This window comes from Lampris incognitus, chromosome 20 (assembly GCF_029633865.1).
Source record: "Lampris incognitus isolate fLamInc1 chromosome 20, fLamInc1.hap2, whole genome shotgun sequence".
In the NCBI taxonomy this organism is placed as follows: domain Eukaryota; kingdom Metazoa; phylum Chordata; class Actinopteri; order Lampriformes; family Lampridae; genus Lampris; species Lampris incognitus.
The window spans coordinates 17,427,556-17,499,644 of record NC_079230.1 but is presented as its reverse complement, the minus strand read 5'-3'; the positions used below and the strand labels follow the sequence as shown (position 1 = coordinate 17,499,644).

The window sequence follows — 72,089 nt, the reverse complement described above, 5'->3', positions numbered from 1 at the left end:
CTCCACTCCTCAGGCATCCTCTGACTTTCCAAGATTGTGTTAAACAATCTAGTTAAAAACTCCACTGCCATCTCTCCTAAACACCTCCATGCCTCCACAGGTGTGTCATCAGGACCAACTGCCTTTCCATTCTTCATCCTCTTTATAGCTGCCCTCACTTCCTCCTTGCTAATCCACTGAACTTCCTGATTCACTATCCCCACATCATCCAACCTTCTCTCTCTCTCATTTTCTTCATTCATCAGCCCCTCCAAGTACTCCTTCCACCTTCTCAGCGCACTCTCCTCGCTTGTCAGCACATTTCCATCTCTATCCTTGATCGCCCTAACCTGTTGCACATCCATTGTAGCTCAGTCCCTCTAGCCAATCGGTACAAGTCCTTTTCTCCTTCCTTAGTGTCTAACATGTCATACAACTCACCATATGCCTTTTCCTTTGCATATGTGTGAGAGGGCCAGAATGAATTAAGGCTTTTATGGCCCCTCATACAGTTGGCTAAAACGTGCATAAATATCTCAAATATACCGTGGGTACTCTGTTATACAGTGGGAACGCAATTTCCTCTTTTACCAGACAAATACCCTCACATTTACCACAGGTTGCAATTCAGAGAGGCGCTGTTTCACTATTTTGAAGAAACGTAATGGGATTAGGTCCTGGGTGCGACGTTTAACTGCAGCCGTCGGGGTCGTCGGCGACTAAACCGGCACCCCCCACTTCAACCCTTGGGTTGTTGTGAGGAGGGTGTGTGGACACCCAGCAGGACTAAAAACACAACCTGTCAAAGGGCGGACGAGTTCCTCTGTGAAGCAACGGCCATACCTGGAGGGGAGACAGGGACCACCAGGTACTCCCCCTACTGAAACACAGTGATGACTCAACCTGTTGAGGCATCAGCTGTGCTCCTACGACCTCAAAAAAGGTTACGGAACTGATGATGATAATGAATGGGAAATGGGGAAAGATTGTAACCGCGATAGATTCGAGACACTTTATACAATTACAGTACATATGTGGGGTACTTGGGATTCAGTAGCCCCCCATCTATTTTTTATTTTATATACTTACCTTCATTGACCACTCACTAATAGTAAAGAGGAGAATTGTCTGCTGTGTTGTTGTGATAGCCGGTTCTCGCCACAGGAGGGCACTGCAGGTTAATTGCTTCTAGCCTGTGTGACGTAGTGCTGGCTCTCGCCGTGCACTCTGGGACATAGAGTCGGCAGATGAGTGTTGCCGTTCGTATAGTGAGCCATGCTCTGAAAACGTGTCCTCTGTAATGTCTATTTGACAGATGGAGTAAAACAACAAAAACACCAGCCCTTGTAAGTGTCATTCTTATCAAGTGTGCTACAAATATTGGTGCCGAAACCCGGGATCAGCGCCATTGCCACCATTGTCAGGAGAAGAAGTGGGGAGCGGAGTGAGAACACGTGACCAACAATGGAACTGGAGCTTGAGCAACTGCAAGACAGGCTGAGTGAGACCCTCCTGCAGTTAGGGCTGGACCAGTTAAAAGAGGTGTGTGTTATTGCTAAAGTCCCCACTGAAAACCAGACAAAGAGGCATGCGCTGATCAGACTTATTAGTGAAACTGTGGATGAAGCAATTGAGAAGGAGGATGAAGAGGTAGCACGTCAGTTTCTGTCCAGACTAGTGGACCTCTCTAGTGAAATGAAGCAGAGAGGGGCGGAGTCACATACTGGTGCAGGTGCAGACAGTACTAACAAGGATGCTGCTGAATTGGCAAGCTTACATGAACAATATCAGGCCTTACAGTCCAGCTTTACTGCATCCACAAAAGCGCTTGAGGAAGAGATATCACGCCTCAGTGAGAAACTAAGTCTTAAAGAACCCAGTAGACCTAGTCAACCTTCAAACCCAATCCCGTCAGTAATCCAACCCCCTGAAGTAACCATACGCAGAGACTTTAAGATAAATGGCCAAATAGGAGAACGGGGGCAGATAGACAAGTTGTCTTATATAAATCTTACGCATCAGATTGATATGGGGGTGAGAAAAGGCCACAGCGAGTTGGAGATAATAGAGGCTGTAATCCGAGCCATCAGCCCTGGGCTGACTCTCCGTGACTTGTTAGAGATCAAAACCGAACTCACCCTCCCTCAGCTGAGGACCATTCTGAAAGGCCATTTCAAAGAGGATAGCTCTGTGGACCTATATCACCGACTAATCAACATCACACAGGACAGTCAGGAGTCACCACAGAACTTCCTGTTCCGAGCCATAGCATGTAAAGAGAGACTCTTAGCAGCAGCGAGAGAGCCTGGCTCTGATGAACAATACAGCCCTGAACTGATACAGAAGAAGTTCCTAAGAGCTGTGGGAACTGGGCTAGTGAGTGACCAGGTAAAATATCAGCTCAAGAGCTATCTCGATGATCAAGCAACTACTGATGATGTTCTCATTGTTAAGATGATAGAGGCCGCAAGTTTCGAGTCAGAGAGACAGCGGAAATTCAAGAAGAGCTCCCACAGTAAGGAAACCAGAGTGCGGGAAGTGCGAGCTGAGGCACATCAGTATCTAGGAGCGGAAGCTGCAGTGGTCGGGGGTCAGGAGTCGTCACCATCAACATCCGCGAGTGTGAAAGCCCTTAAGACACAGGCAGGGAACCAAAAGGAGTCTGCGTTCTACGAGATAATCCAACAGCTGAAAGGAGAAATGGAACAGATGAGAAAAGCCATGAACCACTCCTCTGGCCAAAGACCTTCTCGTCAGCAGCAGCCTGTGAGGAAGCGCGGATGCAAAGCCTGTCAAGACAGTGAAAGGGGCGACCAGTGCAACCACTGTTTCAAATGCGGACAGAGTGGCCATCTTTCAAGAGGGTGTAGAGCTCAGAGGCCTGAAAAATCGGAGCAGGTAGACACGTCTAGCTGTACTGTCACCAGCAAGCTCATCGACGACAGTATTCAGCTACTAGAAGCCAGAGTGTCTGCCCGACAGCGAGACGAGGCAGGGCGGGAACAGCAAGCACCCACAGTGAGTCATATCTCCTCAAAACGCCAGTCACAGCTGCTGAACCTAATTGGAAAGAAATACATGATAAACTGTTACATTGATGGTGTAGCCACACAGGCATTGTGGGATACCGGGTCGCAGGTCTGCCTAATCAGTGAAGAATGGAGGAGAAAACATCTCCCACACACCAAGGTGAGAAGCACAGAAGAGATCCTTGGCCCTGGCACCCTGACTGGTAAAGCAGCAAACCAGACAACCATTCCTTTCTCTGGATGGGTGGAAGTGACTGTCCAGTTAGCACCGAATAGCACCACTCAGACTCCACCAATGGAACTCACTGTGCCAATACTAGTAACCACACACCAGGGCACCGCAGAAGAACCGATCATCGGTTACAATGTAATTGAACACCTGTTAGAGTCTGGAGCTGGACAGCCATCAAGTGTAATCACAAAGGCACTAAGCATTGCGTTCGCGGTTGACTACAAGAAGGCTGAAGTCCTCGTGAAGCTGATAAACAGCCAAGATGATATGGAAGGTGAGGGGATGGTTAAAGTGGGCCGAGAAAGCATGACTATTCCGGCGGGCCAGACAAAGATTGTTAAGTGTGGTGTTAGAGCAGGGCCCCTCCAAGCAGACCAGAACGTCCTCTTTGAGCCTAATGTGAACCCAAAGTGGCCAGAGGGCCTGAAGGTGGATGAAAACATTGTATGTTTACAGAAGGGAACCTGGTCACGCATCGCTGTCCCAGTGACTAACGTCACAGCTCATGACATCACACTGCCGCCACGGACTCCCCTGGGGCAGACCCAAAGAACTAGAGCCATCTACCCTGCCGCCGTGAAGCCGTTGGATGTGGATGGGACTAGTACAGTGAACCCAGTCATCCCAGGGACCTCCACAACAGGTACAGAACGAAGACCTGTGATTAGAGACACAACAAAGCTGAAAGGGCCAGGTGATGTCAAGACGGAACACCAGGAGGAAGATCTATGGGACCCGCCTGTCCCTCTGAACCACCTGACACCTGAACAACAACTGCAGGTGAGAGAGCTACTGCGGGAGGAGAGTAGTGTGTTCGCACGCGATGACCATGATGTGGGGACTATTCCATCACTCCAGCTCAAGATCCGCCTGAGTGACACCACACCGGTGAAGCGGACATACACATCAGTCCCAAAGCCTCTTCATAAAGAAGTGAAGGAATACCTCGAGGATTTACTGAACAGAGGCTGGATAACTAAGTCAAAATCACCCTACTCAAGCCCAATCGTGTGTGTGCGGAAAAAGGATGGGAGCCTCCGCCTCTGCTGTGACTACCGTGAGTTGAACAAGAGGTCCATCCCAGACCGCCATCCAATACCACGCATCCAGGATATGCTCGACAGCCTGAAGGGGAGTGCCTGGTTTTCTGTCTTGGATCAGGGGAAGGCATATCACCAGGGGTTTCTTGAGGAGTCCAGCCGTCCACTGACTGCATTCATCACCCCGTGGGGATTATATGAATGGGTGAGAATTCCCTTCGGACTGTCCTCAGCACCAGCAGAGTTCCAGAGGTCCATGGAGGAATGTTTGATTGGGCTGAGGGACAACATTTGTCAGCCGTATTTAGATGACAACCTGGTCCACTCAACCACATTCGACGAACACCTCCAGCACCTGAGAAGAGTACTGCACCGCTACAGAAGCCATGGAATCAAGCTGACGGCAAGAAAATGTGAACTCTTCAAAAACCAAGTAAGGTTCCTGGGAAGGCTTGTGACCAAGGATGGATACACAATGGACCCCGCTGATGTGGCCCCGGTCCAGGCACTGAAGGAGAGAGAACCTACGACCATCGGAGAGCTCAGGAAGATGCTGGGATTCATCTCGTATTACCGGCCCTACATACCTAACTTCTCCCGAATCGCAAGGCCTCTCTATGACCTCCTCACCCCAGAGAAGACAGCAGCGGGGAAGCTCAAACAAAAGAGAAAGGACAAGGGGAGGAAGGGCTCCCGAGACCATCTGCCCTCCTCTCACCCAGTTAAGTGGACAGCTGAACACCAACAGGTCCTCTGTCAGTTGATTGAATTCCTCATCCAGCCACCAGTGTTGGGCTACCCAGACTTTGAACAGCCCTTTATCCTTCACTGCGACGCGTCACGAGAGGGCCTCGGGGCAGTATTGTATCAAAGACAGTCACAGGGTGGGCTGGCAGTCATCGCGTATGGGTCTAGGACACTGACAACTCCTGAGAAGAACTACCATCTCCACTCAGGGAAGTTGGAGTTCCTCGCGATGAAATGGGCCATATGTGAGAGATTTAGAGATTACCTCTACCACGCTCCATCATTCACTGTCTACACAGACAATAATCCCCTCACCTATGTGCTCACGACAGCCAAACTGAATGCGACCACCCACAGGTGGGTAGCAGAGTTAGCCGATTTCCAGTTCTCTATCAAGTACCGGCCTGGACGAGCCAATGGGGACGCAGATGGCCTCTCACGCATGCCGATGGAGCAGTACATGCAGACCTGTTCACAAGAAGTACACCCCGAGGTCATGAACAGTGTGACCCAGGCGCTGTCAGTACAGCTGGAGAGAGCTGAGCCTTGGATGTGTCCGGTAACCATAGCCACAGCACTAGCCGAGTTTGAGAAGGAACATACATCACCTGTGGCAGAGATACCCAGTCAGACGGTGAGAGACGCCCAGAGGGAGGATGCTGTCATTGGAGAGGTGCTGAAGTACATAACCTCCAATCAGTGGCCTCGGGGAAAAACACAGTGTGCGAGCAGGGGTGTTGCGACACTCATGAGAGAGAAGCATCGGCTGTGCCTTGATGATGATGGCATCCTGCGCCGGAAAACAGCTACCCGAACTCAGCTAGTCCTGCCGAAAAAGTTCCATGAGCTGGTATATAAAGAACTGCACAGAGACCTGGGCCATCTAGGCGTGGAGAGGGTGTTGCACCTGTTGAGGGACCGTTTCTATTGGCCTCACATGCAGAAAGATGTGGAACATTACATCACACAGGTGTGTAGCTGCCTGAAGACCAAGCGCCCCAACAAACCAACCAGAGCCCCTCTCACCAACATCGTGACCACACACCCATTTGAGATGGTCTCCATTGACTTCTTACACTTAGAGAAGTGTAAGGGAGGGTACGAGTATATACTGGTGGTTATGGACCACTTTACCCGTTTTGTTCAAGCCTATGCATGCAGAAACAAAGCTGCCAAGACCGCCGCAGAGAAGGTATTCGGGGACTTTGTGCTGAGATTTGGTTTCCCGGCGACGCTGCACCATGACCAAGGGAAGGAGTTTGACAATAAGCTCTTCGCCAAGCTGCAGGAGTACAGTGGAGTCAGGGGTTCTCACACAACACCGTATCACCCGCAAGGAAATGGTCAGGTCGAGCGTTTCAACAGAACGGTTCTGGCGATGCTGAGAAACCTGCCAGCGGTTGCGAAAACGGATTGGAAAGCGTCACTCCCAAAGGTGATACATGCATACAACTGCACCCGAAATGAAGCGACCGGATTTGCACCTTACTATCTGTTGTTCGGCAGAAATCCAAGACTTCCCATTGACCTGATGTTTGGCCTTAGAGCAAAGGACCAGGCACTATCCCCTCAAGAATATGCAGAGAAGTGGAAGGCCCGCATGAATGACGCCTATCGCCTAGCATCAGAGACAGCACGGAAGGAGGGGGCCAGAAACAAAACACTATACGACAAAAAGGCCCACGGGACAGAGCTGTATCCCGGATGCAGGGTTCTCATCCGCAACCTGAACGAGAAAGGAGGACCGGGGAAATTAAGACCATTCTGGGAGGACCAGGTGCATGTAGTAACACAGAGGAAGCACGCCGACAGCCCTGTGTATGAGCTGAAGCCGGAGAATGGAAAAGGACGAACCAGAATCATGCATAGGAACCTTCTTCTGCCATGCGACTTCCTGCCGGTGGAACCAAGAGAAGAGGACTTACCTGTGAAACCTAGACGGGAGAGAAAGAAGACAGACAGACAAATGCAGTGGAACCAGGAACAGGACAGTGACTCAGATGATGAGGATAACTGGAGATGCATCGTGGGACGACCAACAGTCAGAGCCAGTGAGCGGATCCAGAGTCAGCTGAGCCCAGATGCCTTGGAGTTCTATCCGGAGGAAAGAGACGGTCAAGATGAAGAGGATTTTGCGGAGCAGCCTGCAACAATAGAGGACAATGGGACAGTGTCAGAGAATGGCGAGACATCTGGAGCTGAAGAAGAGGATGAGCCCGATGACGACAAGAGCCTGGAAGATGCCTTGCAGCCTCCACCAGAAGATGCCTTGCAGCCTCCTCCAGGGGAAGCTGTGCAGCCTGCCAGAGAAAAAGCATATCCTTTGAGAAATAGAAAACCTACACCAGTGTTTACTTATCACAGACTAGGGCAGCCTAGTGTGTCTGGTAGATAAGCAAATCAGACAACTCAGTATAAATAAATAAATGAAAAAAAAAAAAAAAAAAAAAACTTTTGACATGTTACAATTGTTATAGCTATGTGATTTTAGTTGTCCTGTGATCACCAGACACAGAGTTACTGTAGCATTGGGGTTTTAGAACACACCTGTTACCACCAGGGATATTACTATTACAAAGTTATTTGCTTTTAGTCAGATACTATAGCTCCCCGGCCTCAAGACGGACGAAGCAGTGGATTCAAGTGCACATTATTTACTGCAAACATATACCATTAATAGGAGATGTGTGTTATATGTTATGACTGATTACAGTACAGTATCCAGATTGACTCCTGCTTAGTAATAACCTATCTTTTCAATGAAAAGTTATGCAATGTGGACTGGTAGATTTGTTATGTCGGGACGCCATTATCTTTTTGAGGGGAGAGTGTGGGGTACTTGGGATTTAGTAGCCCCCCATCTATTTTTTATTTTATATACTTACCTTCATTGACCACTCACTAATAGTAAAGAGGAGAATTGTCTGCTGTGTTGTTGTGATAGCCGGTTCTCGCCACAGGAGGGCACTGCAGGTTAATTGCTTCTAGCCTGTGTGACGTAGTGCTGGCTCTCGCCGTGCACTCTGGGACATAGAGTCGGCAGATGAGTGTTGCCGTTCGTATAGTGAGCCATGCTCTGAAAACGTGTCCTCTGTAATGTCTATTTGACAGATGGAGTAAAACAACAAAAACACCAGCCCTTGTAAGTGTCATTCTTATCAAGTGTGCTACACATAGAACAACAAAATAAATAAATAAATAAATAACGTTGTTATGAAATTTGCAATGACTGCTTGGATTACAGAGGAAGCTGTTTCCCCCTTGGCATTCCGGAGAAAATGCCAATTCTGGGGAGGGAGCTGACGCAGCCCCTCCATATACAGAACGGCATTACGTCACTATCAGTACGCCAGATGCAAGGTTTGAGAGATATGGTATCCTAGCATTTATATTGTAGCGAATTCGGGGGACAACGCAACCACAGGAACGGCCGCGGCCGGGAAGCGAACCGGTATCGCCCGCACCGCAGGAGGCATCGCTAACCGCTCGACTAAAGGTTCAGACCCGCCAGCCAGCGGCCAGCGTGTCTACTAATCCATGCACGCTACACTACCCCCCTCCTTCGGGAAGCGCGTCCCCGCGTTTAAGCATATCAGTTCCTTCACGCTTCAGCGCGCATACGCTTCCGATGGCCTTACGGTCGCTCCATCCCACTTCTGACACCAACGTAGCGAATTCAGGGGACAACGCAACCACAGGAGCTGCCGCGGCCGGGAAGCGAACCCGTATCGCCCCCGCCGCAGGAGGCATCGCTAACCGCTCGGCTAAAGGGTCAGATCCGCGGGCCAGCGGCCAGCGTGTCTTCTTATCCGTGCACGTTACAATATTGTTATTTCCTAATGATAAATACTTACCTGGTAATGGCTAAGAAGAATACTAAATAATACATAATCATACTTACCTTGGTTAATCTTGTTGTAGAGTAACGATATGGGTTATTACTGAAGAGACCACTAGGCGGCGATCTTGTTATGCTGTTCAGTGTGTATGTTCTAGAAGAAGAGTTACCGGAGTCGGCGTCCGGGAGCCCGGTGTTGAATCAAAGTTAGATTTGCTAATTATTTAATGTTATCGCCAGGTTTTGTTCTTTTGTTCATATAATAAAGGTGTTAAAAAAGTTAGACATTGGAATGTAGCGTGTAATGGGGCCTGTGGTATACTGACTACCTGTTCATATTGTAACGTTGCGTTGTCCACCGAATTCGCTAATACCACCCCACACCCTAAGGAGGTACAGTTGACTCCTAGGGTTATCAAATTGATGAGTTGAGATATACAGAGAGTAAGTAGTGATAACTGAAATGACAACGTGTGAGACTGTACGCTGTTCCGTGAGACTGAATAAAATCGGTAAACCCGAATCTGGTGTAACTACATCTTTTCATAAAGAACACGTTATCACATATTGGCGACGAGGATACTGGATGGATGGGGGAAGTGCCTGATTGAAGACGGATGCGACTGGATGAGTTCAGGTGGCGGACGGTTGGAAGACGTGCTGAGTATGGAGAACTAGCCAGGGCTAAATTGGACCGGAGGATTAACGAGCAGAAACGTAAAGATGAATGCAATGATAGGCACCCTGTCGGCATTTGATGCAATGGAGCAGACATGGGAAGAATACTGCGAGATTCTCGATCAGTCTTTTGAAGCAAACGAAATTGATGGCGGAGAGAAGCAGAGAGCTATCCTCATCAGCGTGGTGGGACCAGCCACATACAAGCTCATAAGAAACCTGGTGAGTCCAGCAAAGCCCAGCTCGAAAACGTACAATGAGATAACAACTCTAATGAGAGAGCACTTCAACCCTAAACCGAGTGAGATCGTACAGAGGTATAAATTTGATTCCCGTTTCCGTCAGCCCAACGAGACCGTCAATGCATATGTAGCAGAGCTGAGACGATTAGCTCATGATTGTAACTTTGGAACTACACTGGAACAGATGTTGAGAGACCGTCTAGTGTGCGGTATTAATGATGATCGGATTCAAAGACGTTTACTATGTGAAACAGACCTCACGTTCGAGAGGGCATTCAAGATTGCCGTAGCTGCAGAGGCCGCTAGTAAAAATGCACAAGACCTGCAAGCAAAGCCACCGTTAGCATGGCACTGTATGAAAACGGAGGGGAAAGAGAGAAAGGGAGATTGGAAAACGAGAGAGAAGGAATGCTACCGATGTCATGGAAAGCAACACAGTGCAGCGGAGTGCAAGTTTAAAGAAGCAAAGTGTCACTCTTGTGGAAAAGTTGGGCATATTGCCAAGGCTTGTAGAAACAGAAACAGAAGGTGCGCGCCCCACTGAGAAATCACACAGCAGAGCGACGCGCGCGTCCACATCGATCACACAATGTAGGCTGTGAGTGCTGCGAGAGGCAGGATAGTGATAGTTCGGAACAAGAAGAAGGGGCATTCACATTAGCTTACCTGAAAACAGAAACGTCCATACAGAGAATAAAGCCATTTGAAGTAAACGTGGAAGTGAATTAGAAGAAAGTAAATTTTGAAATTGACACAGGGTGTAGTGTGACCGTCATGAATTAAATTAAGTTTAATGAGACGTGGGAAGAAAAACAACGCCCGTCAATAAAACAAAACAAACTCTCACTCAAATCATACACAGGAGAGAAAATTAAAGTAGTAGGAGTGGCTGAAGTGGAAGTAAACTACGCGCACGTTGTCCCTAGTGGTGGTGAAAGGTACTGGACCTAGCTTGTTAGGAAGAGGATGGCCAGAGGCCCTGAAGCTGAAGTGGGATGAGATAAAGCATATGAGGACACAGACAGAGAGATTACCGGAAGTGCTCATGAAGCATGAGGATGTTTTCAAGCAAGAACTTGGCATGTTAAAAGGCATGAAAGCCACAATTTGTGTGTCTGCTGAAGCCCGTCCCAAATTTTACAGGCCCCACTCAGTTCTGTATGCCATGAGGGCAAAAGTAGAAGAGGAGATAGACTACTGAAGGAGGGCATTATAGCGCCTGTTAAGTATGCTGAGTGGGCGGCGCCCATTGTACCTGTCCTGAAGCCGGATGGTTCAGTCAGGATATGTGGCGATTACAAACTAACAGTAAACGGTGCCTCTTCTCTAGAGCAATACCCTATTCCCCACGTCGAAGACCTGTTCAATACACTAGCAGGAGGGAAACAGTTCTTCAAGCTCGATTTAAGCCACGCCTATCAACAGATCGTCATGGATGACAAGTCCAAGAAATACCTAACAATAAACACACACAGAGGCCTGTTCACCTACAATAGGCTTGCGATCGGAGTATCGTCAGCACCTGCGATTTTTCAGAAAATGATGGAAAGTCTGTTACAAGGCCTGCCTAGGGTAGCTGTTTATTTAGACGACATATTATTGACGGGGAGAGATGAATCCGAACACCTGAGCACGTTGGACGAGGTGCTCAGGTGCTCAGGTGACTCAAAGAAGCCGGTCTGCGACTTCACAGATGCAAGTGTGCTTTCTTACAGGCCAAAGTGGAATACTTAGGTCACAGGATCAATGCTGATGGTCTGCACCCAGTACAGAGTCAGGTGAGAGCCATTGAGGAGGCCCCACCGCCAACCACAGTGACTGAGCTTAAGGCGTACCTAGGCGTGTTAAATTACTATAACAAATTTCTCCCCAATCTTGCCACACGTTTAGCTCCATTACACCGGCTGTTAAGAAAAGACGCTCCATGGGCCTGGAAAAAGGAACAGGAGGACGCTTTCCGTGTGTCCAAACAGCTGCTGAAATCGGCCACAGTCCTGGGTCACTACACAGCAGACAAGGACTTGGTGCTGGCATGCGACGCCTCACCATACGGAGTCGGTGCCGTGCTGTCACATGTCATGGAAGTGAAAAGCCATTAGGCTTCATGTCACGCACACTGACGCCAGCCAAGAAGCGCTACTCGCAGCTCAATACGGAGGGGTTAGCCATCATGTTTGGAATCAAACGATTCCATAAATACGTCTATGGATGTACATTCCCAATCAGCACTGACCACAAACCGCTAATATCTCTTTTTCATGAGAAGAAGCCAGTGCCACAGATGGGGTCACCAAGAGTGCAAAGTTGAGCAACGCGGCTGAGAGCTTATGAGTACAAAATCATATACAAACCCGGCAAGGAACACGCAAATGCAGATGCACTGAGCAGGTTGCCGCTGCCACAAACAGAGGAGGAAGACGACACAGAACAAGTCCTGATGCTGGATGTGATGGAAGATCCACCTATCACAACAGCACAGGTAAAGCAGTGGACAGCGAAAGATGAGACACTCTCTCAAGTGCTCCTTTGGTGTCTGAAAGGATGGCCAAAAGAGGTGGAAACGGTTAACCTTGGTTAATCTTGTTGTAGAGCAGGGGCGCCCAACTTCAGGCCTCGAGGGCCGCAGTGTCTGCGGGTATTTGTTCCAACCATGCACTGCACCACCTGATTTAACTAATTATCTCACCTCTTGGACCAAGGAGGGAAAGGAACTAGTTAAATCAGGTGGTATGGTGCATGGTTGCAACAAATACCTGCAGGCACTGCGGCCCTCGAGGCCTGGAGTTGGGCACCCCTGTTGTAGAGTAACGATATGGGTTATTGCTGAACAGTCCACTAGGCGGCGATCTTGTTATGCTGTTCAGTGTGTATGTTCTGTAACCGTAGAAGAAGAGTTACTGGAGTCGGCGTCCGGGAGCCCGGTGTTGATACAGTTACATTTGCTAATTATTTATTGTTATCGCTAGGTTTTGTTCTTTTGTTCATATAATAAAGGTGTTAAGAAAGTTAGACATGGGAATGTAGCGTGTAATGGGGCCTGTGGTATACTGACTTCCTGTTCATATTATACTTACCTGCGGTACCACCCCACACCATAAGGAGGTACAGTTGACTCCTAGGGTTATCAAGTTGATGAGTTGAGCTATACAGAGAGTAAGTAGTGATAATCGAAATGACAACACGTGAATCTGTACGCTGTTCCGTGAGACTGAATAAACTCGGTAAACCCGAATCTGGTGAAACTACTAATTTTCATAAAGAACACGTTATCATGGGGCCACACTTTAAGTCAATAAAACGTTGAAACGAAGATTGAGACATTGTGGACAATCCCTTCATAAGGTACAAGATAAAACACACACACACTATTAATCCTGTCGTGTTCTGGTCAAATCTGGCCGATTTACAACTTCAAACACCCATGAATATTGTGTTTTACATCTGATTGCCTCAAGGCCTTATGATATCCTCCACACTGTGTACTTGAACATATGAAAGTGATGATCACCACTTTCATTGAATTTTGAGTGGTTTAGTCAACCTTGTAACACCTGTGGTGTTCCCGCTCAAAAGTGACCGCCATAGGAAATGAATGGGTATCCAGATTATATTCATCCATCAGATGAGAAAACATCCCCATACACACCACCCCAACACAGACACACACACACACACACCACACATTTCAGACTGAACAATGTCTTTTGTGGGTACACATCTCTTTCCCGCCTTTTACTCTGAGCACAATGAGTAGGCGACTGACCACGCGGTTATCTGTCGGAGAGGCTCTGGACCAGATTTTAGAACAAGATGAGGAGTTGAACCAGAGATAGATTAAGATGTCTCAGAAGTGGAAGACAATACCGATTTTGATCCAGACTTTGAGGAGACTGACCAGTCAACAGATGGAGAGGGAGAGGCACCTGAAGAACAGGCACCTGAGGAGACATTCCAGTCCAAGAGTGGAGACTTGCTCTGGTCTTCATACCCCCAGGACAGAGGAAGTAGAGCGAGAGTGGAAAACATCATAAAGATGACGCCAGGGCCAACACGGTATGCAACATCTCGTGTGGATGACATCAAGTCCAGCTTCCAAGTCTTTTTACCAGAGTCCATTGAGGGAATTATACTGGAGATGACAAACCTGGAGGGGAAGCGTGTGTTTGGGGACACCTGGAGAGAATTGGACCTGGTAGACCTCCAAGCCTACATGGGTCTGTTGAGTCTAGCATGAGTATATCGCTCAAACAATGAGGCTACAAAAAGTCTGTGGGATGCCGAGTCTGGCAGGCCTATATTCTGGGCAACTATGTCCTTACAACAGTTTCATGTCCTTTCAAGAATTATTCGATTTGATAACAGAGATACACGACCCGTCTGCTGAAGAAATGACAAACTGGCCACCATCAGGAACGTTTGGGACAGGTGGGTGGAGCGTCTACCACTGATGTACAATCCAGGCCCTGAGGTGACAGTTGATGAGCGCCTGGTTCCTTTCAGAGGTTGCTGTTCCTTCAAGGTGTACATTCCAAGCAAACCAGGGAAGTATGGAATAACGATCTGGGCAGCATGTGACGCCAGGAGAAGCTATGCCTGGAATATGCAGGTATACATGGGGAAACCCAGTACTGGAAGGGCCGAAAAAAACCAGGGCATGCGTGTTGTGCTGGACATGACAACCGGTCTCCAAGGGCATAATATCACATGTGACAACTTCTTCACATCATATGCTCTTGGTCAGGAACTGCTGAAAAGAAAGCTCACCATGGTAGGGACAGTGAGGAAGAACAAGCCTGAACTTACCCCTGCACTGCTATCGACCAGAGGAAGAGAGGCACTCTCATCAAAATTTGCTTTCACTGACACACACTCTCTTGTGTCATATGTTCCCAAGAAGAATAGAAATGTCATCCTGATGAGCACGCTACACAAAGACACCGCTGTCAGCACCACAGAGGACAGGAAGCCCCTTATGATCCAGGACTACAACAGGAACAAAGGAGGCGTTGACTGCCTTGATAAGCAAATGTATAGTTTCATCCATCATGCATTTTATTTTATTTTAATTTATGTGAATCATAGCGTTTTGTGTAAGACAGATTCAATATTGTTTCCAATCTCTTATTTATTGCTCCTTTCATTGCAGCTTACTGGTACATACACCTGCAAGCGAATGACAGCCCGCTGGCCTGCGGCGGTGTTCCACAACATCCTTGATGTGTCTGCATGCAACGCATATGTGGTGTGGACAGCGATCGACCCAACCTGGAATCAGGGGAAGTGTTTCAAGAGGAGACTCTTCCTAGCAGAGCTGGGGAAAGCTTTGGTGACTCCTCATTCAACGGCGCCAGCACATTCCCCGCACACCAGCCTCTGCCAGTCTGGTTAGGAGTGTGCAAGCCCCAACCGCTGCCCTGGCCGCTCTCCCCCAACAAGGACAGGGGCAGAAAAGGAAGCGCTGTGAGCTCTGTGCCCCTAGAGACAACAAAACAAGCCTGAGATGCTGCAAATGTGATGCCTATGTTTGCAAGGCCCACTCTGACCTGAGTGTCAAATGCCACTCATGTGCATGAATTCACATGCACACACACACACACACACACACACACACACACACACACACACACACACACACACACACACACACACACACACACACACGACTTCATGTTGAGGAGTTTGGTCTCTGGTTTTCCATTTCTTTTTTACATTACATTGTAGAGGAGCTCAAGCAGGAGTCGTGACAACTTTCTCTTTAGGCTACACAACGTGCACCATTTATTCCTTCCACCATTACAACAACAAAAACCCGCGCAGCGGAAGTGCACCACTGTAAACCCGAACCGAGAAAACAGCAGCTGTAAACTAACGTTCCTACTAGCTCAATAAGGGGGATTATGTATCCCCATAACCACTACAACATGTTCATTTTGGAATACATTTTCAGTGCCTATTTGTATGTTCACTGCTGTTGTTCGTGTTAACCACTACTCTGAGACATTGTTCACAGCTAAAGAGTGTTAAATAAAAATGTGTTGGTGATTAATGGTTTTTGTGTTCATTTAAGAGCAGTTAAAACAGACCGGTCAAATTTGACTGGGAACACTAAAGTAAGGGACGGGGACGGGGACGGGGGGGTGAACACGACAGGAGGGTTTTAAGCGATCTCTAAACAAGAACGTGACCGAGTTGTAGGCGGCCATGTTTCGTTTTCCTGTAAATTATTAAATTCCCTTAAACGGAACAGAAACGAAACCGAAACGGGCGTCACAAACCGAGATGAGCAGACCACGCGAGCGTGTTGACTCGGCAGCAGGTGAGTGCCCTCTTCACGGCACGACCAGGCTTCTCTTGCTGGAGTTTAAACATTGCAGATAGACAACTGTAGTGGGTACGATCAAAATATCCAGTGCCTGAGAATACAGACAAATTCGGTTAATGGGATTTGAATATGAACTTTTACGTTTGTAGGTGGGATAGTTGACAACCATGACGAAAGCACAATAGGATATTAACATGCTTTGTGGGGGGGGGGTGAAAAGGCAAGGATGCATTGTCTTTTTAATTATTTTCTAGTGGAAATGTTTAACTGGGATTAAGGTTTAGTCGTTCACAGAAATGTGAATTTTCGTACGCTGGGAATGTGTACGTCATTCTATTAAAGCATGACTCAGAAATGGTTTTGCAGTCTCGTCTGAAATTAAGCGGAAGGGAAAGGGCAACTGTTGCTTAGAAGCTTTTAATGGCTTGGGGATGGAGGAATTGTTCTTTAGTGTTCAAAAAAGGCACATTTGTCTCCTTCATTAACTGAGTTAAACTGAGGGAGACCTTTTGGACCTCTTGATTTGACCACTCTTCATCTCTTTTAAGGCAGACAGTGCAGTGGTTCCCAGCAAGATTCCGTTGTTTAGATTGCATTTACTTAATGTTAGTGGGGAAATATGCTACGGTGGGTGGAGACACACACACACGCAAAAAAAAAATCAAATCAGTCGAATCAGTTCGTGTGGACACAGGTTATTGGGAGAAATATTTAGTATGACAGATGAAGCTACTCAGATTTAGACATTTAGTTGAGTGATGAAACGTTTCTCCCACAAAACTTTGTGGCCAGATGAACTGATTAAACTGTCTGGGATTTCCTTTCCTGGATTATTGAGCAAGCATCAAGATTTATGTTGCTGTCACAGCCCCAGTTCTATAAATCATGCAGTGGAGAGATCCTCCTACGGGGAATGACATACTGTCATGGAGCATTTCTTTTTTCATTTTCAAAAGACTGAATCAAAATAATGTGCCCCCACATCCACTCATTGGTGTAATTTTATATGCTTTAGCAAAATATGCTGGTAGACCAACTTTGCATGTGATGCATCGTCTTGCCACCGAAGGCTCTGAAGCTGAATTGAATTGTGCTTATTATTGCTTAGCAATGAGTTTCTTGCAATGCAAGAAATGCTTGCGATTAACAGCAAAACATGGCCAAGACATGACCAATATCTGCTGCTTGCTGACAACGCACCTTCAGATAGCTCCATAGATAGCATAGATCACGCCGAGGTGAAACAGGTATGATAAACTGATGATCTTGCAAGTTTTATATGGGGTGACGAACAGGTGGCAGGAGGTTTTGCAGGGTGGCAGGGAATGTTAGTTGATAATTAACAATATACTACAGTAAGGAATTAATGACAGGATTTTAATCAAAGTTAAAGTTTTAACCCATTTACTTCAAACTACAAATCACATAAACTTTTCTACTACCCATGGTCATTTGCCAAAGCATGCCACAGTTTTTTAGTTGAATGCATTTTTCCTACCCTCCAGCCAGCCTCTGGTTTCTGTTCATTTCTGTACGGTATGAAAATCAACTTGCAGAAACTTGAAACTTGCTTGAGATAGGTAATTCAACACAGTGGAACATTCTGGTATGCAGTTGAAAACAAGAAAGAAAGCCACTTTATTTTGACGTTATATTCTTACAATCAATTGTATTTTTACAACGAATTTGTTCTCTGCATTGTATGGGAGCAGGGGCAGCTGCAGCACCTGGGGACCAACTCCAGTTCTTTTTTTCCATTGCCTTGCTCAGGGGCACAGACAGGAGTATTAACCCTAACATGCATGTATTTTTGATGCTGGGAGGAAACCGGAGCATCTGGAGGAAACCCATGCAGACATGGGGAGAACATGCAAACTCCACACAGAAAGGACCTGGGATGGCCTGGGGTTCGAACCAGGGCCTTCTTGCTGTGAGGCAACAGTGCTAACCACTGGGCCACCGTGCCACCCTTTATTTTTTTTATTATTATTTTTTTTTTTAGAAAGGATTGATTATGAAATTTCCTCTAGGATGGGGCATTCCAGCACTGTAGGAAAGCCTTGACATCTGAGACTTGAGAGTCGGCTGCTGAATAGCAACCTTTTGAATGCAAGAAGCTGCCAAATTGACTTTATCCTTGTCATAACATTTGTTTGGTGTTTATTTTCCAGATCTGATTTTATAACAAAGAGAGGTGCCACCTGTTATGGTGTACCCATAGTAGCTATGGCATTTGACCCTCTGCCATGGGAAGGGTGTCAAATCCTATGTTTTTCTGCTTCCCCTGTCACATTCTACCCTCAGTTACTCGTTAATCCAATCGGAGCATTTAAATCATGTACCCAGTGAGACATTTAATAGATCCAGTGAGACGTTTGATGTATCCATTGAGATATATGATGATGTATTCAGTGAGACGTTTGATGTGTCCAGTAAGATGTTTAATGTATCCAGTGAGATGTTTAATGTATCCAGTGAGACGTTTGATGTATCCTCAGTGTTTAGCACTGTTGCCTCACAGCAAGAATGTCCTGGGTTCAAACCCCGGGCCGTCCCATGTCCTTTCTGTGTGGAGTTTGCATGTTCTCCCTATGTTTGCTTGGGTTTCCTCCAGGTGCTCCAGTTTCCCCCCACCATCAAAAAGACATGCATGTTAGGGTTAATACTCCTGCCTGTGCCCCTGAGCAAGGCAATGGAAAGAAGAACTGGAGTTGGTCCGCAGACACTGCAGCTGCCCACTGCTCCTATACAAGAGGGTGGGTTAAATGCAGAGAACAAATTCATTGTAAAAATACAATTCATTGTAAGTATACAATGTCGAATAAAGTGGCTTTCATGCAGTGAGATGCTTGCTGTATCTAGTGAGACGTTTAATGTATCCAGTTAGATGTTTAATGTATCCAGTTAGATGTTTAATGTATCCAGTGAGACGCTAGCATGAGTGCGAGTGTTCAGAACAGCATTGATTGGGCTCTCATTGCCCTCCTGCTCCTAGGTGGATGGCATTGGTTCTGAAAACTCACCAATGGCAGTGTGAATAGAAAAAAATCAGGGCCAATCAGCCAAAAAAATCAGAGAAAAAAATATATAAAACAATTCTTCCATCAAGGAACACAGAACTTCAGAATTTGATGCGTTTTGCAATAACTGCAGGTCCAACATTTCCATTATAGCTGAGACAGATAACTTTTAAGTGCTATTTGTAAAAAAAATAAATATTGCTGTCACAGCTATTGAGTAATTCAAATGGTTTGAGAGAAAATCAAGCCTCTGTGTTTAACCCTGCATCTGTAGTAGAATCCCACAGCTTTTCATTACGATGGAGCTCAAAGAGGGTAGGTTAAATTGCGTTCATCTTAATAAACACTTCACCCTTAAATAAAAAAAAATTCTTCACAACATCAATGTTGGGGTAAATAAGATTGGCAGATTTTTTTATGTCCATAGATTAACAAATGCTAAACATTTTTGCTTTCCACCGATAAAGGCCGTGTCGGTGCTTTGGAAACAGCGATTTTTATAAATACTTTGCTTATAAGTAAGACAGTATTTCACATCAACAGTGTGGTGTAGCCAAAGGATTCACCGAAATTGTTTTTTTTTAATGCACAGATTAAAAACTGTGATGCATTTTACTGTTTTCACAGCATTAATATGTCCAAAGGAATTGAATCAAGTGTAATTGGACTTGGTTATATATATATATATATCCAGTTGCACTTGGTTCAATTCCTTTGGATAACTATGACCTGGATGAATGAGAACATTCACAGACAGTATTAATATGGAGTTTAGACAGAGCTCATCACACAAGTGTCTTGATGCCTGCTCAATAATCCAGGTAAGGAAATCAAAGAAGGTTGAATCAGTTCATCTGGATACAATGTTTATTGACAGATACCTTTCATCGCTCAACCAAGTGATCTCTTCAGTCTAAATTGACTGCAGGTATCCCCCCCACCACTTATAAACAATACAGTGCAACACATTTGCCTATCGACCGAAACCAACAACCGGATTCATATGCAAATATGAGTGTGACCTTTAACTAGAGTTTCAAAGGCCATGTGTACTATTCATTCAGTTTCGATGGCCATGTGTACTATTCACAGAGGATTGGGGAATAGTTGCAATCACAGCATTGTAAAATGGCGACAGATTTATTTTTAAGGAATGATCATCCCTGAACCGGGGGGCTGGGGGGGCTGCTAAGAGTACACCTGTCGCTATTTTACAATGGTGGGATTGCAACTATTCCACAATCATCTGTGAATAGTACACATGGCCTTCGAAACTCCAGTTAATGGTCACACCCATATTTGGTCATGAAACTGGTCGTTGGTTTTGGTCATTATACATCTGTCGCTATCTTATAATGCTGTGATTGCAACAATCCCTAATCCTCTGTGAATAGTACACATGACCTTTGAAACTCTAGTTAAAGGTCACGCTCATAGTTGCATATGAACCTGGTCGTTGGTTTCGGTCGTTAGGCACTGTATTGTACTCTGCTGTTTATAAGGGTGGGGATACCTGCAGTCAGTTTAGACTGAAGATGTCACTCAGTTGAGGGATGAAACGTATCTCAATAAATGTTGTATCCAGATGAACTGATTCAACCTTCTTTGACTCATCACACAAGGTGCTGCTGGTACTTGGGAAATGGCGATATTTATAAATAATTCACTTATAAATAAGAAAGTGCATAGGTTATCAACAACAAAATGAAATTTGCCAGCTGGTTTGGAGAGAGGGGTTATGGGAGGGAAGGGGGGGGCTGGATTTTTGGGACGGTGTTATGTCAAACTTGCGCACTTCTCCACAATTGCCCACTTTAAATCAGAATGAGAGTGAAAGTGAATTGTTAGTGTTCATTTTTTATTGCAAAACATTTTCAAACTTTGGCAAGTAACATCAGATATTGGACATGTGCAATCAAGAGCAGAAGTCAAATGAGGCAAAAAAGTTAATGTCAGGAATTACAGCTGTCAATAACTGACAGATTATTGACAGGTGATGATTGCTTATGGCATGAAGCAGGCTTGTACTGTCTCATAAAGAATTTAATTGACTCACTGGATTTTATATATATGTATATATACACACACACACACACACACACACACACACACACATACATACATACATACATACATACATACATACATAGTTTTTTTTCTTCCAAAAAAATGTTGCAGCTCACAGTTTTGCAATCAAGAGTATCAGCAGGCATTTGGTGTATTTATGCAAGTTATCATTTGGATAACAGAGCAAGATACCTGCTTGAACTCAAAGAGTTCAATCTTGTGCTCAAGCCGCAACTTGCAGACAACTCTGTGGTGGAATAATTAAATATATCTGTAATTGTATGGTCTCTACTCTGGCAAGTATTGTAGGAAGGCTGATCTTAGACCAGTAAGGTGATCATAAAGTGCTTATTGTCATGTGACTTGTCCACTAGCGCAAAATCAGCATCTATATATTGTTGTATATTTTATATGGTAGGCAACAGAGTTGGCAAAGTATTTATTGGCCACCTCCAAGCTCGGCACTAGCTGAACAGACTTGCTGCTTATCCCAAAACGGTGACAAAAACCTGGACCCCACCCCCCCACCCCCAAGAGCGGAGCGTGTGGAAATTTGGCACAATGGACATCTCAGATGAAGAGGTATAGCTGTTATCTGACTACACTCAATAGATTAAAAAAAAAATCCTAATAGGCAAAATGGGTGATTAAAGGTAAAAGGGACACATTTCAAACAAGTATTGGAATACAGTTTATGGATTTAATTTAATCCAACATCCAACATTCAGTTTTTTTTTCTTTACTGAATCTGAAGGACTTCTATGATGCAAATGATTCATTTGATAACCTCCACCATGTGGAAGAAGAAGAGGACAGAGCTCCAGAATCACAGGACTCTCTGCACACCCAATGTCAACAGACACATACAGGAGTAGAAGGTCAGTCCAAACCACAGATGTCATTCAGTGTTAAACACTTTATTTATTTATTTATTAGCAATCGACAGTCCTTCTCTTATGCTACGTTATACTTGCATGCAAAAGAAATGTCCAGATAAATCTCCTTTGGGTTTGTTCCCAGCATGTGTGGTAGGCAGCATTGCCTGGTGGGAAATCAGGGCTTTTTCTTACTAAACATAGGTCTTAGCATGATGGTGACCACGGTCTTTCTGACTGTCTTAGCATGACAGTGATCGCGGTCTTTCTGACTGTACTATCACCACTTTTATGCATTGTCTCCCAACATTAACATTTAGAATGTAGACTTCGGTCCTTCAAGAGACCACTGTAACGTACTGAGATTTAAAATGAAGTGTGGGACAGGAATAAAAAGTTGGAACGTATCAAATATTTGTTTGAGTACTTGGTCATAAATCCAATAAAGTGCCATAATTTGAAAGCCATAGGGGTTGCTGTGCCCTTATCCCTGGCAATGAGACACGGACACAGATGGTTAATGAGGGCACAACGGCCCATTTATAAAAACCAATATTCTTATTATCCATCACAGAGCCTATCCCTCCAGAAAATATACAAGTTTCTCAGGTCACAAGTGACTCTATCTCACTGAGCTGGGAAACACCAGCTGGTGAAGTGTGGGGTTACAGTGTGAGCTGTTCCTGCGATGGGAACACTGTCCAAGAGATGACAACGCTCTCAAACAGCCATACGTTCTCCAGCCTGACACCAGGAGTGGAGTATTGCTTCCATGTATCTACTCAAATGAAGAATGGGATCTTAAGCGAGTCTGTTGTTACCTCTGCTCATACAAGTAAGTTAATAACAATAATAATGATAATAATTATAAAAACAATGAACAAAAACAAAACGGGTCAGTGGTTCTTGCTCCATTGCTGAAGTTCATTTTGGGATAAGTTATTACAAGTTCATGAGATAAGTGAGCATCAGCACCTGTTTAGAGATCTGCTTCAATACAGAATGCTCCCCAACAGTGGGTGGACTTTTTAGTTCAGTAAAACATTTTTTTTTAAAAAGTCCAATGTTTGAATTGGACTGGCAATAAGTGTTAATCAGCATTATCTTCATAACCATATAGATTCACTTGAAGAGTCCACTGGAAGATCACTGTTTGTAGGAATAAGTTAGATTTTTCTATAAATCAATTTCTCAATCAATTTTTTCCCCTACCGATTTAAAAATTCAGGAATCTAATTGTTATGTACAATAAATGAGAATGTGATCCCCCCCCCATTCCCACCTCTTAGCGCCGATGACTCCCGTAACCTTCTTACTGTGTGAGAGATTGTAAAGGCCTAGTTAGACAGATATCAGCAGTCATACTACTGTTACTACTCCTAGTACTGCTGCTATTATTACTACTTCTACTTTTACTACTACAATTACTAACACTACTACTACTAGTATCATTATCCTTGCTACCACTTTTACTACTATTACAAATATTAAACGACTACTCTGAGGAGGAGGAGGAACATGATTCTACTTGATACATATAAAATGAGATACTTCAGATTATCCTTACTTGATCAACTCTGGCACTTGCCTCCTGGTTACAGCTGGTCACACATTTTCTCTACTAGGTGTACTTTTCTACTCTAAAGTTATAATGCTAGATGTGAAAGTTATCCTACTTCTAATTTTTGGGGGAATTTATAGGGTTGAAAGAGTGGGCCCTGGGGCTTGGCTCCAAGTTGGTAGAATAGGACCTGGGATCTATGCAGTTGGCTCTGGGATTGGTGGAGTAGACACTCAAGCTAGTGGAATAAGCCTTGTTTGGGAGCATGTCTATGTTCCCTCAGCCCTATGTTCATTCGAGCCTATGTCATTGACCTTAACCTTAACCTCAACCTAACTTAACCAACCTTAACCTGATTTAAACTCAACATCTACCTTACCCTAACCTTAATCCAATGCTTACCTTAATCTAACCTTGACTGATTTCTAACCTTGTCAATAGCTAACCCACACAGCTGGAGAACATAGAGTTAAGAACATAGGGCTGACCCCCCCCCCATTGCTTCTGTTCTGCTAGCCTCATTTACTTTTTTAAGATGCTGTGGGAGGTCTGTCCAACTAGCACAATCAGGCTTACATCTTGCATTTAGTTTAAAACAAGTATGGAAGCCAAGTGTAATAGCTAAGTTGCCTTTCCTATAGGGCTGAAAGTAACAGAGGTGTTATGTGCTTTTGATGCTAATTACATAAATGGCAGTTATCATCAAAGCCAGACATAACTTTACACTCTCCTTAACACAAATACAACATGACAGGTAAAGTTAATTCACTAAGGTGACCTGAATTTTACAGTTTTAACTCATGCATTAGCTAGCTGGTGGCTAATATTAACCAAATAGTAAAGCAGCATTTTTTGGCTTTCTGCCATAGTAATATGATCATTGTGCAACTGTAAATCATCTCTTAAAAGCTTAACAATCTGCTTGCCACCTGTAGTGCACGGCAGAGAAGTAACTTCCGTTGTGTGCATGATGGGGCTTTTTTTGCTTTTTATCACTGCCAGGTGGATAGCCTGGAGGGGCTTATGTATTTGGTCATGCGTGTGGCTGTGTGTGTCCTAGTATATGGCTGGACCATGGCTACATTTAGACAGTGACTGTTGTGACGTTGGATCCATGACCAGCAGCTGTACTGGACAGCAGTTTTTAACTCCTGATCTTTTTTTTTTACCCCCCCCCCCTTTTTTTTTCTATCCAATTGTATCCAGCCAATCATCCCACTCTTCTGAGATATCCCGATCTCTGTTCCACCCCCTCTGCTGATCCGGGGAGGGCTGCAGACTATCACATGCCTCCTCCGATACATGTGGAGTCGCCAGCTGCTTTTCAACTGACGGTGAGGAGTTTTGCCAGGGGGATGTAGTGCATGGGAGGATCACGCTATTCCCCCCAGTTCCCCCTTCCCCCCGAACAGGTGCCCCAACCGACCAGAGGGGGTCCTAGTGTAGCAACCCATGCAGACACAGCCAATTTTGTCTGTAGGGATGCCCGACCAAGCTGGAGGTAACATGGGGATTCGAACCAGTGATCCCCATGTTGGTAGGCAACGGAATAGACTGCTACGCTACCCGGACTTCCAACCCCTGATCATTTATACAGTTAAATAGTGCCAATTTATTTTTTATATGAATTAATTACCTGGATACAGTCACTTTTGTCATGATCGCTGAAAGGTCTGTGCTTGACACCCTTATAAATGTGCTTCAGTTACCACAAACTCTCTGATGATGCTGATAATTTTCTCTCTAACTAGTTATATCCAGATTTCTGTTTTGCTTGCAGTCCTGACTGACAGGTATTCAAGTTGGGGAAAACCTTTCAACTTCTGTTTCTGAGGGCCAGAGAAAATGGGCTCAGTTTTATCTTTTTTATTTGGAGAACATTCTGGGACATCCAGTCGTTTATTTGTTCCAAGCACCCACAAAGTGTATCTAGAGGACCATAATCACTCAGCAAGAGAGCTATGTATATCTGAGTATCATCTGCATGATTGTGGTAACAGAATTCGTTGTGTTGTGTTACTTCACCTAATGGGAGCATGTAAAGGTTAAATAGTACTGGTCCAAGACCTGAGCCTTGGGGGACCCCGAAATTCGTTTTCTTGCAATCAGATACATAGCAGCCCATTGAAACAAAGTTTTTCCTATCTTGTAAATAAGATTTGAACAAATCTTGGACAGTTCCAGAAAACCAATCTAGTTCTCCAGTCTGTCTAGAAGTAATGCAAAGTAGATAGTGTTAAAAGCAACACTAAGATCAAGTAGCATTAAGACAGAGGTTTTGCCAGAGTTTGTGTTTAGACAAATGCCATTTCAAACCTGAATAAGTGCAGTTTCAGTGCTGTGGTGTGCCAGAAATCCGAAGTGGAAATTGTACAACAATCCATTTGAAGTCAAGAGGTTAACAACTTGTCAAAGAACAACCTTTTCAATAATTTTACTTATGAAAGACAGATTTGAAATTTCCTCTAGCAATTTGTATCTGATGGCATCATAATGTGACATGGATACTAAGCTTTTGTTATACAAATGTATAGGTCGGTATAGTGATTAAGCCAATGCCACCACCTTGTCTGGAAATGCAAAGCGAGTGAATTCATTGTGTCAATCTAAAGCCTTCAACTGATATTTATTGCTTAACGAATAAACATGACATGACTATTCTCAAATGTAGTTATGCCTATTGGGCAATGAATTTGAAATTCTAGTTTGACTTTTAAGTTTTTCGTTTTATCATTCACAGACCCCTTCCCTCCTGAAAAGATACAAGTTTCTCGGGTCACCAGTGACTCAGTCTCTTTGAGTTGGGACACACCAGCTGGTGAAGTGTGGGGCTACAGCATGAGCTGTTCCTGTGATGGGAAGACTGTTCAAGAGATGATAACACACTCAAACAGCCATACGTTCTCCAGCCTGACACCAGGAGTGGAGTATTGCTTCCTCGTTTCCACACAACTGAAGAATGGAATGCAAAGCAAATCTGTTGTGATCCCTGCTCAGACCGGTAAGTAATAATAATATATTTTATTTATAGAGCTATTTTCAAGGTACACAAAGATGCTTTACATAGGTTGAAATAAACATAAAAGCAACACATCAAAACAATATAACACACAAGTGTATTACATGTAAAAGTATATTATAGAATAATAATAAGAATAAACGAGAATTAAAGGGATTAATGGTTCCTTCAAGATGTTATGTAAATGATTATACTGAACTCCATCGCTGAAGAATATTTTGGAATACGTCATTGCAAATTAAAGGGATAAGTATGGATCAGCACCAAAATTAAACTTTAGAGATTTGCTTCAATTCATACTGCTGTAGTTTTTAGCTTGGAATTCATGAGGGGGAAAAAACTGCTAATTTTTGAATTTATTGCAGAATGACAATAAGTGTTCTAAAGCAATTTGCAAGAGAGTCAGGAATGAGCAGATAGATACGAGTGTTGCCAACAGGCACTGTAGAACACTAAATAGGTATCATATCATAGCCAAGAACGCATGTGTTGTCAAGTGCATTTAGTTCCAATGGGCTTTAGCTCATCAAGAAGGAGTAATAAAAGAATCAAGTTAAAAGGTAGATAGACATAGCCACACATAAGTATAGCACATATCACCACAATTGTGTACGTTGTAAAGTGCAGGTAGTAGAAGGATTGACAAGTTGACACTGGTGATATTGGTGTCTAAGAGAGCAAGATCACAATTGTTTTAGCAGACTAATGGCATTAAATGATTCATATTAGTTTATAATTACAACTTGCCAGTTTCAAATTCTTGCAAAGAAACCATTTATGGATTAAGGTAGGCCTGAAAGAGGAAAGGTTTAGGACTTTCTTGAATAAGTAAGTTAGTGGGTAGCTCTGATGGAGACTTGGAGTGTTTTTCCACCCTTTAGGGGCCAGGTGAGTGAAAAGTGTGGACCTAAACCTAGTCTCTTTTGGATTGGGCACATATGGTAACCTACCAGATATAGAACAAACAGGATGAACAGGATTGTGTATGTTAATATGGGGTTGCAGATATGTTGTAGGGCTGTGTATTAGCAAGAATTTGGTGATACAATTCATACCACAGCAAAAGTGTCACATGTCAATATATTGTGATATACAGTGGAAACTGCATACTGATCTTGGTTGCAGTGATTGACTGCTTATATGGATCAAAATGCTTGGGACAGAATCATTACTATTCGCTTATAGTAATTAAGTAGTGTGCTTAAACTTTTCATTTCGGGTTCTCACAAACATGAAAATATCTCATTTTTGGGTTGCGGTGACAACAAACTAAGTAGGGCACTCCAGACATCTCTCTCTCCCCAGCAACGCCCTCCAGCTCCTCCTGGGGGATCCCAAGGCATTGCCGGGCCAGATTAGACATGTAGTCCCTCCAGTGAGTTCTGGGTCTACCCCGGGGTCTCCTCCTAGTTGGACGTGCCCAGTAAACTTCCAAAGAAGGTGCCCAGGAGGCATCCCAATCAGATCCCCAAACCACCTCAACTGGCTCCTTTTGACGCGAAGGAGCAGTGGCTCTGCTCCGAGCTCCCTGCAGATGTCTGAACTCCTCACTCTATCTCTAAGGCTGAGCCCACACATCCTACAGAGGAAACTCATTTCTGCCGCTTGTATCCACAATCTCACCCTTTCGGTCACTATCCAAAGCTCATGGCCATAGGTGAGAGTTGGAATGAAGATTGACTGGTAAATTGAGAGCTTTGCCTTCTGGCTCAACTCCCTCTTCTCTACAACGTTCCAATACAACGTCTGCATTACTGCTGATGCTGCACCAATGCGCCTGTTAATCTCCTACTCCATTCTACCCTCAGTCGTGAACAAGACCCCGAGATACTTGAACTCCTTCACTTGAGGCAGCAACTCATCCCCGACCCGGAGGGAGCAATCCACCATTTTCCGGTAGAGAACCATGGACTCAGACTTGGAGGTGCTGACTCTCATCCCGGCCATTTCACACTCAGCTGCAAACCATCCCAGTGCGCACTGGAGGTCGCGTTCTGATGAAGCCAACAAAACCACATCATCTGTGAAGAACAGAGATGCAATTCTGAGGTTCCCAAAACGTGCATACTTCCCAAAATGGACATACTACGTGATCACTATGTGTGGTTTCCACTGTATTGCAGTGTTATTGCAATTTGTTGCCAATATTTTAGAAGAATCTCTAAAATCAGCGTAATCAGAGCCATCACTAAGGCAACATTGGAAATGCCTGTTGCAGGGTGTTACACAATGTTCAGCAAAGGGTTGGCAGTAAGTGCTGGTGGGAGGAGATTGGGTGCTCTGTAATGTGACCTAAAATGATCATTCACATATTTTATTTATTATTCTTGATGAATTTTTCAGCAACGAGTGGCAACAAATATTCAAATATTTATTATGCTGATTCTTTTGAGGGCTTTCTCCAGAGAAAAGACCCTTATTATTCTTAAATTGGATGGATTAGGGCAAATGCAGTATAGGCTTATGTTTAGGCTCATCTATTCAATCACAGATTTTAAGACATGGATTAAGACATGAATTTTGGATGGATGAATTCATCATGTGAATATGATACCCTTTGAGACTGCAATTGTGATTTACAGCTGTACAGAAAAACTTGACCTTGACTTAACTACACTCAAATGCAATCATCTATATGCCTACTGGGCAATGTTATTTACTTTCCAGTTTGGACTTGATTTACTCTCATATGCAGTTAAGCCTATTGCACAGTGAATTTGAATTTCAAGTTAAAGAAAAGAAGAAATCCACTTTATTTTTGTCATTTTACAGGTTACAGTGAAATTTGTCTTTTGCATTTAACCCGTCCTATTGTATAGGAGCAGTCGGCACCTGCAGCACCTGGGGACCAACTCCAGTTCTTTTTTCCATTGCCTTGGTATTTGAGTCAAGTTTAAATTGGATTCTTTTTATCATTCACAGACCCCATCCCTCCTGAAAAGATACACATTTCTCAGGTCACTAGTGACTCGGTCTCTCTGAGTTGGGACACACCAGCTGGTGAAGTGGTGGGTTTCAGTGTGAGCTGTTCCTGTGATGGGATGACTGTCCAAGAGATGACAACACACTCAAACAGCCATACGTTCTCCTGTCTGACACCAGGAGTGGAGTATTGCTTCCTTGTTTCAACACAACTAAAGAATGGAATTTTAAGCAAGTCTGTAATGACTTCTGCATACACAAGTAAGTTAATTATATAGTAAAATAATGATAATAATAATAATATGGATATAAATATGAAAGTAATAATGATATGAATAATAATAATACTAATATGAATATGAAAATAATGAAATGAATGTGAAAGGTATGAATATGTGTGTGTGTGTGTGTGTGTGTGTGTCGGCACTGTGATGGCCTGGCAGCCTGTCCAGGGTATCTCCCCGCCTGCCACCCAGTGACTGCTGGGATAGGCTCCAGCATCCCCATGACCCTGAGAGCAGGATAAGCGGTTCAGATAATGGATGGATGGATGGATAGTAATAATAATAATAATAATAATAATAAATATACATTTACATATAGCTATAAGCAGGGATGAGGGGGCCAAGCAGTCCAAGCACATCCCCAGGATGGCCTTCCGAGTCCACATACCAAGTTTGGTGTCAATAGATCACAGCGTTGCTGAGATATGCCCTCACTTCCTGTTTTATGGTGATGGACGAACGGTTTTGAAAATCACAAATCCATCTGATTTCTTTTGTGAGACTTGGTCTGAAGATCATCTGTGCCACATTTGGTGAAAATTTGGCTAACTTTGTGGTGCATGAACATTTTTTAAAAATTTCGATAAAATCCAATAGGCGGTCACATCAATTAGGTTGACATGAAAAATTGCCATGTCTTGGACTTGGGACCTCCCATGGTATCACTTGACATGATTGGACTTGGGACCTCCCACGATATCACTTGACATGCAAACCAGTTATTTAAGGCAAACACATGAACAGTTATCAGCAACAAAAAACAAAAAATTTGCTTCTTGAAGCACCCCAGTGGTCAAATGACACAGAATTTTTTTGAGCTTCCTTAAAATGGGGTCCTGAGTCCATTTTTTAAACTACTTTATTAATCTTTCTCTGCATTTAACCAATCCTAGCTGTGTAGCTAGGCACAGTGGGCAGCTGCCATGCAGCGCCTGGGGACCAACTCCATTTTGTCTTGCCATGCCGCGGTCAGGCGCACAGATAGGAGTATTAACCCTAACATGCATGTCTTTTGGACATGTACCAACTCTGGTTTTGATACATCGAACCATCGCTGAGTTATGAACTCACTTCTGTTTCGCTGCTTCACCGCCATTTTCAACTGACTGTAGTGGACGTATGCTTTTGTTTGGTAAATGGTAAAGGGAGTGCATTTATATATTGCTTTTCTAGTCTCAGTGTGCCTTACAATGTATGCCTCACATTGACCCGTTCACACACTGATGGCGGAGTCTGCCATGCAAGGTGCAACCCGCTCATCAGGAGAAGTTAAGGGTTCAGTGTCTTGCTCAAGGACACTTAGACATTCTTTCTGCAGGAGCCAGGGATCAAACTAGTTACCTTGCTCCCCCTGCCCCCCACCTAGATACAACCACACACAAGAATTACCTTTTTAATGCAAACGCATCAGAAGTTAATAGGGGGAAAAAAATGTTATTACAATGACCTCTAGTGGTCAAATGATGCATTTTTTTTCACAATCTCAGGAAGGAGTCCTGAGTTCATACACCAAGTTTGGTATCAATACATCAAATAGTTGATGAGATATGACTTCACCCCCTTTTTGGTGGCTTCACCACCGATTTCAATTGGCTATAACAGTTAAACGGTTTTAAAAATCCAAAATCCATATAACTTTTGGGAGGCTTTGTCTGAAGATCACCTGAAGGAAATTTGATACAAATTTGACAAAATGTGTGGCTTGTGATTTTTAAAAAAAAAACTTTTCCATAAAATCCAGTGTTTGCAGAAAATCCAATATGGTGGTAATTGATGACATGGGGTGCGTTGAACTTGACTTGATCCAAAGAATCCAATGAGGTACATCATTTTCAAAAATCAGGCGTACAATTCAAAAGTTACATGTCTAAACTTACCTCCAAATTTGGCTAGGCAGTGGTGCTAGAACACTCGAAAGGAAGACATGAAACTTGTTGAAAAGAATCATGGCACTGTCCCCAGTAGGAGTGCCACATTTCACCACTTTTTACCATAGGGGCTGCCATAGAAACCCTAGGAGGAGGAGGAAGAAGAAGACTACTTTCTTGATAGCTGAACCTATCCTACTAAAATGTTACTTTGTGACAAAGACAAGACATAAAATCTCAAGATGTTTGTTGCCTTTATTTACTAGGCACAGCAGTTAGTGTCAGACTTGCCAAGCTTGGGAAATCCAAAAATGGGTAGAGGGTTGGGTTAGGATAAAAATAAAGTAAAAACACTACTGCTTTTAATAATTTTTCAGATATTCATGCATTAGTTTTCTATACCCCCAGTTATTTCCACTCTGGATCATGGTCATCAGTTCTTTACAACAACAAAGAAACACAATAAAACAGAAAAAAAGACAAATATTGCTAATCAAATCAAATGAATGCTGTAATCCATGTTTTTAATGGGTAATTATTTCGAAATTAACCATGAAAAATTGGGCAGACTTCATTTTGCTTCCCATCAATCAATGATTACTTGCTATTCATACAACAATTGGAGTTTTTATCTGTTAATTGTAGTTAGACCATTCATTCATTCATTCATTCATCTTCAGTCACTTCTCCGGGGTCAGGTCGTGGTGGTAGCAAGCTAAGTAGGGCACTCCAGACATCCCTCTCCCCAGCAATATCCTCCAGCTCCTCCTGGGGGATCCCAAGGCATTCCCAGGCCAGTTTGGACATGTAGTCCCTCCAGCAAGTTCTGGGTCTACCCTGGGTTCTCCTCCCAGTTGGATGTGCCCGGTAAAACTCCAAAGGAAGGCGCCCAGGAGGCATCCTAATCAGATGCCTGAACCACCTCAACTGGCTCCTTTCAATATGAAGGAGCAGCGGCTCTACTCCAAGCTTCCTCTGGATGTCCGAGCTCCTCACTCTATCTCTAAGGCTGAGCCCAGACACCCTACGGAGGAAACTCATTCCAGCCGCTTGTATCTGTGATCTCACCCTTTTGGTCACTACCCAAAGCTCATGACCATAGGTGAGGATTGGAACGACAATTGACTGATAAATTGAGAGCTTTGCCTTCTGGCTCAGCTCCCTCTTCACCACAACAGTCCAGTACAATGTGCACATTACTGCCGATGCTGCACTAATTCACTTGTCAATCTCCCGCTCCATCCTACCCTCACTTGTGAACAAGACCCTGAGATACTTGAACTCCTTCACTTGAGGCAACAACTCAATCCCCAACCCGGAGGGAGCAATCCACCATTTTCTGGTAGAGAACCATGGCCTCAGACTTGGAGGTGCTGACTCTCATTCCGGCCATTTCACACTCCGCTGCAAACCGCCCCAGTGCGCGCTGGAGGTCGCGTTCTGATGAAGCCAACAAAACCACACCATCTGTGAAGAGCAGAGATGTAATTCTGAGGTTCCCAAAATGGACACACCTTACCTTGGCTGCACCTTGAGATCCTGTCCATGAATACCACAAATGGACAGGATCTCAAGGCGCAGCCAAGGTGAGGAGTAGGTCTGTTTTGGGAACCTCAGGACTTTTGATTTCAAAAATCTAAAATTAAGTGCAGTTTGAAGTGCTACCCACATCTTAAAAATGTGCAGGTATGCAAATTCATATATTATATAAAGGATATATATATATACATATATTAAGGACCAGATGGCTTATAGCAACTGCCCCAGTACCCCAGAGTGCCCCAGGGTACATGGTCGCACATTTGTACAGACTTAAATTTCACAGCCCACTCTGTTACACGCTATCATCACTATAATTGTTTTTAATGCAAAGTTGCTCTGTACTTGACCAGAATATTAGTACTTGATATCAATAACTTTGAATGACAGTACGGGTAAATCAAACACTGAGGTCCGCAACTTTCTCCTTAAAGTAGAGGGCGAAGTTATTTGGAGTAAGTGGGATGGGGCTTGAGGAGGGAGAAAAAGATGGTGAACAGCTTGTGGATGCTGGTAGGCAATGGAGACCTTGTGCAGGTAGTAGGAAATTTTGGAAGGAAGGTTGTATGAGTAATTCGTAATGTGTCATATCTTTGACTCTGGACTTGTCCCACATTTTCACAACATCTTGGAACTTGGCCCTACCTGCCCTCAGAGCATCATTCAGCCACAAGCACAGTGGTGCAGCTTGAGCTGGTTTAAAACCAAGAGGGCAAAAATGGTCAGGTGCCGAGGATGGGGTTGAGCATATGATAGCAGTTACACAGTCATTATTAAGAGTAACAAATCGTTTTTTAGGAGTAAGTTTGGATGAAACAAAAACCAAATACGGTGGTAGAAAATGGAGCAGAGATTACAAAGGAAGATGGTAAGAGTAGGGGATGTAGAGGTAGCAGGTGAAAGGTAGATGGGGAACTGGAAAAAGTGGTCAGAAGTTTGAGGGGGAAGAACCGAGAGGTGTGAGGCAACACTGTTACAACTTAAGATCTGATAGGTTTTTTTTGTGTGTTGTTTTGTTTTTTTAATAGCTGCTTTGTTGGCAGCTGGAGTGTTTAGGGGGATAGGTCAAAGGAAGGTAGGAACTCAGACTTGTGGGTTGTCAAGAATGATGTTAATATCACAGGATGAATAATGTACATTCTTCATGCTGTTGATTAAGCAACTTGCTAATCTCCTCAATTAAGGGGTTGATAGAGAACCAAGAGTAAAAGCTCTGCTTGTTGAACAAAAGAAAATGTAATATCCAGTGGTGGTAAGAGTAAGGTAAGGAAACTGGATCATATTTCTAGGAATGTGTAGTGAGAGAACCAGTACCATGACATTGCCCATTTATATGAGTGGTGAATTCATTGTGTAAATGTGAAGCCCTTTATAACTGCAACTGTGATTTATGGCTATACAAATAAACTTGACGTGATGTGTTGTGTTATTCTATGTTAAGTACACAGAGAGCCACAGAACTGGAGTCAAATTCCATGTGTGTGCAAACCTACTTGGCCAATAAACACAATTCTGATTTGACTTGATTTACTCTCATATGCAGTTAAGCCTATTGCAGTGAATTTGAATTTCAAATTTTAACTGAAATCTTTTTATGATTCACAGCCCCCGTCCCTCCTGAAAAGATACAGGTTTCTCAGGTCACCAGTGACTCAGTGTCATTGAGTTGGGACACACCAGCTGGTGATGTGTGGGGTTACAGCATGAGCTGTTCCTATGGTGGGAAGATTTTTCTAGAGACGACCACACAGTCAAACAGCCATACGTTCTCCTACCTGACACCAGGAGTGGAGTATGTATTTCTTGTTTCCACACAACTGAAGAACAGAATCCTAAGCAAGTCCGCTGTGATCTCTGCCCACACAAGTAAGTTGATAATGATAATAATAATATGCCGATGGTTTCTCTTAAAATGTTATTGAAATGATTACACTGAAAATTCAATCTGATAAGTGAGCGTTAGGTCACCTGAATCATATTTGATTAGAGTTTTGCTTCAACGCATATTACTGACTGAACAGTGTGTGTTGTCACGCTGGGAGCAGGAATTGAGGACCCAAATGCAGACAGCGGAGACAGGCTGAGCTAGAACAGTGCTTTAATAAAGCAAACACTGACAAAACCAGGAACAGTAGATACAGACAGCAAGGAAGTCTTGAGATGAGGCGTGAAGCATCCAGCTACCAAGAGTCAACTTAACGATCTGACAAAGAGTCGCTGGGGGGGGGGTATATAACTGCTGGGGGGCAAATCAGAGAATTAGGGAACAGGTGAGCAGGGCAGGAACAGAAATGGCATGCCAAGCAGGGAACAGGGAACAGGTGAGCAAAGCAGGGGCAGAAGCACAACCATGATGAGTGGGCTTTGATTTTAGCATAAAAAGGGCTGATTTTTTTTTTCTATTTGATTGCTGAATGACAATGACTGTTAATCAGGGGTGGAACTTAGACATTTTGTGCACTAGCCAACTGGGTTACTGAAGCAGACTTTTTACTAGCCAAACTAACTTCTCACTAGCCCATGATGTTTTTCAAATTTTAACAGGATAAATCTGATGTTGAAATTAATGATGGATAAATTATGATATTAAAGTCACAAAATAGTTTCTTGTGCGATGTCATATTTTGTAATTTTCCACAAACATTGAGACTCATTTTTCTTCATATCAAATCTAATTTTTTGGAGAAGGGGACACTCTTCAAATTAATACAATAGTAGATACAGGGAATAGTATTTCATATCTGTTTTATTTATACAGTACAGCTTTCTGTTCCTCTCTTACAAAATAGTGCTAGTTTTGTAGAGTTGAAGTCCCTAACCTTGCTCAGTTTAACTACTGAAAATAATTAATGTGAAAGAGTAAGAACCAACCGCGTGGGTGTGTGTGTTTGTGTGTCGGGATACATTTCAACACCGGACTCTGCAATCTTTACATCTCATCTACGTGTTGCAAAGTGCATGTTGGAGAAAATTTAGTGGCATATTTCAACCATTAAAGCCCCACTGTAAAGCCCCTTGAGGCAGATTTGAAATTTATGATATTGGGCTATACAAATAAAATTAACTTGACTTATACAGTAAATAACAATATCTACTATTCCATATTTTTTATTATTTAATAATTGTGCCGACAGTACTCATTGGTATATTCTATCGTTTGTGTATTTTCTTGTAGCCATTACCAGATTTATGAAGGTCAATGACCGTCTGTCTTTTGAAGAGACTGTTCTTTGGTTTTCTTCATGGTACTGGATGACAAAGGGATTTTGCATGTGCGTTAACTCATTCTAGTGAAACAGGAAGAAAAGAAAGAAGAAAGAAAGCCACTTTATTTTGTCATAGTGTTCTTACAACGAATTTGTTATCTGCATTTAACCCACCCTATTGTATAGGAGCAGTGGGCAGCTGCACCGCCCGGGGACCAACTCCAGTTCTTTTTCCTATTACTTTGCTCAGGGGCACAGACAGGAGTATTAACCCTAACATGCATGTCTTTCTCATGGTGGGAGGAAACTGGAGCACCCAGAGAAAACCCACACAGAAAATAGGGAGAAAATGCAAACTCCACACAGAAATGACTTTGAACAGCTTGGGGTTCAAACCCAGGACCTTCTTGCTGTGAGACAACAGTGCTAAACACCGGGCCACCATGCTGCCCCAACATTTTTCTAGTGGAACAGGAAGTGATGGAATGACACAATATAGTTCCTTAGGATTTAGATGAACTTCAATAAGTGGAATTTTATATCCTGTTGCACTTTGGTAGATTTTATTTACAATAATCTTTAGGGGTGCCAGTAATTGTGAAACTTTGATTTTGAGGAAATTGATTTTTAATTAAATGAATTCACGATTTTGGTTGGTTCCACTGAAACGTTAATAAAATACAGTATTTTTGATATTAGAATTTTTTCAGTAATTTTATTACTTATTTTTTATAACATTTGTAGTGCATTACCATTCAGAGGTGCCAATACTTCTTGAGCCCACTGTATGTGACTTACCTTTCAAGTACAATTCAAACCAGTTACTACAGTGCACAGACCAGGCAATGACGTCTGATTTCATATTTCTTGCTCAAGCAATTTGGCTATGAAAGGGAGCAATGAGACCAGCTGATATTTATGAGCCAAGGTAGGAATCAGTGATGTATGTTTTTTTTTTGTTTTTTTTTCAGTAACAGTGTGACCCCAGCAGGTTTAAGATCAAATGGGCAAAAAAAGAAAAAAAGACAAAGAAAGGAGGTCATAGTTTCAAAAGTGGATTAGATATGAAATAATAGTGAGGGCAATGAAGTGAAAGAGGTTGTGATGGAGCAAATGCACATGTTGTGCTATAGTGAGAATGGAGATGTTTGGAAACCAGTTTCAGAGAGGGAGAGGAAGTTGGATGTAGTTGAGGTCGTAGAGCCAGTGGGAAGTCGAAAAACTAAGGGAAGAAGGGTGAATTAAACACCGGTGACTGCCACTTTCACCTCAAAGTAGTGCAACATAATTTTGAGAATAGAAAATTGAAAAAGGAATACAAGATGGAGTAACAGCTTGCCGATTAAAGAGGCAATGAAGACCTTGTGCTGTAAGTCAGCAGATTTGAGTAAGATTGTATTAGTAGAGAAAAATAGGTGTAATATATAGTGTATAAGATTGTAGTTGTCTCTGGACTTGCGCCATATTCTCATGGCTGCTCAGAGCTTGGCCCTTTCCTCTCTCAGAGCACCCGTAAACCATGGGCATAGGGGTGTGGCTGGACACTGGTTTAGTAGCAAAACAGACAAAAAGTGTCAAGGACTGAAGATAGGGTTAAGCATTAAATGAGTTACATTTTCTTGTATAGGAAGAAGGTAGGAGGACAATGATGCCGATGTGCTGGTTGGAGACAGGGAGACAAGGTTGCAACAGAAGATGATAAAAGTAGGAGACATAAAGGAAGCAAATGGAAAGGAGAGCAAGACATGAAAAAAAGAAATGGTGGAAAAAAGAAATGGTGATATATGTGTGAAGAGATCTAACTGTGATGTATGAGGCAACATAGGATAGATCGAATGAAGCCAGGAAGTGGGAGAACTCAAGTGCTTGTGAGTGATCAATGTGGATGTTAATTTCACACAAGATAAGTAATGCTGTACCATTTCCAGGCTCTTGACAAAGCAGCATGTTAGTCTCCTCAATAAAGGGGTTATATAGAAAATCAAAAGTAAGAGTGTCACAGGTTGAGATATAGAGATAGTGTGAGACTCGAGTGTGATTGGAGAGAGGTAATGATAGTGGAGCTTATTCCAGGTGAGTTTACCTTGTGAGCCAATGTCACTACTTCATATTAATCCAAAACTCTTGAGCGGTGATCCATGGCATTATATAAATAAACTAGAGCTGACTTGACTGCTCTCAGATGCAGTTATTAGGCAGTGAACTTGATTTCTATTTTGGATTGAAAACTTTTCTTTTTATTGTTCACAGAGCCCAACCCACCAGAAAAGATACAAGTTTCTCAGGTCACTAGTGACTCAATCACTTTAATTTGGGACTCACCAGCTGGTGAAGTGGGAGGTTACAGGGTTAACTGTTCCTGTGATGGGAGGACTGTCGAAGAGATGACAACACACTCAAATAGCCATACCTTCTCCAGCCTGACACCAGGAGTGGAGTATTACTTCCATGTCTCCACACAGCTGAAAAAAGGATTGCTAAGCCAGCCTGTTAGGACCTCTGCATTCACAAGTAAGTTAATAATAATGGTTATATTAATAATAATAATAATAATCACCAAGAGCAAAATGGGCCAGAGGTTATTTTAAGACTAGTCATGTCAAACTTTACTTATATAGTGAATTTCATGCACAGGCAAGTCAATATTCTTCACAAAAGTGCAGGTTAGAAATCCATTTAAAAGTATCAAATAACAAGGAACCTGACAAGTCCCCTTTGCCCCTGACCTGCATTTTAGGATAAATATCAATTCGTCAATTGTGTAATTGGGAAAGCTGCTGTGTTTAAAGGTAAAATAAGTGTAATGTATATATTGTTCACTACTGGCTATTTCCCCACTCTCGTCTTGACAGCCAGGAAAGGAAACTCGTGGTGAATACATTTAGCAGTCTATGCACTAAAAACTTTTTTTTTTCACAGAAACCCTTAGTTACACCCTAGTATCCCTGTTTTATGTGGTTTCAATTGGAGAAAGTTTTGGGGAATCCTGTGGCTTGTGTCATTTCTACAATTGATCAGTGTATTGCTGGGATTCTCAGGTGACTGAAATGTATAGGTGTGAATCACCAGCATAGCTGTGTTACCTAGATTGAGTTCTTCTTTGAACATAGATGTATTTTCGAGGTGGCAACCGGAATCACTCACAAAGGCCCATTTTCCACCCAACACTTTGTTGGAGGGCTCGCTTTCTCTATTGCCCCCCACCCCAGCCCATGGGCCCAAGTGCAACCGCACTGCCTGCACTGTCTATATTCATGCCATTGTCCTGACTTGACTTGACTACACTCAAATGCAGTTATTCCTTTTTAGCAGCGAATTTTCATTCCCAGTTTAGATTAAAAGCTTTTTATCTTATCGTTCGCAGAGCCCATCCCTCCAGAAAAGATACACATTTCTCAGGTCACTAGTGACTCAATGTCTTTGAGTTGGGACACACCAGCTGGTGACGTGTGGGGCTACAGCATGAGCTGTTCCTATGGTGGGAAGACTTTTCAAGAGATGACCACACAGTCAAACAGCCATACATTCTCCAGCCTGACACCAGGAGTGGAGTATTGCTTCCATGTTTCCACACAGCTGAAGAACGGAATTCAAAGCAAGTCTGTGGTGACCTCTGCACACACAAGTAAGTTAATAATGATGACAATGTTATTATTATTATTATTATTATCTTTCACATTATCATTATTATGGGGCAGTATTTCTTAATTCTTATTTATAGAATTATACTAAGTTCCATAGCTGAAATTCATTTTGGGATAGGTCATTAAAAGTTAACGGGTCAAGTGTACATTGCCACCCAAATTAACTCTGTGAGACCCAAGCAGTTTCTGGGTGTTTTTTTGCACATGTTACATTTTTTATTCACTGTGGGCTCCTTTTTCACTGCAATATGCAAGTCCTGCACCTCTATTGAAATAGCACAATCATGACTGTAAGTAGGAAGACACTCAAAATTATCTTTTGTCTTTGATAATTCATTTCACAAAAATTGGAAGAAAAAAAAAAAGGATTCTCGGCACAAATTCAACATGTTTTCAGTGGGTGTTGGACTCCGCCAAGGTTGTCCCTTGCCTCTGGTACTGTTTGTCATATTCATGGACAGGATCTCAAGGTGCAGCCAAGGTGAGGAGTGTGTCCGTTTTGGGAACCTCTGAATTGTATCTCTGCTCTTCGCAGATGATGTGGTTTTGTTGGCTTCATCAGAATGCGACCTCCAGCACGCACTGGGGAGGTTTGCAGCTGAGTTTGAAATGGCCAGGATGAGAGTCAGCACCTCCAAGGCTGAGGCTATGGTTCTCTACCAGAAAATGGTGGATGGCTCCCTCCAGGTTGGGGATGAGTTGCTGCCTCAAGTGAAGGAGTTCAAGTATCTCAGGTTCTTGTTCACAAGTGAGAGTAAGATGGAGCAGGAGATTGACAGGTGGATTGGTGCAGCATCAGCAGTAATGCAGACGTTGTACCGGACCGTTGTGGTGAAGAGGGAGCTCACCCAGGAGGCAAAGCTCTCAATTCACCAGTCAATCTTCGTTCCAATCCTCACCTATGGCCATGAGCTTTGGGTAGTGGCCGAAAGGGTGAGATCACAGATACAAGCGGCTGGAATGAGTTTCCTCCGGAGGGTGTCTGGGCTCAGCCTTAGAGATAGAGTGAGGAGCTCGGACATCCAGAGGAAGCTCGGAGTAGAGCCGCTGCTCCTTCATATTGAAAGGAGCCAGTTGAGGTGGTTCAGGCATCTGATTAGGATGCCTCCTGGGCGCCTTCCTTTGAAGGTTTTCTGGGCACGTCCAACTAGGAGGACACCCTAGGGTAGACCCAGAACCCGTTGGAGGGACTACATGTCCAATCTGGCCTGGGAACACCTTGGGATGCCCCAGAAGGAGCTGAAGGACGTTGCTGGAGAGGGGGATGTCTGGAGTGCCCTACTTAGCTTGCTCCCACTGCAACCAGACCCCAGAGAAGCAGCTGATGATGAATGAATGAATGAAAAAAAAGGAATCTATATATAAATTTTTCAAAGTGCCCACAAGTTTTGCCAATATTGGAAAAAACAGCTGTATAAATCAGCTTGACCCAACTTGACTTGTCATTTTTGGGGGGATTTTCCCCCCTTTTCACCGCAATTGTATCTGGCCAATTACTGTACTCTTCAGAGCCATCCCGGTCGCTGCTCCACGCCCTCTGCTGATCCCGGGAGGGCTGCAGACTACTACATGCCTCCTCTGATACATGTGGAGTCGCCAGCCGCTTCTTTTCACCTGACAGTAAGGAGTTTCACCAGGGGGATGTAGCGTGTGGAGGATTACACTATTCTCTCCGGTTCCCCCTCCTCCCCAAACAGGCACCCCGACCGACCAGAGCAGGTGCTAGTGCAGCGACCAGGACACATACCCGCATCCAGCTTCCCACCCACAGACATGGCCAATTGTGTCTGTAGGGACGCCCGACCAAGCCAGAGGCAACACAGGGAGTCGAACTGGCGATCCCTGTGTTGGTAGGCAACGGAATAGACCGCTATGCCACCAGGACACCCCGACTTGACTTGTCTTACTCTCATATGCAGTTAAGCCTATTTGACAGCGAATTTTAATTTCCAATTTGAATTGAAATCGTTTTATTTTATCATTCACAGACCCCAACCCTCCAGAAAAGATGCAAGTCTCTCGTGTCAGTACTGACTCAGTCTCATTGATTTGGGACACACCATCGAGTGAATGGTGGGGTTACAGTGTGAGTTGTTCTTGTGATGGGGAGGCAGTTCAAGAGATGACAACACACTCTAACAACCATACGTTCTCCAGCCTGACACCAGGAGTGGAGTATTGCTTCTGTGTTTCCACACAACTGGAGAATGGGGTCATGAGCAAGTCTCTTATGACCTCTGCACACACAAGTAAGTTAATCCTATCATAAATCATAATAATATATCAATCTAACAATCATGATAATAATTACAAGATTATGGTGGGGAATTGGTTCTTTTAAAATGTTAATGATATTGAGCACCGTAGCTGAAGTTCATTTTGATTTTTGGTTAAGTTATTATAGGTTAACAGAATAACCATTCATCTACATATCACTTGGCGAGCCTACTGGAAGATCTGAGTTTGCAGCAGTACTACATATACAAGCTGTTATCAATGTAGTGAGTAATGGCCAAGTGTTATTTGGCATGGTGGACACTAGTCAGCATTCTAAGCCTTGCCATGACAGTTTGTACCCTTGAACTGTTTAATTTCTCTGAGTAAATCAGACTTGAAATGAAGTCAATGTGTCCGCATGTCTCTTGGAGTGTAGTTTGTCAAAATTGTTTGCAGGGAGCAACATAACATAAACTGGTGATGAGGTGTTAAGTCTGGAAACTTTTCCTCACTTTTGAGAGTTGAATGTCACAACGTGAGTGATGTCTAGACGAGGAAATATATCCAAGCTAAGAAGCAGTTATAGGCTCTGTATTAACTAGTTGTTAACTAGTTTAAGTGGGGGTGCAGCCAGTAAGGAGCCAGTCACCTGCCACGGACTTGAGTTTGCAGGCGGACCAAGAAAGAGTCATTAAGGCTGGAGTCATTGGATATGTGGATCCATTTGAAGACTCTAGGGAGCAATAGGCAGTGTACCATATTGAACATTTGAGCATTATGTACTGGCTAATAAGATCAGGGATGCTAAGAGAGTTCCTTCACTTGATTGACCTGAAAGCACATGGATTACAGCACAGTGTGATTCCCCTGCAAAGCCTCGAGAAATGGACAATAAAGATATTGTGGATGAATTACAGGCCCATTTCACTCTGAAACCACTCATGATAGTAGAGAGGTTTCAACTCCACAAATGGAAGTAGTGATGGCTTGTGGTGATATTGGACGGGTGTGCTAACAAATGCATTACACCCATCAATAGTTCACACTGCAGCAACAGCAGCATCACATCCAAGACACTAAGCTTCAGCAGTGATAATATAGTATACCTTGTTATAGCAAGTGCTCTACAATCACACCATAAAGAAGTACCCACAACAATGGCCTGATGCCAAAATACTCTATCTGTATTTCTCTTTCACTTTCCTTGTCTCCTCCAAAAAGAAAGCATGGGAAACAGAAAAGTGAATTGTTAGCTACACTTGCCATTAGCTAGTCCGTTTATTGAAACCAAGTAATACAAATTTACGATTTTGTTGTTTGTCCCTTTGGGTTATTTGAATATCGTTTGGGTAATGTGTCCCCAGTCTCTTCACTTCCAAATTTTCCTCCAAAGAGATCGAAGAAAATGGATGATAAATAAATTATCCACCTCGTTCATGCTAACATCTGCACTGACCTTCCCTTTCCCACTCTCACACAAGTAGTACCTCACTGTATGTACCATTACTCTGTACATCATGTATCATTGGTCAAAAGGTAGCTGCCAAGTGAATTTAGCCCAAATGATCAGCAAATCAAGGGGGCGGGCCACAACGCCTGTCACTCTCTGTACCTCTGCTGTCATTTGTCAAAAGCCAGCAGCCTGAGGGCTGAATGGATTTAGCCCAAATGATCAGCAAATCAAGGGGGCATGTCACAATGCCATACACTCAATTACTACAAAGATAAATGGAAGCTAATGCTACTGTGTTTGGGCCGTAAAATATAAACCCATTTAGATATATCCTGTGTTTTTCTTGTGACTATTTGGTGCTGTTGCTGCTCTAGGTTCCACCGGAATTAAAAAAAAAAAACGTCCTAAGGATTTTTTTTCTCATCTTTATTGTGAGAGATAGGGAGGGCTTCGCCGTGTTAGCCCATTTATAGCAGTCATCCCTGAACATAACCAAGAGGATGGAGAGTCTGTGGTGTATGTGGCAGTATTGAAAATACTTTCTGAACATTGTGCATTTGGAGGATGTATTCTTTTTGTGGACATAAACAGTGAAGCAGTGCAGAAGAGCCTTTTGACAGAGGAAACTCTTACCTTTCAGAAAGCAGTCAATTTTGCTGTGTCAGCAGTGATGGTGGCGTGTGATGCACAGCAGCTGAGGGGTTCGCTCAAAGTGACCTGTATTTTCTCTCCAAAACTCTGTGACGAATGCCAGCAATGTCAGAAAATGAATCATACTGATGATGACCGCTGGTACCAGGATCAAGACTGCTATAATTGTGGGAGGAAAGGCCACATTGGGTGCATGTGTAAGAATAAGACTAAAAGCAACCCAGAGAGAGAGCGAAAACAAGAGCGAGGAAAGACTGGAGTATAAATGTAACTTAACCAAGCACAGTGGGAGAGAGAAAAAAAGAGTGCATCATGTTGAGGAGAATGATAAGGAAAGTAATGAAACAAAATATGACACAGATAATGAACTGGGACTGAACTTGTCTCAAAAAGGGAAATTGTCACGCATCTCTGTGTTGCCTACACTACAGCTGGAAGAGAAATACAGCCTAGGGAATATGTTAAAGAGGCATTCCACTGTTTTCTCTAATGACCTTGGCACAATGAAAGGAATTAAAGCTAGAGTGACTCTTAAACTTGACTGCAAGCCCAAGTTCTGCCCACCGCTTAATGTGCCCTATGCCCTTCAACCCAAGGTGGAGGCCAAACTAACATACCTTACTGAGCTTGGAGTGATCTCACCATTGGAGCACAGTGACTGGGCCACACCCATGGTTCCAGTCAGCAAGAAAGATGAGACTCTGGTGATTTCAAGGTCACAATCAACCAAACTATCTGTGTGGATAGATATCCTATTCCACATATTGGGAAGCTTTTTGCTTCTCTAGCTGGAGGTCAAAGCTTCAGTAAGGTAGACTTGTATAATACTTACCCACAGATGGAAGTGGAAGAGGAGTCAAGGAAGCTACTGACTATCTCTTCACTGAAAGGACTTTTCTGCTAAAACCACTTACCTTTTGGAATAGCATCTGCACCGGTGTTGTTCCAGAAGGCTATGGACCAAGTTCTCCTCGGGCTTCCCTTCACTCACTGTTACTTGGATGATATTCTCATAAATGGGCCAGATGAGAAAACCCACCAAAGAACCCAGGATGTGGTCCTAGGAATGCTGGAGGAATATTACCTGCACGTTAAACAGGAGAAGTGCCTCTTTTTCCTGGAGTCAATGGAGTACCAAGGTCACATCATAGTTGCTGCAGGGCTCCACAAATCACCAGAAAAAGGAACGTGTTACCGTGGATGCTCCTGCACCCACTAACATCAGCCAACTACGTTCTTTCTTTGGAATGATCAATTATTATGGATGTTCTTTCCAACATAGCCACCATCCTGAGTCCACTGTATGCACTACTGTATTAGGGAAAGAAATGGTAGTAGAATACAGCCTGTGCGTCAGCTTTCCAAAATACAAAGGAGCTCCTGATATCCCAGAAGGTGCTGATCCACTATAATGCTGAGCTGCCACTCCATCTCACCTGTGATGTCTGACCCTATGGGGTTGGTGCTGTACTGTCTTGCACGTTATGTCTGACGACAAGGAAAAACCCATAGTCTATGATTCGAGAATGCTGAGCAAGGCAGAACAGAACTACTACGTGAACAATACAGTCACACAATAGCAGAAACAAACATATTATGCACAACAATTAGGTGAATGGTAGTATGCAGGCCAGTGGTGTGTGAGGAGGGGACTATAGGATAAATTTAGAGTCCTGATAGCAAGTGGAGAAAAAAAACAAACTGTGAAGCATTTAGTCTTAGTGGACACTGACCAGTTGCGCTTCCCTTAGGGAAGGAGCTGGAAGAGGTGATGTGCAGAATGTGAGGGGTCAGAGATGATCTTCTTTGCTCGCTTTACAGTCTGGTGAGTATGTAGAGATTCAGCTGAGGGGATTGGGTTGCCTATGATTTTGGATGCCTTGTTGACAATCCACTGCACTACCATGGCAGATCTCTGCCTGTGATGTAATCTGCCGTTTTCACTTCCCTCTGCAAAATTGTGTGATAGAGGGCAGAGGAGCTGCTGTACCAGGCAGTGATACAGCCAGGCGGGATGCTCTCAATGGTGCATCAGTAAAAGTTAGTAAGGGTCCGTGGGGCCATACCAAATTTCCTTTGCCTCCGTGGGAATAGTCGCTGGTGTGCTGGCATATCAAGGGACCAAGACAAGCCTCAGTGTTGTGGACACCAAGTGAACTTGAAGCTGCTGACCCTTATCTTGAAGTATGAGGGTGGTGAATTCATTGTGTGAACACAAAGTCCTGTGAGACTGCAATTTTGATTTACAGCTACAGTTCTGTGGAAAAAGTATTTGCCCTTCCATGATTTCCTCTATTTTTGTCACTCTGAGTGGTTTCAGATCTTTGTACATAATGTAATATAAGACACAGAGAACCCAAGTAAACACAAACTACAGTTTTTAAATGATCATTTCATTTATTGAAAGAAAAAAGTTATCCAACACTGTCACCCATGTGAAAAAGTAATTGCCCCCCTGAACTTATTAACTAGTTGTGTCGCCTTTAGCAGCGACTGCAAACAAATACTTCCTATAATTGGAGCTCAGTCTTTCACTTCGCTGTGGAGGAATTCTGGTTCAATCTTTTTTTATAGAATTGCTGTAATTTAGTGACATTGGATGGTTCTCGAGCATGAACTGCTCATTTAAGGCCCTGCCACAGCATTTTGATGAGGTTCAGGTCAGGACTTTGACTAGGCCATTCCAAAACTTAAATTTTGTTTCTTTTGAGCAATTCTGAGGTGGATTTACTCTTTTTGGGTCATTGTCCTGCTGCATAACCCATTTACGCTTCAGCTTCAGATCACAGACTGATTACCAGACATTTTCCTTCAGACTTTATGGTAGAGAGCAGAATTCATGGTTCCTTCAATGATGACAAGTCTTTCAGGCCCCTGGGCAGCAAAGCATCCCCAAGTCAAGTCAAGTCACTTTTATTTGTATAGCCCAATATCATAAATTACAAATTTGCCTCAGTGGGCTTTACAGCAGCACAACATCCTGTCCTTAGTCCCTCGCATTGGATAACGAACAATTCCCTAAAAAAAAATAATTTAACACGGAGAAAAAATAGGAAGAAACCTCAGGGAGAGCAACAGAGGAGGGATCTCTCTCCCAAGATGGAGATGAGCAATGGATGTTGTGTGTATATGTTACAGGTCCCAGGTAAGGGGCGGGGCCAGTAACAGGAAAGTGGGTCTGTTTTAAACAGAAAGAAAGCATAAAACAGGAGACGTGGTTGACTTGTTGAGCAGGCTGGTGACGTCTTTATTTACTCATAAAATCATAAACTAATCTTTTCTTTATTCATCTCATCTTCTTAGTTCTTCTTTTTTTATATCAACAATAATCTCTTACATCAATATCTCAATTATCTGACATATGCACACATTGTGACACAAACATTCCACTTGCACTAAAGCAATAAATCAACTAACTGAAATGACCAACAGAAGCTACAATAGCTACAGTATGCTATAGGTCCCCTAGTAACACTAGATGTTACAATAATACTGTTTCTGATACAGTTCAATAGTTTCATTGCTGCTTTACAGATTATCTGTATTCTACATATATTCCAAAAAGATAGATCAGCCTATATGTCAACAAACAAATTACATTTTTATATAAAAAACACAAATAAGACTTAGAATAACCTGTGTATAACTAACGTCACACAGAAGCCACCTTAACTGGCTCATGAACTGACCACATGTTACCATGGTAACCTTGGCTACTCTTGTTTTCACCGTAGCTCATAAAACCGTTCATTAAAGACAATATCATAACGTTTGTATACGTTTCTACATTCAGTTAAACCACAAAAGAAACCAAATGAGCCCAGGAGCCAAAAACTAAACAAAAAAACACTCAATATAATGGAATTATAAACTTTATGAAGAATATGATAAGCAGGATGCCAAGCAGTGTCAAGACGCCACCGGAACAGCCCAGGACCCAAGCCACGTGACCAGCAACACAATGTAAAAAAAAAAAAAAAACGAGATGAGCACTAATGTGTCTTAGTTAGCAGTGGTTTACGCTTTACAACTCTCCCATGAATTCCATTTTTGCCCAGTCTCTTTCTTATTGTTGAATCATGAGTGATGACTGTAGCTGAGGCTAGAGAAGCCTGCATTTCTTTAGATGTTATCCTGGGTTTATTTGTGACTACTGCACCCTTGGAGGAATTTTGGTAAGACAGTCAGTCCTGGGAAGATTCACCACTGTTCCAAGTTTTCTCCATTTGGAGACAATGGCTCTCAGTGTGGTTGATGGAGTCCCAGAGCCATAGAAATGGCTTTATAACCTTTTCCAGACCGATATATCTCAACAGTCTTTCTCATTTCTTTTGATGGTGGCATAATGTGCTGCTTGCTGAGACCTTGTAGCCTACTTCATATTGATGGCAAGGTTCTATATAAGTCATGTTTAGATTCAACAGAGCTGGCAGTGATCAAGCCTGGGTATGTCTGCTGTAATTGAATCCAATGATCAATTAAATTTAGTTAATTAGTTGACTGGATAACCATGGGGGGTGATTATTTTTTCACACAGGGTATGTTGGCATTGGATAATGTTTTTCCTTAAATAGATAAAACTGTCATTTAAAGACTGAATTTTGTGTTTACTGGGGTTCTCTTCATCGATTATATTTTGTATAATATGATACAATTAAGCGTGACAAATATGCAAAAATAGAGGAAATCAGAAAGAGGGCAAACGCTTTTTCACAGCACTGTACACCTGACTTGACTTGATTACTCTGAAATACATTTATACACATTAAGCAGTGTTTAGATTTCAATTTTGGATTGAAAGCTTTTCATTTTGTCGTCCACAGAGCCCATCCCCCCAGAAAACGTACAAGTTTCTCAGGTCACCAGTGACTCAGTCTTTTTGAGCTGGCTCACACCAGCTGGTGTAGTGGGGGGTTACAGTGTGAGGTGTTCCTGTGATGGGAAGATTGTCCAAGACATGACAACACATTCAAACAATCATACCTTTTCCAGTCTGACACCGGGAGTGGAGTATTGCTTCCTTGTTTCCACACAGCTGAAGAACGGAATCCTGAGCAAGTCTGTTGTGACCTCTGCACACACAAGTAAGTTCTCTGTGTATCAATAATGATAATAATAGTAATAATTATTAATAATTAACAAGAATAAAGTTGGCCAATTTTTTAATATGTGTTTAGAATAAAAATTAGTTAATTTTTTGATGATTAATTTTTTAATTGATTGCAGAATGCCAATGAGTGTTGATCAACATTATTTTCATAACCATAGAGCAGTAGTGTCCAATTGTGCATGTAGGGCCTTAAGTTTGCAGATTTTTATTGCAGCCCAACACTACAGCAGCTGATTTCACTGATTAGTCCTCCACTGTCTAATTAAAGATGTGCTTACCAGTGAAAGCTGGTGTAGTGTTGGGATGGAATAACAAACTCTGTAAACATGGACATCTGTGACACATGATTGTGGAAGCTCTGGAATCGCAGCAGTACTACATAACAAAACTAACGCTGAGCAGTGCACATATTAATTTACATAAATTCATTTAGAGGAGACTTTTATCCAGAGTGGCATACGAGATAGACAGGAGTGTCAACAACGGGCATCATAGATAGCTAAATGGTAATCAAATCATAGCCAAGAATGCAAGTCATCCATCCATCCATCCATTATCCGAACCGCTTATCCTGCTCTCAGGGTCGCAGGGGATGCTGGATCCCGTCCCAGCAGTCATCAGTCATTGGGCGGCAGGTGGGGAGACACTCTGGACAGGCCACCAGGCCATCACACAGGGCCAACACACACACATACACACACACACACACACACCTAGGGACAATTTAGTATGGCCAATGGGGCAGTGTCCGAGTGATGTCACAGCATCACTGTCGCTATGGACGCGTCACAGGAAGTCAGACGTGTGGAGCAAGTTAGACAGTACAGCATGGCTGTGTTTACAACACCAACTCATGTATATGCTGCCATAAATCCGAAAATAGTAAAACGAAGAAAATTACAACAAACTGCTTACTTCAAATGTAGTCGAGTGCATCTGATGCCTGACTTCCTTTTGCTGCGAAGCTTCCACTTCCACTTGGGAAGGGCTAAAAATAGCTCGTGGATGCTTCCCCATTCACATGACCTACATGTCTCTGGACTGTGGGGGGAAACTGGAGCCCCCGGAGGAAACCCATGCAGACACAGGGATAACATGCAAACTCCACACAGAGGACGACCCGGGACGATGGGACACCCCACCCCCCAAGGTTGGACTAACCCAAGGCTCGAACCTAGGACCTTCTTGCTGTGAGGCGACCATGCTAACCACTGCGTCACCGTGCCGCCCCAGAATACAAGTCATATCAATTGTATTTAGTGTAAGTGCAACCTAGATCAGGGATTTTTCAAAGTCTAAGATGGTGGGCCATTCTTCAGAGAACTCTGGCATACAACCCCCCCATCCCCACCCCACCCCGAAACAAAAAAAATACAATAAAAGAACAAAAAACAACCCACAACAATCAGTGCAACATTAGATCGTAAAATTCAGCACCACTCTAAACAGCACCAGTCAACAGAGCCCCGGAATGGACAACCGCCTGATTTAAAGAAGCTCCTCACAAGATGGGAACTTTTGAGAGTGTTATCATAGACTGTTCACCTTACCCTTTTCTCTTAGTTGTTGGAAATGGTACTCAAATAAAAGCAAAAACACTTTCCCTGTTCTCAGACTGAATTGAAATAAATTGTTGGCACCTACTTTTGTCAGTGCTAATTCTCTAGATGTTGGGGAAGCTTTGCAAGTCTCAGGCTATCATTATCCAGCCCTTCTTTGTAAATGACACATACACACATATATGACATGTATGTATGCAGTTGTGAGGTATTAATTTCTTCCACCTAGTGCCTGTATCTGGTATTGCAGGTAATTTAGTAATTGCACTTCCCGTGTAGCATAGAAGAAAAGTCTCAGACAGGAAGTCCCTCCTCCTCAGCAGAAAAAAGCAGAGTGATCCTGTGTTTTGATAGATGAGATAATCTTCAGCCATCCATCTGTTTCCAGACCTTTGAGTTGCATTATCAGTATGTTTATCATTATCATATTAATGTTTTTGATGAATCGTTTTCTGTAATTTGTTCAAATTTGCTGATATTTTGTTACCATGTGACTACACATGCTGTTGGATTGAACTGGGGATCGCACACTCACCTCATGCGTCTACCTGTATACTTTTCTTTACCATCATACTTACCTTTGTACTTACCTGCTTTCCTGCCAGTAGTGTATTACTGCATGTATTATTGTTTTACTTACCTTTATTTTTACTGTACCTTTTTCAGTTTCACACTTCTTCATATTAAATCTGCCTTAAACAACTACTGCCTGTTCCCCAGAGAGATGATATGAAGAAGAGTTTAGCTAACTGTGAAAACTCAGTATAGGCCCAGTGTGAGGACACTGGGGAATAACAGTATAGTGAAATGATAGCACTGTGAGGGATGTAAACAAGATGCAGCATTCTAATGTCAGAAGCAGTGACAGTCATTTACAGTCAGGTTCACCAGCCATTGAACAGTCCCACCTACAACAGCACAACTCACTTGACAACATGGAAAATAATGACACTCAAGCTAGAGAACAAGCAAATGCAGACACAAAGTCACACTCTTCTCATTCTCTGGGGTCTTCAAAGTTTTACACAAGATAATCTGCTAGATCATCTGTGTCAACCAGGGCCAGCATGGCAGTGGCTCAAGCATTAGCAGAAGCTGAGGCTGCTTGAGCCAGGGCAGCCTACACAAAGAAAGAGATGGAAATCAAGCTTGGGAAAGCTGGAATAGAGGCAGATGAAAATGCTGAGAAAATATGCATTATATGTTCTCCACCATGAGAAGTAAGCTGATGCTGCACTGGCAAAAGCAAATTCATGGAGTCTGCCACCGCACAACTACAAAGTCCAGAGCGCTGTCCCGATATGGAGTTCTTGCTTTTACAACAGACTTCAATAGAGAAAGCCAGAGAATATGTGGAGCGCCACTCAAATGAGAATTACAGCAAACACACAGGAATAGAAATAGGCACCCTTATATCAGTAAAGGATATAACCTGTCAACAACAATAACAGCAAGTGAGTCAACCTAAATTCAAGTCATCATTGGTCAGGGGTGACAGCAAGCTGCATAACCACTCTACTGGTGATAAAACATCAACGTTCCACAGAGGAAAAGCATACCAGGCCAGTCCGCAACACTTCGAACCACAATCAGCACTAAGCTTCAACTCAACCACCAGAGGTAAACAACACTACAACAGAACTTGCGAAGTTCCTTGCAAATAGCCAACTGGTGACTGGGGGGCTGAGCAAGTTTGATGACAGGCCAGAAAATTACCTCAGCTGGAAATCAACCTTCACAACCACTGTCTCTAACCTGGATCTGAGTGCCAGCGAAGAGATGAACTTACTAGTCAAGTGGCTTGGTCCAGAATCTGCAGAACAGGCAACAAGAATAAAATTTGTGAATGTCCATCATCCCACTGCCAGCCTTGCTATGATTTGGTCGAGACTTGAAGAATGTTATGGCTCACCAGAGGCAATCAAAAGAGCCTTGTTCTCGAAAATAGGGAATTTTCCTAAACTGTCTGCCAAAGACCACCTCAAACTCCATGAGTTGGGAGATCTGTTGCTTGAGTTAGAGGCTGTAAAGCTGAATGGATATTTGCCTGGTCTGAGCTATTTTGACACCGCCAGAGGAGTAGGACCCATTGTTGAGAAGCTACTCTTTTATCTCCGGGAGAAGTGGATGTCAGTAGGGTCAAAATATAAGGACGAGTTCAGAGTAGCATTCCCACCTTTTTCATTCTTCACAGATTTTGTGCCAAAAGAGGCTAAGGCTAGGAATGATCCTAGCTTCAACACAGCTGCCATGTACACACCCAACCCCAAAAAAGGTCTTTTGGCAGCGCCTACACAACAACACCAGTGTCTGTGCAAAAAACATATGTGTCAGCTGAAGTAACCAACAACAATGACAAAACAGATGAAGACCCAAACAAGAAATGTCCCATACACCATAAGCCACATCCACGGAAAAAGTGAAGAGGCTTTAGGACCATGCTGCTAGAGAACAGAAAGAAGTTTCTCAAGGATAATGAAATCTCCTCCCGTTGTTGCGCCTCCACCACACACCAAGCCAAAAATTGTGATGTAACCATTAAGTGTATAGAGTGTGAAAGTGATACGCACTTGGCAGCCCCTCCCCCTGGTCCAGCTCCACAGGCCCCCAAGCCTTTCTCTCTCCTTAAACAGCATGGCGGGCAGGAGGAAGTCACACTAGATTCTAATGTCACATCTACACGCACAGAGGTATTCGACCCGGCTTTCCAGGGAAATCTTGCTCCAAGATTTGCCTAGTTTGAGTCCCCCCCAATGGCCAACATCAGGAGATCAAAACAATGTATGCAGACTTGGATGATCAAAGTAATCTGTCCCTGGCAAGGAGTGAGTTCTTCGATATGTTTAATATCCATGCTATTACAGCTCCATACACCTTGAAAACTTGTGCTGCTGTAGTGGAAGCGGCCGGGAGAAGAACACATGGCTACATCATAGAGTCTGTGGATGGATGTGCAAGTATCTCCCTTCCCACACTCATTGAGTGTAACCACATCCCAAACAACTGAGCAGAGATACCAACACCTGATGCTGCTCTTCACCATCAGCATTTGAAGCCAATAGCTGCTGAATTACCACCCCTGGACCCAAACACAGAAATTCTTCTGCTCCTTGGGTGTGACCTGCTGCAAGTCCACAAAGTACGCCAACAATTAAATGGCCTTCACAATGCCCCATTTGCCCAGATGCTCGACCTGGGCTGGGTTATCATAGGCGAGGTTTGCTATCAGAGGACCTGCAAACCAGATGAGGTCAGACTGCAGTACCAACTTCGTAAGGGCAGCCAAGTAACATAAGCTGGATCCTCCAAGTCCCGGTGACACTAGTGTGGAAAATTCTTCTCAAGCAGAGATGTACCTGGGTTTTCAACCCTCCACACTTTTATCACATGGGGGGCACTTGGAAGCGCATGATTGGGATCGCATGCTGAATCCTAGACTCAGTGCTCCTGTAAAATGGTCACTCAAACTTGACCCATGAGGTTTGATCACTCTCATGGCTGAGGTCACTGCCATTGTTAACACAAGAGCTCTAGTGCCTGTTTCATCTGACTCAGAAGCACCCTTCATCTTAACCCCTGCTACTCTTCTCACACAGAAGATTCGTGCAGCTTTACCTTCACCTAGAGAATTCTGTAAAACAGATCTGTTCACGCAACAGTGGAATAGGGTTCAAGTTGTGGCAGATATGTTTTGGGCCCAATGGCGCATAAAGTACCTCAGTACTCTGCAGACATGACAAAAATGGCACCATAGGGGGCCGAACATGAAAGAAGGAGACATTGTTCTCATGAGGGACAACCAAGCAAAAAGAAACGATGGGTCAATGGGAGTCATTGTGAAGACTCTTCCAAGCAGAGACGGAGTTGTACGAAAAGTGGAAGTCAAAGTGATGCGGCATCAGTCCTCAAAGACTTTCGCAAGACCCATCTCAGAGGTCATCCTGCTTTTATCCCCGGAAGTTCAGAATAAGTAAATTAGGTTTATGTGGCATCTTGAAAGACGCCAGGCAGGGAGTGTGTTGGAACTGTTTTCCATTGAGAGTTTAATTCCTTGCCACCTAGTGGCTGTTTCTGGTATTGCATTCACTTTAGTAATTACACTTCCTGTGTAGCATAGAAGAAGAGTCTCAGACAGGAAGTCCCTCCTCCTCAGCAGAAAAAAAAACAGTTATCCTGTGTTTTGATAGATGAGATAATCCTCAGCCTTTCTTTTGTTTTCAGTCCTTTGAGTGGCATTATCAGTAAGTTTATCATTTATCATTATCATATTAATGTTTTTGATGAATCATTTTCTGTAATTTGTTCGAATTTGCTAATAGTTTGTTACCTTGTGACTAACCATGCTGTTGGGTTGAACTGGGCATCGCATACTTACCTCATGCATCTACCTGTGTGTGTATATATATATATATGTATATATATTTTTTTTACTATCATACTTACCTTTGTACTTACCTGCTTTCCTGTCAGTGGTGTATTACTGCATATATTATTATTTCACTTACTTATTTCTTACTTACTTTACTTCTCTCGAAATAATCTAGTGCCCCCCAGGGGAGGCGTGCCTCTCATTTTGAAAAGCCCACCCTAGATCGTAAAGAGGGAGTGATAGGAGAGCCAAGTTACAAAGTAGTTAGACAAAGCCATATATCAAATTAACAGACTTGTCATTGCCAGAAGAACAAATAATAACTTTATTTATATAGCACTTTTCTAAAACAATGTTACAAAGTGCTTTACAAAAAAATAAAACTAGACAAGGCAAAAATAAGAATAAGACCAAATAAGTAAGAATAAAAATAAAAAAGTATGAATAAATAAAAACAAATATCAAACATTTGTAAAAGCTTTCACAAGTTTTAAGATGACATTTAAAAGAAGCTAGAGGCTTGGTTTATCTTAGTTCAATAGGAAGAGAATTCCATAGTGTGGTGGCTCTACCGCAAAAGCCTGAACACCCTTTGTAACAAACCAAGACCTGGGAATAACCAGCAGGGCTCCATCTGCAGATCTTAATGGTCAAGAGGGTGTATACCAGGTCAATAAATCACAAATGTATGTAGGACCAAGACCGTTTAAGGCCTTCAAGGGGAGCAATACATTTTTAAAATCAATACTAAATATAACAGGGAGCCAGTGTAGGGAGGCAAGCACAGGAGTAATGTGGCAGTGTTGTACCAACTGCAGACAGTGGACGGAGCCCTTGCTGATGCCCAAGTTAAATGTGTTGCAGTAGTCAAGCCGAGAATAGATTAAAGCATGTACAACTTCTTGCAGGTCGGCAGTTGATAAAAATTACCTACTTTTGCAGCTTACCTTGAGCTGGAAAAAGCATGACTGAACAACATGTTTGATTTGATTATCAAAATCAAGGTTAGCATTGAATATTACGCCAAGATTCATAGCAGCCTGCTTAAGACTACCTGACAGACCAACAAGATTAGCATGAAAAGGACTGATGGAATTTGGGGGACCAAACAGAATGACCTCAGACTCATTATCATTGAATTTAAGAAAAATTTTGGACATCTAGGATTTAATGTCAGAGAGGCAAGTTGTGAGATTTGCTAGGGTGCTAGGATCTGTGGGTTTTAGTGATGATGTTAAGTGCATGTAGTAAAAGGGCACAACATTAGACACCGTTAATTCTAGTGTCCAAGAAAACAGGGGCATAATTGTGTACTAACAGATGCCATTAATAGCATTAGTTAATTTACATTAGCTTGAAAGTCCCATTAGCCAGTTTAAGAGTGTTACTAAGAAACCATTTAAGGGTCAAGGTAGACCTGGAAGTGGAAAGGATTTAGGATGTTGTTGAAGTAACTAAGCAGGTATCTGGCTCTGATGGAGGCCAGGAGATCATTCAACTATTTAGAGGCCAGGTGAGAAAAAATTCTGGACCTAGCGCTTCTCTCTTTTGGAACGGGCTCAGATAGTTTTCTGACAGAGATAGAACAAAGATAATGGGCTGGAGCGTACATGGTTAAGATGGCTTTGCTGCATGAGTGTACTGTTCCTTGAACCTCCCAGAATGCCAACAGCATGGTTTTGAAATTCATACAGGCAGCAATAGGAAGCCAGTGCAAGGACACAAAATGAGGGGTGATGTGCACATTAATATATTTTGAAAAAGTGATGTCATTCTGAATTCTTTGGAGTAGTTTGTTTGTACAGCTTGAGCATATTCTTATGTGATATGTAAGATCTGATTGGAATGATTTGGATGTTATACAAGTCAAAGCAGCAAGATTGAGAGACAGTCATGATGTGGTCAGAGAATGACATGTTGTTATAAATTGTCACCTGTTGGTTCCTTGAGGAACCTGTGAAAGTGAACATTGATGTAGCAAGACTGATCAATATCTTGTTGGATATAGAGGAATTTGTAGGGATGACCAGTAATCACGATATTTTGTACAAATTGTAGCTGAAGGTGGTGTTCCCTCATCCATGCAGATATGTCAGTAAGACAAGAAACAACAGTTTCCCCCAGCAGAAAAAGGAAGGTAGAGTACAAGAATATAAGAAAGCCAAGAGAAATAGTGTAGAGAGTAAAAATGAGTGGGCCCAGCAATGAGCCTTGAGACACGTCCGCTGTAACTTGTCTGGGGATGGACACCTAACCCCTCCATGATAGTCGTATGACCTCGCTGTCAGGTACAATTTCAACCACTTAATTGTAGTGCAAACAATGTCTAGGCCCGACAATGTTGACAGTCGTGTCAGGTTATTCAGCATGTCAAATGTTACTGATTAAGGAGGGTGACTATTGAGGACTTGCCAGCAGCTGTGGCTTTGAGAAGACCTCAGTAACTGCAAAAGAACAGATTCAGTGAAGTAATTTCTCTTGAAATCGAACTGATATTGATCTAATAGTTTGTTCTAAGCGGAAGAATGAGAGCCCATTTCATGCTGCTTGTTCCAGGGTTTTAGCTGGGAAAGGGAGCTACCAGAATGGACAAAAGTACTGTGCCAAAGTGGGATAAAGTGAGTTTTTTTTGTTTTTGTTTTTTTGTTTTTTAGCAATGGGATGACCCAAGAGTGTTTAAAGGCAGATGGAAAAAGCCCAGATACAAGTTAATGGTTTAAAGCGTGACTTGAACAGTGTTGTAGTCGAGTCACTAAACCTCGAGTCCGACTCGAGTCTTGAGTCCCCAGTGTTCGAGTCCGAGTCTCCAAAAAAGAGTCCGAGTCAAGTCCCCATTACCTGAGTCCAAGTCTGAGATCATCAAGAATGAGTCTGAGTCGAGTTTCAAGATGGGCTCCAGTGCTCCACTCTGGCATTGTAAAAAAGCTGACATACAAATAAAAAAGGTATACATTAAACAAAAATGACACAGCTGTCACCATTTCAAATGGAGTTTATTTACTTTGTGACACAATAGCCAAACAAATGCACTCGCAAGCATGTGCACACACACCAGTGTTGTAGTCGAGTCACTAAACCTCGAGTCTGAGTTGAGTCTCAAGTCCCCAGTGTTCGAGTCCAAGTCCGAGTCATCAGTGCTCAAGTCCAAGTCGAGTCACGAGTCCTGAAAATCAGGACTTGAGTCAGACTCGAGTCCAAGTCCTGGACTCGAGTACTACAACACTGGACTTGAATATAAATTATGTTGAGCCTGATAGACTGAAGGAGTGGTGAGGAAATAGTATCAAGGAAATGTGGGATATGGGGATAAAATACATTTGGAGATGTGGAAACTTCAGTTTCAGAGAGGGGTATAACGTGTGGCATTGTCAAGGTTTTAAAGTCAGTGAGAGATTGCAACATTGAATGTAAAGGGGATGAATTTACCACCGATGACTGCTGGCTTCTTTCAGAAGTGGTGGGCAAAGTGATTTGGCATAAGGAAGCAGGATTGATGGTGAGGGAGAGGATTGAGAAGTGATGAAAAGGTGGAGAATAGCTTATGGACATGAGAGTCGATGATGACCTTGTGCTGGTAGTTGGTAGTTTTAAGCAAGATTGTGGAAGTAGATAAAGGACAGAGGTGATTCATAATGTTTAAGATATTATTTGTCTCTGGACTTGTGCCATATTTTCGCAACTACTTGGAGCGTGAACCTATTTGCCCTCGGAGCATTGTTAAGCCATGGGCTGGGGTGTGTGGCTCGAGCTGGTTCAGAGCCAAAACTGCAAAAAATGTCAAATGTTAAGGATGGGGTTAGGTATATGGCAGCAGTTGCACAGTCACTATCAAGAGGAAAGAATTCATGTTTTGGAGGAATGTTGGAGTACACAGAAGACAATAGGCTGATAGAAGAAAGGAAGGGGAGGTTGTGAGAGAGGGTTATAAGAGAAGTTGTAGGGGTTGCAGGTGGAAGGGATATGGAGAATGGTGAGAGAGGTGGTCAGCTGTGTGAAGGTGCATACTGTGATTCCCAAGGCAACACAGTAACCAGTTAAGGTTAGGTCAAGTGTTGATGGCTGTGGTAATAAGAAAAGTTAGTTCAAAGGAAGATAGGTGGTTGAGGAACTCAATGAACTGTCTTAAGGCTGTTGACAATGCAACATGTCAAACTATGAATGACGGAGAATTTCAAGGGTACTTGGAGTGAGAGGTACTGGAACATATTTCCAGATGGGTGATGCGAGTAAGCCAGTGCCACCAACTCATCCAGAGGTGAGAGGGGAATGAATTGATTGTGTGAATATAGAGCTCTCTAGACTGCAACTATGATTCATGGCTATACAAGTACATTTTACCTGACTTGATTTGACAACTCTTAAATGGGTAGGGCTGTGAATTTTCAAGTTGGATTGAAAGATTTTCATTTTATTGTTTACAGAGCCCAACTCTCCAGAAAAGATACAAGTTTCTCAAGTCACCAGTGACTCAGTCTCTTTGAGCTGGGACACACCAACGGGTGAATTGTGGGGTTACAGCGTGAGCTGTTCTTGTGATGGGGAGAATGTCCATGAGATGACGACACCATTAAACAACCATACTTTCTCCAGCTTGACACCAGCAATGGAGTATTGCTTTCATCTTTCCACACGACTGAAGAACGGAATCCTGAGCAAGTCTGTTATAACTTCTGCACACACAAGTAAGTTAATTACATAATAAAGTTGGTAGTAATAATAATAAAGAAGAAAAGAATGGATTAACAGTTTTTTTAATCTAGTGTCATTGTGAGAATTAATGATAATAATAATAATAATGATAATTATAATAATTAATAATGATAATAATAACAAGAATAAAATGAGCCAGTAATTCTTTTTTTTATACATTCATTTCTGATTTTTCAGTTTTTCTCCAAATTTAGTGGCCAATCGATCCCTATTTTAGTTCAAACACCCACCCTCACACTGCATGTGTTCACCAACTGCATCTCCCCGGCCGGCAGTCTTGAAGGAGATGCCTCGCCACTTTCGTGACAAGGCAAATCCAGGCCGAACCACTGCTCTTTCCGACACACACAGAAACGCATTCATGTGATGAACAAAAGCTGACTCCGCCCCCTCCCGAAGACATCGTTGCCAGTTATTGCTGCTTCATTGAGTCCGGCCATAGTCAGATTAGGCGAGACCGGGGTGCGAACTCCTGGTCCCCAGTGGGCATCTGCATCGAGACAAAGCCAATGCTTAGACCGCTACACCACCGCAGACCCCAGCCAGTAATTCTTTTAAGATGTTATTTGCACAGCTACATGGAGTTCATAACTGAAGTTCATTTAGGGATAAGTTATTACAAGATAGCTAGTTGTAAGTTTATATCAATGCCCAAATTAAACTTGATTTGAGCTTTGCTTCAGTACACGCTGCTGCTGAACAGTGGGTGGGCTTTGAATAAAAAAGTGTTAATTTTTGAATTGATTGCAAAATGACAATGGGGTTTTTTTCTTTCTTTTTTTTTCTTTTTTATAAATTTATTTCTGATTTTCCCTTTTTCTCCCAATTTAGTGGCCAGTCGATCCCTATTTTAGTTCAAACACCCACCCTCGTACTGCATGTGTTCGCCAACTGCATCTGTCCAGCCGGCAGTCTCGAAGGAGACGCCTCACCACTTCCATGACAAGGCGAATCCAGGCTGAACCACTGCTTTTTCCCCACACACACAGAGACGCATTCATGTGACAAACACAAGCCAACTCCGCCCCCCTCCCGAAGACAGCGCTGCCAATTATTGCTGCTTCATCGAGTCCAGCCATAGTCGGATCTGACGGGACCGAGGTGCGAACCCCGGTCCCCAGTGGGCAACTGCATTGACACAAAGCCGATGCTTAGACTGCTACACCACCACGGACCCATGACAATGGGTTTTAATTAGCATTATCTTCATAACCTTAAAGACTAACTGGGAGAGCCTGCTGGATAGTAAGGACTTGCATGAGCAGTACCCAGATTAGCTATCACTGAGCAGTATAAGATTGATTTGAGTGTTGCTAACAGGCATCACAGAACACTAAATTGTAGTCATATCAAAACTAATATTGCTTGTCATGTTAAGCGCATTCAAGAGGGATTGATAAGAGTATGCAATTACGAAGTAAAATTAAAAAGCCATTTATCAGTATAACAGACATCTCTCTGTCACAAGTGCATATGATGTAAAGTGCAGTTAGCAGGAAAGTACAAAAGTAGTCACCAGCAATTCTACTACAACTACTACTACTACTACTACTACTACTACTAATTTCAGCTGCTCCTGTTAGGGGTCGCCACAGCGGATCGTCCATTTCCATTTCTTCCTCTCTTCTGCATCTTCCTCTGTCACACCAGCCACCTGCATGTCTTTCCTCACCACATCCATGAACCTCCTCTTTGGCCTTCCTCTTTTCCTCTCCCCTGGCAGCTCCATATTCAACATCCTTCCCCCAATATACCCAGCATCTCTCCTCCACACATGTCCAAGCCATCTCAATCTTGCTTCCCTTGCTTTGTCGCCAAACCGTCCAACTTGAGCTGTCCCTCTAATATAATCGTTCCTAATTCTGTCCTCCTTCATCACTCCCAGTGAAAATCTTAGCATCTTCAACTCTGCCACCTCCAGCTCCACCTCCTGTCTTTTCGTCAGTGCCACTGTCTCCAAACCGTATAACATAGCTGGTCTCACAACCATCTTGTCAACCTTCCCTTTAACTCTTGCTGGTACCCTTCTGTTGCAAATCACTCCCGACACTCTTCTCCACCCACTCCACCCTGCCTGCACTCTCTTCTTCAGCTCTCTCCCGCACTCCCCATTACTTTTTACAGTTGAACCCAAGTATTTAAACTCATACGCCTTCGTCGCTTCTACTCCTTGCATCCTCACCATTCCACTCTCCTCCCTCTCATTCACACATAAGTATTCCGTCTTGCTCCTACTGACTTTAATTCTTCTTCTCTCCAGTGCATACCTCCACCTCTCCAGGCTCGCATCAACCTGCACCCTACTCTCGCTACAGATCACAATGTCATCCGTGAACATCATCGTCCACGGAGACTCCTGCCTGATCTTGTCCGTCAACCTGTCCATCACCATTGCAAACAAGATAGGGCTCAGAGCCGATCCTTGATGTAATCCCACGTCCACCTTGAACCCATCTGTCATTCCAACCACACACCTCACCATTGTCACGCTTCCCTCATACATATCCTGCACCACTCCTACATACTTCTCTGCAACTGCCGACTTCCTCATACAATACCACACCTCCTCTCTCGGCACCCTGTTGTATGCTTTCTCTAAATCTACAAGGACACAATGTAACTCCTTCTGGCCTTCTCTATACTTCTCAATCAACATTCTCAAAGCAAACATCGCATCTGTATAGTGCTCTTTCGTGGCATGATACCATACTGCTGCTCACTAATTGTCACCTCTCCTCTTAACCTAGCTTCTATTACTCTTTCCCATATCTTCATGCTGTGGCTTATCAACTTTATACCTCTGTAGTTGCTACAGTTCTGCACATCGCCCTTGTTCTTGAAAATCGGAACCTGTATGATTCTTCTCCATTCCTCAGGCATCCTCTCACTTTCCAAGACTGTGTTAAAGAATCTAGTTAAAAACCCCACTGCCATTTCTCCTAAACATCTCCATGCCTCCACAGGTATAGCATCAGGACCAACTGCCTTTCCATTCTTCATCCTCTTCATAGCTTCCCTCACTTCCTCCTTGCTAATCCACTGCATTTCCTGATTCACTATCCCCACATCATCCAACCTTCTCTCTCACTCATTTTCTTCATTCATCAGCCCCTCAAAGTACTCCTTCCACCTTCTCAACACACTCTCCTCGCTTGTCAGCACATTTCCATCTCTATCCTTGATCGCCCTAACTTGCTGCACATCCTTTGCAGCTCGGTCCCTCTGTCTAGCCAATCTGTACAAGTCCTTTTCTCCTTCCTTAGTGTCTAACCTCTCATACAACTCACCGTATGCCTTTTCCTTTGCCACCACTCTCTTCGCTTTACGCTTCATCTCCTTGTACGCCTGTCTACTTTCTTCATGTCTCTGACTATCCCACTTCTTCTTTGCCAACCTCTTCCTCTGTATAATTTGCTTTACTTCCTCATTCCACCACCAAGTCTCCTTGTCTTCCTTCCTCTGTCCTGATGACACTCCAAGTACCTTCCTAGCTGTCTCCCACACTATTTCTGCAGTGCCTGCCCAGCCGTCCGGCAACTCATCACTACCACCCAGTGCCTGTCTTATCTACTGCCTGAACTCCACACAACATTCTTCCTTCTTCAACTTCCACCATTTGATCTTCGGCTCTGCCTTCACTCACTTCTTCTTCTTGGTCCCCAAAGTCATCCTACAGACCACCATCTGATGCTTCCTAGCTACGTTTTCCCGTGTCACCACCTTGCAGTCTCCAATCCCTTTTAGGTCGTGCCTTCTACATAAGATATAGACCACCTGTGTGCACTTTCCTCCACTCTTGTACATCACATTGTGTTCCTCCCTCTTCTTGAAATATGTACTCACCACAACCATTTCCATCCTTTTTGCAAAATCCACCACCATCTGTCCTTCCACATTTCTTGCCTTGACACCATACCTACCCATCACCTCCTCATCACCTTCACCAACATGTCCACTGAAGTCCGCTCCAATCACCACTCTCTCCTCCTTGGGTACCCTCTCTACCATGTCATCCAACTCACCCCAGAATTCTTCTTTCTCTTCCATCTCACACCCAACCTGCATGGCATATGCGCTGATAACATTCAGCAGTACACTTTCGATTTCCAGCTTCCTACTCATCACTCTGTCTGACACTGTCTTCACCTCCAGCACACTCTTGACACTCTTCCTTCAGAATTACTCCCACCCCATTTCTCCTCCCATTTGCACCATGGTAGACGAGTTTTAACCCACCTGCGATACTCCTGGCCTTACTCCGCTTCCACCTGGTCTCTTGCACACACAGTATGCATACCTTTCTTCTTTCCATCATATCAGCCAGCTTTCTCCCTTTACCAGTCATAGTGCCAACATTCAAAGTTCCAACTCTCACTTCCACTCTCCTACCCTTCCTCCTCTCTCGCTGCCTCTCGATATGCCTTCCCCCTCTCCTTATCCTTCGCCCAACAGTAGCATAGTTTCCATTGGCACCCTGCTGGTTAACAGTACCAGCGGTGGTCGTTGGTAACGCGGGCCTCAACCAATCCGATATGTAAATCTTATTTATGATCCGCATATTTGATTTGGTAAAGATTTTATGCTGGATGCCCTTCCTGATGCAACCCTCCCCATTTATCCGGGCTTGGGACCAGCACTAAGAATGCACTGGCTTGTGCATCCTCAGTGGTTGGGTTAGTCGCCAGCAGTACTGGTGTTTAAAAAAGTGAGAGCACAATAGTTGTATCAGACACCCTTAGCATTAAGTCATTCATATTAGCCAGAAAGTGCTACAAGCAAGTTTGAGGGTCATACTTAGAAACCTTGTAAGATTTAAGGTAGGCCTGGAAGAAAAAAGGTTTTAGGACTTTTTTAAAATAAGTGTATGAGTCTGTAGCTTTGATGGGCATTTATTCCACCATTTAGAGGCCAAGTGAGAGAAATGCCAGGACCCTAGAACTAGTGGCTTCTGGAGCAGGGACAGAGGGTAGCCTATCACAGATAGAACAAAGAGGGTAAGCAGGCATATACTTATATACTTGTTAATATGCGTTTTCAGGTAATTTGGTGGACTTCCTTGAACTGCCCATATTACCTACAGAATGGTTTTGAATTTTATGTGGGTGGCCCATGCAGTGACATAAAGAGAAGGGTGACATGCACTTCGAGGCAGATTGAAAACAAAGCAGCAACTTTCTGGATTATTTGAAGCGACTGGATTGCATGGGCTACAACAGTAGTGAGAAATACACAAGCTGCAAATAGGACGACTAGAGCCTGAACCAGGAGCTAAGAATATGTACAAACTGATTTTTCGGATCTTATACAGGGATAAATAACAGTAATACTGGCAGCCATATTGTGGTCAGAGAATGAAGGTCTCATATCAAATGTCACTCCGAGGTTCCTCAAGGTACTGGAAGAAATGCTTGTTGATGTAGCAAGACTGATTGTTATGCATTTGGGAATCAGGGAATTTGAAGGGATGACCAATAAATCTGTTTTGCACAAATTGAGGTGAAGGTGCCATAATGTGATCACAAAATGAAGTTTTTATATAAAATGCCACTCTTAGGTTCCTCGAGGACCTGGAGGAAATTATTATTGATGTAGCAAGACTGATTGTTATGCCTTTGGGAATTAGGGAATTGGAATGGATGACCAGTAAATCTGTCTTGGATTAATTGAGGTGAAAGTGCCATTCCCTTGTCCAAGCTTATATGTTAGCAAGGAGCAACCCTCGATGGGACCTCATTGTTTTCTTGTGGAGGACAAAAATGGAGTCGAGTGTCATAGATTCCTATGACACTCGACTCCATTGTCGAATGGTAGTAAAAGCTGTTTGCAAATATTATTTAGCAAGAGAGGTAGCATAGGGTATAAAAATGAGTGAGCCAAGCACAGGGATCAGGTGTTGAGAGTGGACATCTGACCTCCATGTCACGTATGATTTGAACCACTTAAGTGCAATGCCAACAATGCCTATGTCTAACAATGTCAACAATACAATCTGGCGATACACTTTTTCAGTTTTGGCAGACAGGTTAGGGAGGATAACCACTGAGGACTTCCCTGCAGCTTTGGCTTTGAGGAGTGTCTCACTGACTGCAGGAAGACTAGTTTTGTTGGAGTAACCAATCTTGAAACCAGACTGATTTTCATTAAATATGTTGTTTTTAGAGACAAATAAGGAGAGCTAATTTCAAGTTGCTCTCACAAGCTTTTTGGCAAGGAAAGGGAACAATGAGACCGGTTGAGAGTTTTGAGTCAAAAGTAGGGTAAAGTGATTGGCTTTGATATGAGCTAATGGGGAGGCTGATAGGCTGATAAGCTGAAGGAGGTGTGAAGGAATAGGATCAAGGGCACAAGTTGTGGGATGGTGAGAGAGAAGAAGACTGAAACTTAAGTTTCAAACAAAGGGAATAAGTTGACATACGTAGTTGGTATCTAGAACCTAGTAGGAGGTGGAAAGCCGGAAGTTAGAAGGTTGATTTAAACTCTGATGATTGCCACTTTCCTCTCTGGAGTGGAGGAAAGTCAATTAGAGTGAGGGAGGAGGGTTGTGGGGAGAGATTGTGGAGGGAAGAGAAGAGGGAGATCAGCTTTCTGTTTCTGGAGGCAATAGATACATTTTGCTAGTATTTGGAAGTTTTGATTAGGGTTGAATGAGAGGAAAAAGAGGATGGGATTCTGATTTTCGTTATCTCTGAACTTGGGGCATATTGTCTCTGCTGCTCAGAGCAAGGTCATATCCTTCTTGAGACCACCATTAAGTAACTAGCACAGGGGTTTGACTTGTGCTGTTCAAATGTCAAAAGGGCAAAATTTATCAGGTGCTGAAAATAGGGTTGAGAATATGGTAGCAGTTGTACAGTCAGCACTGAGAAAAACACATTCTTGTATAGGCAAAGATTTGAGGACACATAAACCAATAGGCTGGTAGCATAGGTTATGACCGAAGGTGATACAATAAGAGTAAGGGACATAGGGTTGACAGGTGGAAGGGAGATGGTGAATTGGAGGAAGTGTTTGGATGAAGGGGCATAACTGTGAGGTTTGAGACAATGCAGTTATGAGTTTTATTAGGTTGTTAACCCACCTTGTGTGTGGTTGAGGTATTAAAGAGAGATAGGTGAAAGGAAGCAAGAGGGTGAAATAACTCAGAGGCTTGTGGGTTATCAAGGTGGATACTAAAATCAGAGAATGAGAAATGGTGTACAGTCCTCAGGCTGTTGGGAAAGCAATATGTAATACTCGATGACAAAGGTGTTCTAGGAAAAAACTAGAATAAGAGCTTAGATGGTTGAATAATAGAGACAGTGTGATACCCAAGGGTGATTAGAGTAAGAGGTAAGGGAACTGTAGGTGTAATGAATAAGACATCACCACCTCATCTATGACTGCAAGGGGAGTGAAATCATTGTGTGAATGTAATTCCCTCTGAGATTTTAACTGTGATTTACATGTGCACAAATAAAGTTGATATACTCGAATGCAGTTGAGGTTATTTTCTTATTGAATTTGAAACTCCAGTTTGGACTGAAAGCTTTTCATTTTATCAATCACAGAGCCCAACCCTCCAGAAAAGGTGCAAGTTTCTCAAATCACTAGTGACTCAGTCTCTTTGAGTTGGGGCACACCAGCTGGTGAAGTGGGGGATTACAACGTAAACTGTTCCTGTAATGGGAAGACTGTCCAAGAGATGACAACACACTCAAACAGCCATACCTTCTCCAGCCTGACACCAGGAGTTGAGTATTGCTTCCATCTTACCACACAGCTGAAGAATGGAATCCTAAGCACGTCTGTTGTGACCTATGCACACACAAGTAAGTTATTTCTGAAATAGCAGTACTAATAATAACTTGGGAGTTTTCTGATCTTCTGTCTATTGTCGGGCCAAAATATGACAGGGTACTTATTCTTGGTAATTTTAATATTCATGTGTGTTGTCCTTCCCATTCCCTGACTTCACACTTTTGGATCTTACAGACTCATTTTACCTCATTCAATCTGTTAAAGGGGTCACACATTCCAAATACCACATCTTAGACCTTGTGCCTTGTGTACCGAGTTTCAACAAATTACAATTTTAATGTTAGAGAGTACAGTCTCCAATATGAACTACTCCTCCTGTATCTTAGATGTCTTCCTGCTAAGCTGCTCGAGCAAGTATTTTCAACTATCAGCCTGTTATTCTGCAAATTCTTAATAATTCTTTGGCCTCTGATTTTTTCCAGACAGTTTTAAGCCCACCATTGTTCATCTATTGCTGAAGGAATATACTTTAGATCCTCTGTCCCTAAGTAACTACAGACCAATCTCCAAATTGTCTTTTAGACTTAGACTGCTTTTATTATCATTGCCTTATATGCATGTCTCATACATACAAGGGAACAAAAACAAAATTATATTTCACATAGACCACAGTGCTACATAAAAACAAATAACACACAATAAATATTAAAAACAAAAAGTGCATTAAAAACAAAAATTACTTCACAGACCTAAGCACACCTGACATGGACAGTGAGTAAGAAGGTCAAAAAGTCATTTTATGGAAGGTCTAAGTATTCAGGCTGTTGAGAAACCTCAAAGCCTGAGGAATGAAACTGTTGCATAGTCTGATGGGGGCAGCACAGATGCTCCGGTACCTCCTGCCAGAGGGTAGGAGGGTGAAGTGGATGTTGAAAGGGTGGGTGGGGTCCTTCTTTCCAGCTGTCTTCACTATCTGCTGAAGGGATTTGCGGTCGGAGGCCTTGCCTCTGTAGAATGTGATGAGGATGGGTGGGGGTGGGGGGTGACTCGCCTTGTTCAGATGCCGCGGGAAGTGAAGATTCTGCTGGGCCTTCTTGGGGAGCGCAGTGAGATGTGAGGACCAGGAGTAGTCCTCTGTGATGTGAACTCCCAGGAACTTAACACTGCTGACTCTCTCCACATCCATACCATTGATGGTCAGCGGGGTATGGTGGGTGCTGGCCTTTTTAGTTAATATAACTTCCTTTCTATCTAAGGTTCTGGAGGGAGTAATTTCTTCTCAGTTGAGTTCTTTTATGAACACTAATAGTGTTTTTAATAGTTTCCAGTCTGGTTTTAGAGCACATCATAGTACAGAGACAGCTTTGGTTAAGGTCACTAACCTACTGCTGACTGCAGACAGAGGTGACTGCTCGATTTTAGTTCTTTTAGACTTAAGTGGTGCCTTTGACACAGTCGATAACAACATCCTCTTACATCACTCAGAGACTTGGGTTGGCATTAATGGCTCGACTCTTAGCTTATTATGCTCCTACCTCACCAACCGAACTTTTTCTGTTGTTCTGGGTAACTCTACCTCCTCGATGGCTCAGTTGAGTTGTGGTGTGCCTCCAGGCTCAATTCTTGGCCCCCATCTGTTTTCTATATACATGCTGCCTCTTTGCCAGGTTTTTCAAAATCATGATGTGTTTTACTATTTTTATGCTGATGACACTCAGTTATACGTGCCACTAAAACCCACAGATCCTAGCGCCCTAGCAAAGGGCACCCTTGTTGCTAAGGGTGATCGGGCTTTTGCAGTTAGAGCCCCCACACTGTGGAACTCTTTTCCTATTGAACTAAGACAAACCAAGTCTCTAGCTTCTTTTAAATCTCGTCTTAAAACTTTATGAAAGCTTTTACAAATGTTTATTTGTTATTATTTATATGTACTTTGTTTATTTTTACTCTTACTTATTTGGTATTACTCTTGCTTTTATTGGGGGGGGGTTCCCCTCTTTTTCTCCCCAATTGTACTTGGCCAATCACCCCATGCTTCCAAGCCATCCTGGTTGCTGCCCCTCCCAACCCCCTGCCGATCCAGGGAGGGCTGCAGACTACCACATGTCTCCTCCGATACATGTGGAGTCACGAGCCGTGTCTTTTCACCTGACAGTGAGGAGTTTCGCCAGGGCGACGTAGCACCTGGGAGGATCATGCTATTCCCCCCAGTTCCCCCTCCTCCCTGAACAGGTTCCCCAACCTACCAGAGGGGGTGCACCTGCTTCCCACCCATAGACACAGCCAATTGTGTCTGTAGGGATGCCCGGCCAAATCAGAGGTAACACGGGGATTCAAAGTGGCGATCCCCATGTTGGTAGGCAACGGAATAGACTGCAACACCACCTGAACACCCTGGTCTTACTCTTATTTTTGCCTTGTCTGATTTTATTTGTTTGTAAAGCACTTTGTAAAATTGTTTTAGAAAAATGCTATATAAATAAAGTTAGCATTATATTATTATTATCTAAGTGACTTCATCAGTCTCAGCCAATTGCAGTTATCCCCAACCTTACAAACAGCACAGTTGCATAATAACCTAAATCAATGATCAGTTTCATATGGAAATTGCGCTGACCATTAATTAAAGTTACAATGGCCATGTGTACTATTCACAGAGGATTGGAGTCGTCCACAGATCTGAACCAATGGCTAGGTAGTGTCCCCGGATAGGACATCGATGCCCTCTTTTCCACTTCCTCCTACATACAAGTTGGCCACTATAGGTGAAACTGGGGGCCCATAGCACACCAATGTTTCTGCTTATATTCAATTCAATTCAATTCAATTCAATTTGTTGTCATTAAAAACAATGTGCAGGCACATGTTAAAAATGAAATGAGGGCTGTGGCTTCACCAAACAGTGCAAGAAAGACACAGACAAACACAGCAAACACAGTATAAGATATATACACATGAAGACCAAAAGCTAAAATAAGTTAAAAAAGAGCAAGAAACAGAAATAATACTGCTCACTGTATGTGAAGTACTTAGACTGAAGACAGTTTCAGCAGCAAACACACTTGGTCAGTGTTAAGGATGGTCCTATTGTGAAGGGTGGGGTCATCCTGTAACTCATTTGGATGGATTTCAAAGGGGGTCTATGGAGAACCAAGAGTAAGTGATTCATTGGTTTGGTAATAGAGACAGTGTGATTCTTGAGGGTGGTGAGAGCAAGAGGTAAGGAAAAAGGAGCATATTTCCAGCTGGGTGTAGTGAGTAAGCCAGGGAAGTGAGTTTAGTGTCTGAGACTGCAAATGTGGTTTACAGGTGTAGAAGTAAATTTGACCTGACTTGGTGTGACTACTCTCAAATGCAGTTACACCTATTGGACAGTGAATATTAATTTATGGTTTGAATTAAAGCCTCTTTATTTTATTGTTCACAGATCCCAACCCTCCAGAAAAGGTACAAGTTTCTCATCTCACTAGTGTCTCGGTCTCTTTGAGCTGGGATACACCAGCTGGTGAAGTGTGGGGATATAGTGTGATCTGTTCTTGTGATGGGAAGACTGTTCAAGAAATGACAACACAATCAAACAGCCATACCTTTTCCAGCCTGATACCAGGGGTGGAGTATTGCTTCCATCTTTTCACACAGCTGGAGAATGGAATCCTAAGCAAGTGTGTTGTGACCTCTGCACACACAAGTAAGTTAATTACTGTATATACTACGACTACTACAACTGTTATTGCTACTACTAATGATAATGATGATAATAACAAATATAGCCTCATTTAGCAACTGCGTTGCAAGCCCATTATTTTGAATTCATCTCTCAATTACAGGGTTAGTAGGGTTGCTCTTCTGGTACAGATAACTGATGAGTGATGTCTTTATTTCTCTTCTTTCTTTTTTTTCAATGAGCTGCCAAATTAATTGAATATGTTACCAAACAATGTACTGGGAGCGACTCCTCAGAGCCACTTGTGATGTTATTTGCTGTTAGCTATGATGCTTGGCAGTTCCCACACTACTTTCTTTGTTCATAACCCTTTTTAAATTTGGTTTATACACCAAATTTAAAAGGACAAAGGGCAAGTTTGATGTGTATTGGTGTGTGTGTGTGTGGGGGGGGGGGGGACTTAGGGAAAAAGAAACTAGAAAATCCAGTATGGTGGACATTATAGGT

At 43.2% G+C, this 72,089-nt stretch overlaps 2 protein-coding genes and 1 pseudogene across 2 annotated transcripts in view; all 3 read left to right on the top strand.

Moving 5' to 3' along the window:
* Nucleotides 1–11,889: 11,889 nt before the first annotated feature.
* On the top strand, nt 11,890–15,358 carry LOC130130461 (piggyBac transposable element-derived protein 4-like; annotated as a pseudogene).
* Nucleotides 15,359–26,504: 11,146 nt separating this feature from the next.
* Nucleotides 26,505–54,397, top strand: LOC130130460 (receptor-type tyrosine-protein phosphatase H-like). The gene is made up of 8 exons (XM_056300170.1): nt 26,505–26,631; nt 29,572–29,832; nt 34,868–35,128; nt 39,833–40,093; nt 42,101–42,361; nt 49,257–49,517; nt 53,078–53,265; nt 54,287–54,397. The coding sequence occupies exons 1-8, from the start codon at nt 26,505–26,507 to the stop codon at nt 54,395–54,397; spliced, it is 1,731 nt and encodes a 576-aa protein (XP_056156145.1).
* Nucleotides 54,398–67,911: 13,514 nt separating this feature from the next.
* The window catches only part of LOC130130616 (tenascin-N-like), a 36,553-nt gene continuing 32,375 nt past the window's right edge, over nt 67,912–72,089 (top strand). Inside the window, exons 1-2 of the mRNA XM_056300360.1 lie at nt 67,912–67,989; nt 71,346–71,606. Coding sequence (XP_056156335.1) covers nt 71,480–71,606 — 127 coding nt within the window. The 5' untranslated portion in view covers nt 67,912–67,989; nt 71,346–71,479. The remainder of the gene's footprint in view (nt 67,990–71,345; nt 71,607–72,089) is intronic.

Excerpts from the sequence above, each read along its gene's own strand:
- LOC130130460 (XM_056300170.1), top strand. The coding sequence starts at position 26,505 with ATGATAACACACTCAAACAGCCATACGTTCTCCAGCCTGACACCAGGA. Across the intron at positions 29,833-34,867 it reads AATGACTTCTGCATACACAA|CCCCCGTCCCTCCTGAAAAG; the intron begins GTAAGTTAATTA and ends TATGATTCACAG. Across the intron at positions 53,266-54,286 it reads AATATAAGGACGAGTTCAGA|ATGCTCGACCTGGGCTGGGT; the intron begins GTAGCATTCCCA and ends CCATTTGCCCAG.